Below are 71212 nucleotides of genomic sequence, written 5' to 3'. Positions count from 1 at the left end.
GGACGTTTCCCCCGATGGAGGAAGCCGAATTAGTAGAGATGGCAGGGGTGTCGTGGTTCCTCGAGGTGATCTCCTTTGGTTTGAAGCTCTTGGTGCTGTTCTCATTGGAGTTGGGGGCCTTGTCCTGGAGGCCAGAGGACTTGGATGCTGAGTCCTCGCGTTCACTCTTGCTTGGTTTTTCCTCTGCTCCTCCCCCATTCTGTTCTTGCTCCTTGATTTCCTCCGTGTACATCTCCTCCACCATCGGCTTCCAAAGCCGAACTCGAGCATTTATAAACCAATTCGACACCTGCAATCGACGCATCGCTTAATCTCCGAACCTTCACAGCATTAAGAATCACTTAGGACAAAGATCAGAAAATTATACCTGGCTTCTAGTGAGCCCTGTCTGTTTGGCCAGCATGACTTTGTCCGAATCCTTCGGGTAGCTAAATAAAGAAAAGGAAAGAACAGTTTCAGCAATTCAGGTCCATTATGATTCTAAGCAACAGTTCCAAATGATGATCGTCGAGAGTGTTGCTTACGGGTGGAGAAAGTGTTCGAAGAGCCAGGCGCGTAGGATCGAGACTGATCGCTCAGGGAGTCCTCTCTGGGGTCTCCAAGCATTCTGCTGGATCATGCCCAACTGTTGGAGAGCACGCTGCTGCCGGAGGTGGTGGTCGACGAACTTAAGCCTGGAGCCTTCGATCTTCCCTCCAGGGCCATCCTCCTCGCCCAAGCTCTTATTAGCGGCCCGAATCTGGCCTGCTATCGCGTCCTTGAGGCACCGGAACTGCTTTGAGATGGTCTGCAGCGCGAGGGCCGTGTACGTCCTTGCAGAGCCAATCCCCGCAGCTTGCTCAAACGAGGATATCACGATCTGCATCTGGTTGTGGTACTGTCTGTATCTCTGTTCAACCTGATATAAACAAGGATCCAACATGAGGAGGCTAATTGGACTGCATTGTAAGTTTAATACAACTCAATTTCTTACCTAACTAGCATGAACTTTAATTAGAGTTAGGAAGGAATCAATCCACTGAAAAAAAAAAAAAAAACCTTGAATTGAAAGATATCTCAAAGTTTTAGAAATTATAGTCAATTAGATAGGGAGTTTCATTCCCAAAATTCCTCCATAACTTTTCAATTTTATATATACAAGGACTTGATCATGCACATAATTACCATCTAAGCCTTACCTCATCAAGCATGTTTATGAGCTTAGCCTTCTTCATCTGAATTTCCTGCCTCTCAGCCATAGACAGTTCTGCGCCGCGCTTACCACTGCCGTCGCCACCTCCTTCCTCCTTCAGTGCCGCTGATTCTCCACCCGGCTTACTTTGGCCGCTGGCCTTCTTCAGCATCTCAGCTTTGATTCCGGTGTTCCCAACATTAACAACCTCTTCGAGAAGCTCCTGTGCGGCCTTCAAGTACTTGAGCTCAGCAACACCCCTGCATGCCCGACCCAACTGCCGCCCCATTGGTTACGCCTGAGGCCGACGATGGGGACCCGCCCGAGATCCGCACGTCCTCACCGCCTGAAATTGCTGGAGGGTGCTGAGAACCCGCTGCTCCATCGCCACTGCGCTCGGCCCGGACAAAGGAACGGTACCCAGCTGGGGTCGGTGGGGGCTGCTGCGGGGAGAGGCTAAGGGAGAGCCCCTGCTGCTGGTGGGTGCGGGAGGCCTCACGCGCCGCCGTGGACGGGTCGAGGGAGCTCCAGAGGTTATACTGGACGCGAGGCATGAAGCCATGCATGGAGGAGAGATCGTGGTTGACGTGCATGGACGAGGGCTGCGAGTCGGCGGCGCTGCCGGGTAGGGGGATGCCTACAAATTGCTGGGTCTGGGATGCGGGCGGCCCGGCGGTGGAGGAGTTGAGGAAGATCGCCGAGGGTTGCTGGTGCGGAGGCGGGGCATCGGAGTAGTGGACGTAGCTGGCGGGGTTCATGAGGACGAGGGTTTGTAGGGCTCCATCTGGGTCAGATGAGCTCTGGTGGTAGTAAGTCGCCATCGCAGCTGTTCACTTCACTTCAATATTTATCTCTTCTTCTTTCGCTGAACAAAACAAATCGCGCAGAGAGAGAGAGAGAGAGAAAAGAAGATGGGCTATTAGTGAGCTTCATCACCTTCATGTGCGAAATTGAGATCAAACACAAAGCGACAAGCTCATGTAGCACTTATCCTAAAGAAAGGAAAGAAGCTTGAGCAAAGTCAGAAGGGGAAGGAGAGAGAGAGAGAGAGAGAGAGAGAGAGGTGTGTGTATGTTCGCATGTGTGTGATTGAGCTTTGAGTTGAAAGAAGTACCTTTCACACTGATGGTGAGTGTGTGGAATCAAGAATCAACCCATACGATGAGTCAATCTGAGTATTGCTGTTGAACTTATTGACGAATAACCTGACAACCAAATCAAGAAACCAAGAAAGTTTGTGTTGAGTATCAAAAGTTTTGATGCGATTGTCATCACTTTTCTTTCTATCTTTTCTCAAGTTTCAAGCTTGGAGAGAGAGAGGGGCGGTAGGATGGAAGGAGATGAGGAAGGAAAAGTAATTGCAGGAGCCATGTCAATTTATATATATTTAAATATATAGAGAGCGAGGGAGAGAGAGAGTATGAAAGGACCGATGATCTCTGCATTTATATATTCGTTATCGTTATCAAGTAGACATTGTTTTGTGTACACGTGATTTTCATTCATTCATTCATCATCGCCATCAATCTCTGCACTCCATAATTTTCACTTGCAATCATCAAAACAAATACCAAGAGAGACTTCAGACACCCCAGAAAGGAGAGAGAGAGAGAGAGAGAGGACAACATGGTGATGGCCTATAAAAAGAAAGAAATGAATTGAGACGGCATCACCCACCTGTGTGAGATTTATGGAGGGATTCACAGAGATAGGAAAATCTCAGCTTCCTGTCATCGCCTCTGCTGTCTGCAACTTTCCCATCCTGAGAAAAGGTAAAATAAGAACACAAAAAACAAGAACCAAGACAAGAGTGAGGAGGTTTAAAAATAGTAAGATGAGGTTAGGGGGCTGATAAAAAGATGCCCATCTTTTCCCCTCCCCCACCACTCTCTCTCTCTCATCGTCTTTTCCTTCTTCAGAGATCAAAATTCTTGGTGATGGAACGGGTATGTGCGTGTGTATTTCTCGTTTCGATGAATAGTGAATCACCATGTGTGCGTACATGGGTTCTCTGTGTGTGTGTGTGAATGAAAATTCTCTGCTACTTTTTGGCTTTTGGGGGCAAAGAAGTACCTGCGAACGGATCAGAGGGAAGCTCGCTCCCTGTCTCTCTCTCTCTCTTCTCTCCCCCTCTCTCTGTCTCACTCTCTTTCTGGTTCAGTTCTCGTTCTTGATTTGACCTACCCTTTTCAAATCATTTCTTGATGCAGCTTTCATGGCCAACAAAGAGATCGACTAATTAACTAATTCAGTGAAGAAGAGAGAGAGAGGGAACGAAAGTTCAAAGTTGTTTATGCGTGAGAAAGAAAGATACAGACAATTGGAGGAACGAGGAAACGTCTCCTTCCACGAAAGCCTAATATGTATTTTAAAGAGAGAGAGAGAGAGAGAGAGAGGAGGAAGATGATGGGGGAAGAACAGGGACCAGAGAAGGAGATCCTGTTGCTCATTCATTAATATCTGTTTTGTCCTTATTCAATACCACCCCCCCTTCCTTTCTTTTCTTTTTGTTATCCTGTTCTTCTCCAATTTTATTATTCGTTTGGAAGAGTTTCCTTCTTTCTTTTTTCTTTCTTTTTGGTGGTATTTTATGTGGTTGGATGCTAGAGTTTGAAGATAAAGCAATTTAAGTAGCTAAGAAACACAGGACCAACCACCATAACACCTACTTTTAAAAATCTCTCTCTCTCTCTCCCCCACCCCTTCTTTTCTAGGCGTATTAGTAAATTAGCAACCTAAGACAAGGTTTTCAACGCAATTTACGTAACTAAATTGTCAATTTGACACCTTCGTTTTCACACGCATTTTTTTGAGTCCTACTAGGTATTGCCCCATCTTAGGAATATACTTCGTACGCTTGGGTTACTTGACAAGCACACAATGCCACAATCATCTATTGCTATTTAGATGCAGACTTTTTTTGGCAGAGGTATGAAAGCAAGTAAAAGATCGTGAACATATAAGTTCCCAAAGATAAGAACTGCTAAGACTAAATTAGATTATAATTTTGAAAGAAAATAACAAGATGAGCTCTAAATAATGTACTTACCTTAATTATTAGCGGCATTAAGTTAATCGCCATGCTGCAATACTTTTGTTAAGCTGAGGCCGACCCAGTTTACCCTTTTAGAATTCGGTTCTTCAAGTTCTTTTTTATTTTCTAAATTGAAGATGTTATTCATTCTATATTGTCGATGTGCATGTGCTATTATTGATGATATTACTCTGTAGTAGCTAGGGTTTCTCGGTAAAATTGTAAAATGAACAAAAGTGAGCAGATTTGAGGATTGGGATTGATAAAATGCATGGCAGGTGGAGTTGTAAAAACATGAGATTAAACTTCCCATCTTGTAAGATGTTTCATGTAAAAATAACTATCTGTGATAGAAAAAGAAAATGTTGATGTATATTAAATTTGAACCTTGTGGTTTCCACATAATTCCAGAGAAGACGAATATTGTCATCGCGCTCTATTTGGGCCCTAATAGATATGGTTTGTCTATTGGTCTCAATGCGTTCAAACTCGAGATTTAAGAAAAGATTTGTCCAGATGCGTGTGTAACGTCTATCATTACGTAGCTTTCATATTTTATATTTTTTTTTTCTTTCCATGCCTAAATATCTCTCCTCATTGCAATGGCTCTTGATGCTTGCATTAATCTACGTTCATTTGTAAGTTCGTCCCTAATTTCTTTCGGCCAGAATGATTTCAATTTCGATATTTTGCTTTTCCTGGATTCCTAGTCAAAACCTTTGGCCCACAAAATGAGTAAGAATTATGCGCTTCCATCCGGATCACTACGACGACTAGTATTTGCTAGTGCATAATTAACTTGAGGTCTTATCCTAGTTATTTTTTTTGGCTAGGTCGTAGGCTCATAGAGTAAAGTCAACCAAAAAAAAAAAAGAAAAACTGCCTAACGACATCGTCATGAATGAAGGAAAAGTTAATTTAGTTAAGAAGCATCATCTCAGGATTGGTACGCTGGGCCTAAGATAAGAGGGGAGCGATGACATGAACGTTGATTATGTATATGCGAACATAATGTAAATCTCGAATAATATGGAACCTCCTTGGTTTCTCATGTCATGGAAAGGAGTAGGTAAAAGCCATTGACTCGCGGACTGATTTAGATATTGCGTGATGTTGCAATATATCTTCTCCTCGTGAAAGCTACATCCTTGATTTTGTGAAAAAAACACATAGGTACGACCTAAGGAGAGAGAGAGAGAGAGCATAACATGAATAATCGCATGCAAGAATTCAAGTGCAGTCCTAAGATTCTTGATGTGAAAAGTAAGTGCGCGCGGGCGTATTTATCGCTGTGAACGCCATAAAAGACGACTTTATTAAAAAACTGAGGCAATCTTCCTAATTCGTCAGAGGCAACAGGACCCTTTTGCAACCATCGAAGTACTGAGAATCCTCTACTTCTCTATCCCATAGCTTATTCACTATTTCTCGGAAAAAGTCTGGCACATATCGCTGTCGGTAACAATGATTGTAAAAGAATGGGCAGTGGCTTCTCTAGCCAAAAAAGAAAACAAAAAGAAACCTTTGTGGTTTGCTGATGTTAACAGGACTGAGTTTCAGTCCCATTAGACATTCCTTGCTCATGATTCACGGTAGACTACTCAAAAGACAGTTATGGTGTCATGGGGTGCGTGCTATTATTACGCGTAGGCCATTATTGCGGGCTGAGGGAGCTCTTAAGGAAGTGAAATATTTCCTTGTGTGTTCCAACATGGAAAACATGGAGAAATTCACCACATTTTTCACCCATCATTTATTGCCTCCTTTTGACTTGTTCCATGTTAAGGTAAACAGTACCTGGAAAGAGAACGTGACTGTATTGAATCAATGCACATACACAGATGTAACTTTATCTTAGTCCCTAAATTTAATGGGTCTCCTCGGAATTCTATTACAAATTCCGTACTCATGAATTTATGTAAATCGTCCCGTATACTTGGCGCGCCCGCATTGAGCTCAAGAACCATAAAAATTAGGGTTTCGGATTGACCCTGCAGTCATTTAATAGTAATGATCTCTTTAAGAAAGTTTACGTGTGAAGGACAGGTGTACCCATTTAACTGTGGGCTGCGCCTTCTTTATTTAACCTAACAACGAGGGCAGTTAGCTGGTGACTGTTTTTCTAAGTTGACTTGATAGTTCTTTATCAATAGCTTTTGCGGATTCTTACATATGATGCACCTAATTATTGCGCCCAAATAAATGTTTCTTTATGTCTCCTAACAATCTCACAAGTAACATGCATATAATTCAGCTATGTGTAAGGATAATTATAAGGGACATCCACCTTCCCGAATTTGCCCTCCAAGAGATTATGCCTTTCCCCCTAATTTTATTTCGAAAACCTGAGGGGGACAAATAAAAATTAGTCTTAAGTAAGTTCGAAAAAAAGCATATCGAAATCTATCGTGTGTTTATATTATTTTTCCTATCAAAATAAAACTTTACCATGAATCCCATAAATTCATAAAACGAATTTTGAATCTAGATATCAATATTAGCAATTTGATATTGAATAATAATGATTTTTTTTATATGTTGCAAAAGAGAGTATAAGAAAAGACTAAAAGGTAAATGTTTCATAAATACAAACTTATTTTTAGGATATATAGGAATGTCACCACGAAGGAATCATTGATATGGATGTGAAATGTCGCTATAAAAGAAAAATTCATGCGGTATATGGTTATTTTAAATTTTGAAATGATTGTGCTTTGACTTCTTAATTAGAATCTCATGTCACTTTTCTCCAGCAAGGTTTATTACCTATCGATTTTGACATTGGTGTGCTTGTGCAAGGAAGGTCGCCAATAACTTGATTTTAATATTCACTTTTGTTGGCCGAAAAGAAAGCTTCATCCTCCTCCATTTAACAATGCACAATTCTCATATACGCACATCTCCTCCATGCCCTTACATGGCGTTGATTGTGATTTTGATGCATGCAAACCCTAACAGCTCACGTGAGATCCCTCTGTCTCTCTCACATGCAATTTATACATATATTATGCGTAGAGATATTTACATGTATCTTCATGATTTTACATATAGTATAATGGTCCCTTTTGTGCACTGTATAAATAATTTGAGGATGTTGTGATGGAATGGTGGAGTCTTTTCGATCGCTACTTGTCTCTTCTTTCCAAGTCTTTTAACTTCTTTTCATTAGAAAATGACTGGTAAAAAGAACGTTGGAAAAGCTTTCAGATTCTTCTCTCTCTCTCTCTCTCTCTCTCTCTCTCTCTCAAATCATTTTCCAGTCATTTTTAATGAAAGAATTGATGTGTGTGTCAGAAAGAGGAGGAAGGAGAGAGGAGGAAATGAAATCAAAAAGGCCACGGACGTGGAAAAACCAAGCTCGGTTTTTTATACCGCACCAATCCCTAAGCACTTGAATAAAAGAACGGGCCTGCCTTATCATCATCATCACAATTGCGCCAACATCGAAGATAATAAAAAGAAAGAAAAAGGTTTTTAACCCTAGGAATTTCTCCACGAGGGCCAATGGATGCTATTTATGGAAAAACCGAGGACCCACTTGTAAATTTTCTTTTTTCACTTGAGTTGGTCAAGCCATCTCCTCTTGGAGGGTCTCAACCCAAAGCCTCAAATTTCAATCGAGATGGAGACGACAATCTCGTGTTCTTGATACTTCCGGTTCTTGTATTTGGACATTATCCCTAGCAAACGTAATCATGATAGGTTGAATCTCGAATAACCATGATTAGTTCTTGCACATAACTAATATAACTAAGCCCCCTTTTCTCCTCTACACATGCATGACCTAAAACTCCACTAAACTACCCGTCATCCGATTTGGCTTTTTTGGGGACGATATTGAGAAATCCATGAGGCACCTAATTGAGCTTGTTGACCACGTTGAAAGAGGACAGAGGGGTAGCAATCAATGAGAGGACCCCATGTCTTTATAAGCTACAAAAAAAAACGAATGGGGACCTCTTGCATTTTCCTCCTCTTTCTCGATTCTTTTATTCATTAAATTTTCCACAACACCCGTCCAAAGACGCAACAATTATTGGGTCTTGATCAGGATCGTCTCCATCGAGGATTAATCCCCCACAAAGCATGATTAAAGAAGCTACCACCACGCCTCTATTAGCTAATAATCAACCTCTAGAAAGAATGACCCGATCTTAAATGCTTTCGCATCCAAAAGTTGTTATGTATCAATTATGATGGCAATTCAATACCGACAACCACCCAACTCTCCGTCCGTCGTGCGGTGTCCCTGCGCATGCACACACACCACCGTGTACACTGCACATGCAAAGCTTGGATGTGCACAAGATGGAGATTTTTGCGTGCGTATGTTGTCGGTATTTATTCTCGCCTATTTTTGCTCCCTTTTGACTTTGAACAGGAGGAAACTGTAAATGGAAATTTAGTAATGATGGTTCATTATTAGATTCTTCGCATCAAAATCATTTTCATCTTCGCAATCCTCTTCTTTTCCCCAAAGGGTCACCGTGAATTTTATTTCTTTAGGCCAAGATCTTTACTTTTCCATCATGGGACCATCATTATTCTAATTCAATGAACTAGTCCAGCTATGGGCAATCCTATCATTGTGGCCCTTGTTATAACTTTGGTTGTGCTTTTATAAAGACTCGTGCTCCAACGAAGCTTCTCTAAACCGGTTTTTAATTGCGTGGTACTGAAAAACAAAAAAAAAAAAAACAAAAAAAAATTGCTAAAATGAACCTGTAATTTTGAAATTATATCCAAAATGAGAAGCTTTTTAAGTACTTTTGAAGTAACCCTTGATTGTCCATCCAACCAATCTTGGAACATTGTGAATTATCAACATCCAGTGGCCATGATAAGTGACATGTTGGATAATTGATGTCCACTCAAGAAACCAACAGATCACAAGATAGCATCGTCGGCAAGGAAAATTCGATTATGAAAGATGTACAAAGAGTTGTTTTGTTAAGTAAGAATTACTGATCAAAATGTTCACCCTAGAACTGGCGATCAATTAGAGAAATCTTGATAAAAATTTAATCTTTTAATATGGCCTTCTTTGAGGTCACTTGCAATAAGGTCATTGAACTTTAATTTTAGTTTAGAATAGATGGGTGCATTTTGGAATGACGATGGTGATTTTTTAAATTAAATATACGGTGATAATTGATAATAAGGTGCCAAACGTAGATCTGAAAATAGAAGCATGAAAGAGGTTATAAGATCAAAAGTGAAGCATCTTTTTTGGTATTGAGCTCGGCTCTCTTCAGATTTCGTCCTTTTCTACATGTTTTTTTTGGGGAGGGGGGCGAGTTATATCCAAAATCATTCCAATGCCAAATGTCCTCTTTTTTTCAAATATTTCTATAGAAGAAAAGTCTTTTCCTTGGGAATTCTTCTACGCAACTATATCCGATAAAATCAGCTTAATAATTGAATCAATAAAAGAAAAATTAACATTCAGTACATGAGTTGTGTTATATTTTCTAGCACAAACTATCTCCATTCACTTAATATGGGTAGTTATATTTATAAGATTTAGCTAATAATGGATATCTACAGTTATAAAGATGACTAAAGGGGGCGAAGGTTGTGTTCTTGTAGTTCTATGTATACATTTAAGAGGCCAAGCGTATTTGGGTATTTAGGTTGACATTAATCTGGTCTTTTTCTAGTTAGGCCGAAAAGAATTGTACATAATTATAATGGCAAGAGAGGCCAAGTTTATATGTAAGCTCCGTTAGTTTCATGGAAAATGAATAATTTGAAAATTATTTTCCTAAAATGATAGATTATGCTACTTGAAATAACTAGTCAATGAAATATGTTTTCATTATTGCCAGCAATTTATGTTTAAATATTTTTATAAACTATGAAAATATTTTTAGTTTATTCATTTTTAAAACGATGCAAATAATCATTTTCAGAAAAATATTTTCCAAATTATTTATTTTTTACAAAAACAAGCGAAGCCTTAGTAGAGGTTCTTTTTTTTTTTTTCCTTTTTCCATATGATGTCAAGCTTTCAAGTGTCTTGAATGTTAAATATCGCCGGTTCATGTATGTTACTTTGGCTTTGATGCTAAGTAGACAAGGCCAATCTAGCCGAGTTGGGGCTATGAAATGATCCACTTGGGTCAGCATGCCCAACTCCAAAAAAAGAAAGTAAAATTGTTGTTTTACTTTACGTCATGACATATTTGATCTATAAACCAATCTCTAGTCAATGTCTAATTGTCCATCCTATCTACATTGATAAATTTTCCAACAAGAATATGCAGTGATGATAATCTAGAGGTCGAGTTACGTCACTAGATGACCGTCGCTTGTTACTCTTTCAAGGGGACTGATCGACATAGAACGGAGCAGACCATTACAACTCTATACTAAAGGATCAAACGCTTCTCTTCTTATAAGATGCCAATGCTACGCATTGTTACGTAGCACTTCGTCCGGACGAGCGCAATAGCATAAAAGGACCAGTCCAATAATTTCCTCCAAAAAGTTTTGATGGGGCTCCTCCTATCAAGTTTGGCCATTGTCCAAATATGATAAGTACTTCTTTTCTTTTCTTTTGGAATCGTGCGCTGATGCAAAAGCGTCGTCATAAGCCGGCATGTCTTTTTAGGCGTAGCTCGATATTGCCGACATCAAACTTAGCGAATTGTATTAAATTAGTGGGGGGAGAAACAGGGAAAGGGCGTATCGCATCGAAATACACGGTCGAAACTCCTCGTTAAACGTCGGCTGTCGCCTTGGGGGTTATCAAATCGAGCAAGAAATTAGGGAAAAAAATGGCCTGAAATTTGGGAACGAAGGTCCATGCTGAGGTAAGGCGAGAAAGCTCCCACGTCAGGCGGCGTTCTTCCGAAGTTAGGCGAAAAAGAATTGCGACGCGGGCCCCCACGACATCGCCTGTCCCACGTGCCTCTAGCCCGCGACTTTTCTTTGGTGCGCTCTTCTCCCCTCCTCGACAATTTTTCGGGGAATCAATGAGGAGGGGCCGCCCCGAAAATTATTGGCGAAGTTTATACGTGACAAAAATATCGAAATTGCACGCCTAGCCTAAATGTGCTTTTCAATTTCCCCTTCCTATTTTTTTATTTTTTTTGTTGAAAAATTGGATTAAAGAATAGCTTCGCGTCATATATTCAAAAGACGTAAAAGGGCGTCTTTTCGGAGACGTCCGAAATGAACTTTCTCCATTAAAATTGGTAAAAGAACTAAGGAGAGCGAGCTTTTCTAGAATTTGAAAACTGCTAAAATCCAAATCGGAACCCCAGTTTCCATCTCATCGCACTCTCCTCCTCCTCCTCCTCCTCCGCCATGGTCCTCCCCTCTCTACAAAAGTCGCGCAATAATAAGGGATTTGGACTTTTGCTGACGAGGCGGGCCCCACCCCACCCGGGGTGGGGCCCCCCCGCGACTGTACACGCGTCAAACTCACAGCAACCCTACCCCTCCTCCTTCCCCCTACTCCAAAAGGCGGAAGATTCGCACTCGCGAGACTTTTTCTTTTCCAATCGTGGGGCCCACCACCCAAGCAAGGGGCGGGGAGGGGGGCCCCACCGCCCGAGGGGGCCTGCCACTTTCGTCTTAATTGTTTTCTTTCGGGAAGAGAAGGGGGGGGGGGGTTAGGCGCGTAATGGAATTCCACGCGTCGGGGCGTGGGGGCGGGGCCCACCGGGAGCTCGCGAGCGAGTCAAGGAAGCAGCCAATGGGAGGAGAGCCCGGTGTCGTCCGGGCAGCTCCTCCCCCCACCCACCCTTTTCCTTTTCTTTCCTTTTCTTTCCAAAACCAGCGGATAATCGAAAGAAAACGCACGCTTGTCGCTGTCGCGGGGGCGTGGGGCCCGGGAGCAACACGTGTCGCGTCCGTGCGGCACGTGAGGAGGAGGGGGAAGGGTGGGGACTGAACTTGCTTTACTGACGGACCAGTCCCCGCTCGGGTACCTGGATCGGGAGAAAATATCGAGGGGTCTGTCCCTGTCCGAAAATGACGGTTTAGTCCCCAACTCCCTTCTTTCTTTTTTTTTTTCACTTTTTGGAAGTTATATTTTAGCCTCGCACCTCTGCATTTCGAGGGTTTTCTCTTTCCTCCCCCCTCTTTTCTCTCTTTTTATCTACCTTTTGATTAAAAAAATTCATGCAAAACAACAACATCTGGCCCCTCGGATCATGTGTTTCTTGTGGATAAGGGTCGTATTCGATGGACGTACGTTTGCCTTGTGAATTTGGAGAACCTAAGGTTGGGGCTCAGGTGGAATGCAGATGACTGCTGATCGTGGCGGCCTCCTGATCGCCTGTCGATTACGATGATTTATTACGGTGCCGTGGCACGCCCAATTGGAGGATAAACTTGGTGCGAGACAAGTTTGCCGCTCGACGGCGAGCTGCCCCCGTCACTTGTTAGGGAATGAATTCTGTAAACCGATCTTAACAAAGCTTGACGTCCCGAATGTCAAAAAGCGATGAGGACTACATACGTTCTACATCCATAATTACTGGAAACCATGCCTTGGATTGGCCAGCGAGTTATGAGTCGCAACGGTCATCACCCACCTTTTCTTCGAACCACGCCCAGGCAACCCTGGAGAAGGCTTCACGGGGAATTAGGCCTGGGAATTTTCCAAATTGGTTAATTTCCCCTAGATTTTATCATTACCCCATTTTACGTTTGGGTTAACTTCGATAAACGAAGTTAGTTTAAAGACATGCTTGGGTCCTACTTAAACATAAATGTGGATGGTGTTCATATTTATAATCCACAGTAAAGCGGTCGGAGGAAATCTCCTCTAGCAAGAGGGTTGCAGGAAAATGTGGCCAAAGCATTGAAATTGGCTGCATAGGTCATTTGACTGTGTCAGGGGTTGAGTGGTATTCGGTGTGGAATATTGTCGTTTTGGTGGAAGCATTCATCTTCAGCCTGGTCAAGCCCTTGCCGTAATTTCATTGCAGTTGAAGGACTCAGACGAATTTTCTTCAAACGAACTGATCCAAAGAAAGATTCGGGCAGTGAACGCTGAGGAGAACCACATGAAATTCTCGAAGTTCACTGCGTAACTCTCTCTCTCTCTCTCTCTGCGTCATTGATCCTACTCTGGTCCCAGAAGGCGATTCAAAGCGAGACACAGAAAGAGTTGGGCCAAAAGGTGCCAACTGCAGATAGGACCACCAACCATGGATGACTTGAAATCGTGAGAATGTTCGAGCCCTATCGTCAGCCGCTGATTTTGAACGACACCTCAACATGCGAACGCTGTCTAGCCTTCTCTCATTTATTAAAAATCAGCACAAGTCGTTGGGACATTGGAGGTTTTGATCATGATGACGACGATGACGATGAAGCGTTTCGCTTCGGCTCCGGTCAATCAATCGAACTGTGTCTGCCATTTATGTCGTGCCTGCCTCATGATCACCAGCCGAGTCACCCCAGCTGGCTAGTTACCTAAGTGACCGACTCTCTTCAAATTGGTCACTACATAGATTGCAGGACATGCATTATCATTGTCGAAAAGCTAGGCTTGTGATAGTGTGTGGATCTTTAGCCTTTAATGAAAAAGGCAGATCTCGAAATCGCTCCCTATGCAGCGCATTCTCTTTAAAGTCGGGCCCCGAAGATATAATTCCTCGTGAATTTCTGTAGTTGCAACTTGAATGGCCTACGCTTCAGTAGTTGGTAGATTCATTCAAGTGCGCCAGAGGCACTCTCTCTCTCAGGTAAGCTAGCTATTGCTACGCAAGTGGAATTGAATAATGTACGCGCTCTTTGCTTTACCGCATTATTTGTGAACCAAACGCATGTCTTCTAAAGTCGCGATATCCTTTTGTTCTAGGGAATCATAAATCACTATTTACAAAATATAAAAGCAGTCTGATTGAGCAATACATGGAGAAATCTAAGTAGCAATCTCAGTCAAATGGAAAAGGCGACGTATAGTAAACGTGATAGCCCCACATTACCTAAGTTTAGGAATTTCATCCAACCATATCATTACGTGGGTCAATTAGAAAATGACAGACGTCGATTTCACCCTCTACCATGGATGCGTGCACATCTCCTTGTTACAATCATTTCTGTTTTTTTCCTGGTCAAGAGTTCCAACGTAGACGCAGCTAGAAGGGAAGCGGACACAAAGGAAATTGATTTTTGTGTGTGAGATATGAACATGTGACCGTGTTTGAATCGCTGACAATTGGTAAGAGATTGGATTTGAGATCTGAGATGCTGTTCGGTGACAGCTCACGGGCCATACGTACGTGGATTCGTCTGGAAGGTGTTTGATAAGCTCCTGCCTCCTTTGATTTTGAGTCACTTCTTTTCTTCTGGAGAGGAATACGAGAAAGATACAGAAAACAAGAGTCAAATCAATGGCATAAGTGAAGGATCCAAGGTGAATTTGGCTTCAAAGAAGGGATAGAGTCGAATAATCCTCTTCACGATATATATATACTAGAACTATGCATACATCAACAGTAAACATTCTTCAAAGTATAGGCACACGATTTTATTCATTCTAGTATCATATTGACAGCAAAGTTGATTTCTTCTGTTCTGTTTCGATTTTATCCAATGTTGCCTATTCACGGAGTCATTCTATCACTTGCACATACCAAGAACGGAAAAGAGAGGATTTTCTTCACTAGCACGCACTTTGTCAATCTACATCCGCATTACCTATGAACAAACAAGGGACAGAAACGTGGAGTTTGCTTCTGATCAAGATGCTCCAAAACAAGAAAATGCAAGTCCAGCATATGACGGTCAAGAAGATGAGAGAGAGAGAGAGAGAGAGAGCATGACTTTTCTGTATGCTAAACGTGGCCAATTTTCGTCCAAGAGGGACAACCATACACATCATACATTCACCAAGTCCAACTAATGCATGACTTGTTAGGCAGGCCACTCATAATTGATCCCAACAATGGCGTCCCCCACAATTTCTGCAATTGCTTTTTGACCGAGCCCTTTTCATTCAAGGCCACAAGGTGTGAGTTCTGGAGACAGCACTGTTCAGGAACACGCCAGACCCATTAATTGGTGACCAACCCCACACACTCCAAAAGACTTCTCAAGAAGGGACGTGGGCATGAACACATTTTTCTATCCGAGAAAATGCCTGCACTAACACCGATTCACTTACTCGAAGTTACTATCAGATGTTCAATGTGACCCACATGCTGAAATGCTCATTCACAATCCGACATGTCACTTTCATTTATCGAGTTTACAAACCGATCTTGATATGCTCAGCGCTGTTGTTGCTGTCTAGCCACTGGGCTCCCTACCGTTCGGTGACTTTCCTATTGAGATCAAACCTACTTTCTGGTAATATACAGATGAGGGCCGAAAAGAGGGTAGTGGATTGGGATCAGACTAGTTATGAATTATTATGATTGCCTATGAAATGGAGTATGGATGGGATTCTGTGCCACTATCTACTAAGGATGGGATGGCGACCTTGAATGGAAAAAGAATGTCATATACCGAAATGGATAAATGCCACTGACACATACATCTATCGAGTATGTTGATGGACGAGCCCCTCTTTAGTGGGAAAATAAACAAATATCTTCCTTTTAAAAATTTGTAAATGGGGAATTGCATGACAGCTGCTTTAGGGGGTCAAAAGATTATAATTTGTGAAAAGCTTGCGATGGACTCTTTTTAATAAACCCTAAAAAGCTTAATGTGGAGGCGACTGCCCCATTCGATATAAAGACTCCAATATAGACGTCTCTCACGAATCTTTTGCGAACTCATACTGATTCGATTCTCCTCAAAGAATAATGCCCCTCCTCTGGTGAAAAGCCACTTGATTGATTATGTGTTCTTTGAAAAAAGAGGAGTATGACAAAGGCATGTGATGCTTATATGCTGCTGAACAGATTCTCTGTCCTTGCGGTGGTACTTTGTGATGGGGGAACCAAAGTGAGCATGTGATACTTGACAATAACTCAAGCCCACTCATCGGAATCATTGTAGTTCAGAATCTGGGTTTTGTTTATAATATAGTTTAAACTGTATATATAAATATAGAGGGTACAATTCAATATTATAATTTGATGTTTGGTTATTATAATATGCAGTGGGAGTGTGGCCTGTTGATGTGAAACTGGGTGCTGGGTGCCCCAGAAAGTATGGACAGTCCCCTTTAGTTTAATTCCCAGGATACATCATATCCTGAAACATGTCAAGATCACGAACCCTGTGTTTCTTTCAGTCAGTTTCCAATTCCAGATATAAATATTTGTATATCCACAACTGCACATGAAAAGCTTCTGTCAGATCTTGAAAACAAAGAATCGATTAGCTCGGGAACTAAAACCCAAATGCTCAATCATGCTTGATGTTTCATGCACGCCCTTTCGCCTCCACGTACGGTAAGATGGAGACATTGAGCACACGAGCGCAATCTCTCTTTCTTTTTCTTGTTTTCAAGAATAATTTATTGGAAGATAGGTGCAAAAGTGACTAAATTGACTGCCTGAGGTCAATTACATGTTGTTCTTTCTTCAAATTCTTTTTATATCTAAATCTTTATTTTGATGGTTCTTTAGTACTGACATTGGAGTTTCAACCGAAAATGGCAGAGAACTCCGGAAATGGCAGAGAACATCAAATTCTGACATACTTAACTTAGGAGATATGTGACGTAGATGTTCCTTTTTGGCCCATCTCTTGCGTAGGGCTTCATGTGAACATGCTTAGCGTAGACTTTGTAACATATCGATTTTGGGAGGCAGTGTGTACTGCAAAAATAGCGCGGCTGGATCGATAGCGATCGCCAAAGTCAAGACGCAGGCGGCCAAGGAAGAGTCCCACCCGTCGAAATTTTGAAAGGCGCGAGCACCAGAAGCAATTTCGGCTTGCTTTTGGACATCTCAACCGACACTTTTGTTAGGTGTGAAAACTCATGCTGATGGCGTATTTGCGTTGGCAAATTTAATGGATGATTTGCTTGTCTTTATCGCGTGGTCGGCATCTTATCAGTTGGGTTTCGATGTCTCATCAAACAATTTGAGCGTTGGAGCTTATGCTACGCAGGCGGACATGGCTGAATTTTTCTTCATCCATTTTTAGCGTTTCCTCTCTTGTCTCATTAATTTTTCTCGAAGGCGGGACATCGACCTTTGTTTTCAATAAACAATTTTCTTTTTAGGATTTTGTATTTGATAATTATTGATGAGGGTTATGTCTCGTGCATATTAATTATGGCGGGGAAATACATGGAGTGGAGGACCTAGTCTTGTCCCAAAACTCGCACACCATTTCCCAGGATTGAGGAGGGTCCTAATCTCTTTCAGCGAGTCCACAATCCAAGCCCTTTGGCATGGCCTAGATCTGCGTTGAAATCAGCCCATGAAAGGCCATGGGCTGATTTCTACACAAATCAATGTGCGTGGCCCATTTTCTATTGAGGCCCTTTACACCGGTTTTGATGTAAAATACAACCTCGATGCTGGACATACTCAGGCTAAGTTGTGAAGTTTTATTTAGTGAATGGCCCTCTTATTGGGGGTCGGATATGACTAATCCTATAGTGTCATATCATCTACTAGAAAGATTTAGTGAATGGCCCCTCTTATTGTGTTTTATTTAAACATAGCCAATCCTATAGTGTCATATCATGTTGTAGAAATGTTTATTGAAAAACACATCATATCCTACATTATCGTATCATCTACTACAAAGATTCAGAAAATGTTTGATAACGTGCCAAACAGTACCTAATTCTCTCTTTATATTCCCTGAAATAGAAAAAAAGAACATAAATTCATTTGATAATATTTTTTGTTCTCGAGGAATAGATCTAAAACAAAATCAAGAAATTAAAAAAAATCATTTCTTCTGCAACCTTGCCGGAGACTCGTTGTAGCTAGAAGCGAGGCCAAGTTCGCCTTAGCTACTACAAGGTCACTGGTTGAGAGCAAGAAGAAGAAGAAAAGGGGAAAAAAAAAAAGCAAAAATGGAAAAATGTAATAAAATTATTAAAGAACTAAAAAAAATTGAGGGTCGTACCCAACGCATTTCTATTCTAAGAATATAAATTTTGTAAAGTTCCCAAACACTTTCAAATACTCGGAAACTCATCTAGAAATTAAAATATAATAAAATATTTTTAAATAGAAATTATTTTCAGAAACATAATGGTTACCAAAAACACTTTAATAGATAATTTTCTATTTCTCTTATTGATATACTCAATTATTTGTCACATCCTTAAGAACTCGACTTTCAAATTACTATCGTTATGACCGTTGTCTTGCCGTTTTGTATTGCACTTGGTTTGTGAAAATTATCAATTGGAATATTATTTTTTTCATCGTTTATGAAAAAGAGTTAAAAGAGAAAAATGTTTCCCTTGTCTTTAAAAAATTTAGATAGAAATTTTTTACAAATATTAGTAAACTCGAATAGGACATGTATCTAAACTCTCTTTTCCATCCCCTCTACCCACCTACGGCAATGGCCGCCACGCATAGCCTCTCACCAAGTTCTGTCTCGTTGCCACTCAGCGAGGCTCATCGTGGTGACAAGCTAGTCTCGATCTCGGTCATAGAGGAGCTCCATGGCCAATTTCAAAGGTCCTCCATGGCTTAGCCCAATTGACAAAGATCGATACGATGGAGCTCCTCCATGGCCAAATCCGAGCACCAGTCACCCACAAAGCTGCTCCTCAGCCATATCGGAGCTTGATCGACCTCAGCCATGGTGGAGCTCCTCAACCTCGGAATGCTACTTTTAGCAACAAAGAGGAACTTCGGGGACTAAAATCGTATTATTATGATGTTTTAAACAGAGCGGTGACAAGGAACGAGATGTGTCTTTCGCAAATGGAAATAGAGAAGACAAGGATGAATGAAGGAGATAAACCAGAACCTCAAGACTGTAGGCTGGCGATGGGATGGAGGAGAGACCGGTGGTTGCTGAAGATTTGTGCAGCGATGATGCCCAGAAAACATCCACGAGCACTGGAGACTGAACGATCGACATTCAATCCGACCTTGGCAGAGAGAAGGAGAAGATGGAGCACGGCGAGGAGAGTGAGATGAATTTTGTCAGCAACTAGAGAACCATAACGGCCAGAGTCAATCGAGCCGAACGGTCCCAATTCAATCTAACTCGAAAACCCAAATATTTACTGAATACTGTATAAAATATTTAAAGATGTTAGATTCTGTAAATATATATATATATATATATATATATATATATATATATATATATATCCCAACGACCTAAGACAGTCAGGCCTACCAATTGACCAATTCATATGATCAAGTCTTAAATGATTAGCATAAACGGAATTGTGTTTAAGGCCCACACGTCATAAACATACCTCATTTATTGGTCTCTAACGGCCAAATTCTTGTCATAAAATTTTCAAGTTCTCTTAAAACATAATATTCTCGTTCATCTAAATTGGCCATAAAAAAACCATCTCATTGGTATGTTAAAAATATGCAATAATATCTCAAAAGGCGTGTAATAAACCCATATTTGGGATTCTTACCCTTTATATATCTGTCGGATTCCTTCGATCCTCTGTGGTTTTTTCCTATTCCTCGACTTCATATTCTAATCTTCCATTTCGATTCGTCCCTCTTTTTCTTTTTCTAACGCAAGAAACGTAAAAGCTGATTTATCAAAGTGATTTACAAAACAACAACACGACAACCTAAGAGAGAGAGAGAGTAGTAAAAGATGCTCCTAAAGACAGTTTCGGCAGTAAAAGATGCTCCTAAGACAGTTTCGGCAATGACGTCCCTGCCATTCTAGTTGAAATGCACTCAATTCGACTCCGTCAGGATACCAAAAGGTACAGGATAGCCACCAGTTTTGGACTCTACTTTAATTCAACCCTTTTCACAAATTCAATAAGCTATAATTACATCCTCCCCTGGGTGCTCCAGGGTGTCATGAGGCTACAAAACTTAGACTTGAATCCATTAGGATCCTAGAGTTGCTATATACTATTGGGAAAGCTAAAAGAATATGTTACAAAATGAGCACAATAGGCTCCAAAGATGTAGCCCTAACTAGTTTACAAAGTGACTAAAACGTAATGGTCAATCTCACCAGCCATAGATGGGATTCTCCACCTGCGGAGGCAAAGAGATTAAGGTCTTGACTGTGCTGCTTGCTGTAGTCTCTAGTTCCCGGTACGGCTCCGGTGCATAGTCTCAAGAACTCGTTACTAGTGAGACAGTAGTGGGCAAAAGCCAGCCCTCCATCATACAGTCCTGTCAAGCTAGGCATTGAAACTGATTTGCCAGAGCTTTTCCATTTATCTTGGCTGTACTGCCTTCACCTCTATCTTCGTTCAAGACTTTCTCGAGCTCAGAATACTCTAAGAATCTGCGTAGCAGCTTCCCACGAAAGGTTGTATCTTTGCTCAGGAGTCAGCGGCCGAGGCTCATTTTCGCTAGGCCTCTTTCACTTTGGCAACAAAGTCCTCGGATGTTCTGTATGTTAAACAGTTGGGAAACGATCTAAAAAATTCATTGGATGGGTGGTCAGCACAAACCACAAATTTCCCATCGCAAGTGCCTCAGCAGTAGCCGTGCATAGCACATCGCTAACACTGGGATTTGTGAAGACTTTGTACCTTCAAGAACAAGAGCAAATATCGTCAGTAAGCTCACTAGTTTTGTGTCTTCCCTATCTGCATGAGCATGCACGCTAGCAAGAATGTGAGGACATTTGCCTACATGATTGTAGAATCATAAACAGATTAAATTCCAACCATTAATGTCTCATCAGCCCAAGAAACAGAACATAAGGAGCATATTCCTTGGAGGAAAATATGAGCTATATCCTACAGGAGTTCATTTTCAAATGTCCTTTTAAACCCCTTTCTGACGGAAAACATTGCTTGTCAGAAATTCCTGAAAAAGATCTTCATTGACACGTTAATTGAACCAAAACTGATTCTATCTGATAGAAACTTTGTATGCTTACCCATGAAGAGAATCATCTGCATGGTCCCTTCCTTTAAGAAAGTTGAGATTTAAGTTCAGTCTCCTAGCTGCACCTGAACTTCACGTTGCATCCTCACCATTTCCAAACACATCCAATTTAAAACCGTCAAGATCACTCTTATGCATTGCTAACAAATCTATCAACTCTCTGTATCCTTTGCCCACACCATCTTCCCCAGGAAATATGCTCCTTTGGAAAATGCTTGTTGCCCGAGTTCCCTTTCTGCAGCAACCTTGTCTCCAATTTTCAAGAACTTGGGATTCACCCCATGGACATTGCACACTATTGACTTGGGCAAATCTTGTGTGGCAGCAGAAAGGCGAAGAACCTAGATGTGTATTCAACAATAACATATCAGATGGAAAAGAGGAAAAATAAAACCCACACGAGTAGCACATTCAGTTCCATCTCTAAAGCAAAAACAAACAATTACAATTGAGGAAGACATAAGCTCTCACCTTGTTGCAGTACGCCCTTGTGACCCAATTGTTTATGTGCTTCACAAGGAAAGCTTGGAGAGCTCCATTTTTCTCTCTCTTGATATACTCTAAGTAATTGGTGTGAACAACACCTACGACATGGTTGAATTTATCGGTCCACCGCTTGCCATGATGATACCAATTTAAGTGCTCTGGCTCTTCCAGGACAGCGATGTCAGCATCTTTTGATGGGATAAATTGTGTAGTGTCTCCGGCAGGTATTATGCTCCGCCTTTCTTTTGAAACTGTAGACCAACAAGAATAATATCTCATCTACCAAAATCAAGAATAGAATGTCAACTAGAAGTATGAACTTGCAGTGAATTGCCAGGAAGCTCCTACCTTCCTGGATAAAATGAAATTTTGAAATCAGCCTTAAAGCCAATCCTTTCCTCCAGCCAGTTCCGTATGTAAGTTTCCTGTTCTTCTGGAGAGCTGAAAGTGATATTATTCGGATAAACTAATTCTTGATCTGATTTACAAAGCCAGGGAACAAGAAGGGTCACATTTTGCTTTGCAGAGTTGGCTAAATATGCTGCTCGAAATAAAGGGTTTACAGCTGTTCCAGTCATCCAAGGCAGACTAGCAGTTGTAACAATAGCTACATGCCTCTTCTGATCAGTCATGTCATGCTTTGCAGTGTCTGTCCAGAAACCGCCCTCATAGCAATGCCCTGTACTCTGAAGGACGCTGGCTAGTCTCAACTCCAGCTCATCATTTATGTTATCATTTCCAATAATTGAAGATTCCTCGCCAGAAAGGAATGCATTAAAAGTTGGTTTTTACGTTTGCTGCACAAGCTTTCCACTATTTTGTCACACACATCTGCAGAGAAATTTGGGATGATGTTGAAAGGCATAAGAATCATGGAATACCCAAGTCTGCAATCGTAAATCAGATTCAATCCACTCTGTGTATTTATTTATAAAGACACAATCTTGTGTTTAAACAAACAAGTTTGGCTGAGAATAACAAATACAAAACAACTGCAGCAGACCAGCTGACCTTCAAGCCTTTAAAGACTTAACCAATTTTTTAGAATTAAGATCCAACGAAACCATAATGGGAAGCTCATTAAGAAAAATAGCAGACATGTTTGTAAGGGCTGCAAAACTATTTTTCTGTCACCCAGAATGCTGAAAAAGATCACAGATATACACCTAGGTAAAGGTCATAGAGTGGTTTAATTTTCTTGTCCACAACAAGAGGGAGTCTGTTTGGTGAAAAGAAAATAAGCTTGACCGATCAATATTCAGTGATAGGGAAACCAAGAGTTATCATGAATAGGTCTATCCTACCTCATCATATTGAGTCATTGACAATATGCTTTATATGTTATTAGTAAGGATAATCATACATAAAAATAATCATGAACCATGGACAAACATTTTGGAAAAGTAACATCCACGACTAGCTAGGTATGTGAACATTAAAGAGATCAATATTTACCTTTTCTTACACCTAGCTGATCCAAAATGGTTCAGATTGCCTGATCAGACACGCGAGAAGTTCAGGCACGTCAAGTGGCGGTACTCCCTGCAAAAAAATGGAAAGAGGCAAGTGTTCAGCTCGACAAACGTCAAAGTACAAAAAGTATTTAGCAATTCTGGTTTGCTTTAAATCAGAATGTGTAGCTAAAAACTGAACACTTCAGTCTGAACTACACTTTACAAAATTATGAAGGAGAACAAGGGAGCAATTTCAATTTTGACTACTCCACTTCTATTTTTCACTTTCATGCCAGAAAGGGACTTCAAACTTTAAAGCAAAATGCATGTCAAACTGCCGCATAAACACATGCGACCAAAAACGTGTGAGGTGCCTTTTACAATCATTTTCCCAGTATTAAAAGCTGCATACTTTGACAAGCCAATGACAAATGGACAGTTCATGTGCACAGAACGTTTATAAAGTACATCATAGGGCAAAATAGTGAACTTCAACAAGAAAGAGGCTAACCTTTGACTCTTCAGGCCCTTGCAAATTGCTTTCTGCAGAAAACAGTCATGAATTAGACATGTAGCTCTTATCATAACAAGGTAAAATAAGCAACAAAATAGAAAAGAAGAGCCATTTTAACTACAACTTCAGACATGTTTTTACTCAATAACAATTTAAATTAAATGTAAAATACTAACCAAACGGAAAATTCGGAGAACTGAATGTTCAACCTCTCTCCCACCCGCCCCCTCCCCCTTCCTTTTTTTCCTGTGAAAATTTTTTTAGATCCTACCAGAAGAAAATGGGTTCTACTCTAGGTAACTATAAACCCAGAAACCTAATGGATTGAGCGACAATCCAAGAGCAGAATGTCCAATTAGCTCTGGGAAAGGGTCAAAACGACAGAGGAACACAGGCCGACACAATTCATTTAGTGATGGAATCACAGGATGCAATGCAACAATCAGAGGACTTAAAAGTAAGGTATTTCGATTTATTCATCTTGCAAGCTCAATGACAAGCTCGCACAGAATTTTTAAAGCTAGGAATCTCCTGATAATCCATGACTACTGATCAAATCTTTAAGACCTCTAGTTTACCTCAAACAGCCTAAGCAAACGGAAATCACCAAGTTCACTTCAAGATGAGATAAAACCAATTGGATGAGATAACCAAGAAAGGAAAAGCAAGGTGAGAAGACATACCAAGCTCGACTTCACTTTCTCCACGAGCTCCCCGCTCTTCCACCCCTCGAAAATATCCACCGAGCTCGGGCTCCTCCGCCTCGAACTCCCCGAGCCTCGCCTTCAACGCCCGAATCGGCTCCCAATAGTCCTTCTCCACCTTCGGCTCCTCCATGAACCGCACCCACCTCCTCCTCCTCCTCCTCCTCCTCGCCCTATCGAAATCCACAACCCCGCTCCCATCGTCCGCCTCCGAGACAATCGCGTTCTTTATGGCCGACAGATCGATCCGTATGTTCCCCGAGTGCCCCCACTTCTCCAGCACGCGCTTGCTGAAGTCCGGCGCCGAGTAGGCCCGCCGGAACTCGAACAGCTTGGGCTGCAGCCGCTTGACGAAATCGATCTCCGCGGGCGGCCGCCGCGCGGAGGGAAGGTGGTGGAGGCGGAATTGATGAAGTTCTCGAGCTCGCGGTCGAAGGAGGTGGCGAGGTTCTTGAAGGAGTTGGCCCGGTTGCGGATCAACTGGAAGTCGGCGTCGGCCGAGACGCGGACCTCCTTCCAGCTCTTGGAGAGGAAGGAGAAGGCGCTCGAGGACGCCACCGGAGACTGCGTCTCGTTGACCATCGGCGCCGGCGTATCGGGGCCCTGATCGGAGCTAGGGTTTCGCCGGAGGAGAGGGATTTTGGAGAGATTCCGTGCGGAGCCTATTATGGATTTTCAGAGAGAAAAATGGGAGAGATAGGTATTTTAAGTTTCGGGGAATGGTTCGAGGAGGTTAGGGAGGCTCAACGGCCAGGATCGTTTCGGGAGGGGGCCGTACACGTGTGACGCCACGTAGGACTTCCGGAGATTTCGCGGGGTGACGTGGAAGGGCGACACGTGGGGGCGGGATTGGCGGGACCGGGGATTTGGCGGGAATATTCTGGAGAGGGAATATGCTGCGGGAACGAGGGAGGAAGGGTGATGGGCCTTCGGGATGGGAGCTCCTGGAGTTTCGGTCTATTTCGACCGTCGTTTGTCTGGCGCGGGGCGGCCACGTGGCGCGTAGCTATTGGAGGGACGCCGGGATTGTCTATCTTTCTGTTCTTGTCCGATTCCATCTCCGGTCCACGGTTGTCGTCGGCATTGTTTACCGACGAATGCTAGAAGATTCAGAAGAACGCGGCGGGTAAAACCTTAAACACTCAGTAAAATTTAGTGACTTTTAAGATGATTTATAGCATGAATTTCGGTGAACGAATGATTCAGATACACAATTACGTATTAAAAATTAAATCTTGATTGTAATTACTTCATATCACTAATAACTTAAAGATTCGAGATTGACAAGTCCGTCGTTACAACACCATCTAAAATTCTAGTAGTCAAAAAGCAACTCCACATAAAGTGGAGGTAACTATCATTCATCAAATTTAATAGTAAAACTTGGTCATTTTTATCTCGATGCATTATTTTAGATAAGCTCATCTTGGCATCCACAGTAAAACCCTTACAATATTTTCAAAGGTACTCATTAGTTTGGGTAGTTGAAGGAGAAAATATGAGAAGGGATCATCATAGGACGCGTTCGAATGCTTCGTTCAAAATTTGTTCAACGTAAATGGGAATAATTATTCATTCCAATTTTTGACCAAAAACGTGTTTGATAAACTTGTTCTTTAATAAAAAATGAATAGAAATACATTTGATAAATTTATATTCTTTTTTTGTTTCTTTTAATTTTTTAATATTTTTATTTCTTTTTCTTTTTTAGCGGTCGCCGCCAAGTCGAGGTCTCTGCGACCGATCGACGAGGGGCGGCAGCCTCGCCTAGCCATGACGAGGTTCATCGGCCCCTAGTGGTCAAGGCGAGCTCGGCCTCGCCGGATCTTGGCAAGCCTGAGCTCGCCCAACCAAGGCGAGGTTGAGCCTCGCCCACGCCGGCGACGCTTGGCCTCGCCTAGCCGGCGAGATCGCCGGCCCTCGACAACCGGTCATCAACCATGGCCGAGGCCGACGATCGGCCAAAGAAAAAGAAGAAGGAAAGAGAGAAGAGAGAAAATTTGTTTTTCGAAGTGTTTCCAAAACAAAAAAATAACATTTTTTTGTTTCTTATTTCCGTTCCAATTTTGTTCGAGAACAAAAAACAGATTTTGAACAAAAACGCAAACAAACGCATTTCTGTTCTTTTTTTTTTCCCGAGAACAAAAAAACAAAAATTCTATTCATGAACAACAAAAAAGAACACAAACATGCAAGGCCATAGAGTATATTTTCGAATCCTCCAGATGCATCTCAATACTTGCACTTGAAAATTCCTTAATTACAATATCCCCATCAAGAACATCAAAGCATGCATGATGACATTGGATACAATGACAAGGTGTGTCCTTCTTCTTTTTTATCACGATGCTTTCAAAATCTCTTGTACAAACCGGCGTGTGGTTTGCGTATGTTTTATGTCACATTTAAATTTTTGCCAAAGTAAACGTAGAACGAGCATGAAAAAAAATACAAACAAGGAAGCAGAGGATGCCTCGTATGAACCAATGGAGAAGCTCTTGATTTCAAGAGGGCGTCGTCGATGCTGCGTGTTTCACATCGAGAAAAAGGGACAAATCCCCCACACACCCTTTTTGGAGAATTATGAATTTCGTGTTGTGCATATGCCGATTCCCAAAAGCAGGGGCAAGTGCTAGTGGGGAAGCAACAACGACAACGACGTAAGACGACCGAACGCGGAGTTTGTCTATTCGATAGAAGACAAACCAGAGAGAGAGATAGAGAGAGATTCATCCGCACGCATTTGCCCGCATTGCTGTTGTCAATCAAGTCTGGCGACTTTCTCCCGAGACCTCAAATCAAACCAGGAGAGATAGGGATAGAGAGAGAGAGTCGTGGTTCGGGAGTGTTCGTGGCCAGCTGAAGTTGTGATCCCACCACGGGGATTTGTATCCACGTGAATTTTACCGTGCACGTCTTAGTCTCATCTTTTTCCGTAGCATGATCTGATGTCGCGGGTCCAAGTTCAATTGGCTAAACAGATTCTCTGATGTTGCTTTGCAAAGCCTTTGTCATTTTCGCATAGGATTAGAGGGAGAAGCTTGGAGGCTAGTTTTGGGCTTGAGCAATTTCACCCGTGTAAAGAGCTATCCCATGTATTAGAATATTTAAATAATAAATCACGCATTCATCTAATGATTTAAATTTTTAGACAAATGATTATATGTTGACAGTGATTAAATCACATAATACGGCCTATTCAAATGTATGGATCTCAACTCCATCTAGATTATTAAATCAATGGACTCGACAATTAAAATAATAGACTATACATGTGACAACAAATGATCAGATTCCAGAGGCGCTGTACATGCAACAACGTTTCTCCCAATCATGATATATTCAAAGTTTAGGATGCCACAACTTCCACGAAAAATTAGTGGATACCTTGAGATCATTTATAGAGTTTGATTAGAAGGCAACGTGTCAAACATTTATTGGGTATTTTGATATGGATCACTTATTCATACGCCTACTTACGTCTCAAACATTACTTAATAGATCAATTTCATATACTAACTTAAATATAAAGCGAAAGGAGAATTGAAGAATTTTCTTTATGATATGATCGTGTAAAATAATATATATCAATCTATCCATACAAAGTCATGTAAAAATATTTGTGCAATCATGAGAAATATAGATCATCAATAGAAATATTGAAATTATTTTTAATATAAAAAAATATCCTACTTATTTCTAACATACCGATTATAGCATGTACAACATTGTCCTCAATTAGGGGAACTAGGTTAACCTGTGATTGAGGACAGTGCCATAATGCGTATTAATCCAGCTGTGGGCATTTAACTCATCTTCACTCATTCCACAGCCTATCCAAAATCGAAAATTCTAACGTGGTGTCTACCTTCATCACCGTGAAACCCCATAATTCTCTGTCTATTTTTATCTTCTTAACAGAGAGGGAATAGGAGAACAACGGTCGGCCTACTATAGAGACTAAGGGCGCGCATGGTTTCATTTCTCCTTTTTGTTCCCGAATGTAAAAAAAAAAAAAGTGTTTACTTCTAACAGTTTTGAACAAAAGAACGCGTTTGGTAAGTGTAAAAAAAAATCTGTTCTTGGAATAAAAGAAACAGAAACGTGTTTGAACTCCAGTCAATTTACGTTCAGAATAAAAAAGAACAGAAACACGTTTGGTAAACGACAAAATTTCTGTTTTATTTTTTTAAATAAAGTTTAAAATTGATATTGAATTCTCATTTTTATGAAATGCTCATTAATTTTATTTTGTTTATGATTAGTGAACGACAATTGAGTCCGACTGTCTTAACGAGACATGATATTATATGGTGGATGCTGAGAGGATGATGCTGAGAGGCAAGAAGCATATTCTGTTTGTACGATAAAGACAAGATGCAAGACAAGGGACCACCCTTAAATAGAACCTCCGGAGGATGTGTCGTGCAAGGAAGTCATTGATCTCCGGAGAATGCTTTTGGAACGTTCAACTTCTCTTCGACTTCAAGAAGTTGATTTGCTTGCTTAACAAGGTTATTCTAGTTTTATGTAAATTCCTCCACCCCCTACTTAGTACTAGCTGCAGAATTTCGTAACTCATCTGCTCATAGCTCTCTTCTAGGTCCTACGATGGGTCATCATCGATGGTTTTTAGGTTGGGTGAGTCTTGCAAATCATTCCTTCCGCTTGATTATGGTCCAAGAAACTCCACGTAACAAGGAAACGTGAAGAATCCAATGTCGAAAGCGACAGAGGAAAGCGAATGACTCTCAATCAAAGAAAAGGGCAGACAAAAAAGGTTGCTGCTGACTTCCCAACTTGCGTGCAATCAAGTTCAAACCATTCGCGCGATGCGGGTCGCACAAATGACAGCTTGCCGAACGGAAAGCTGCATTCTTACATTGCCAGTGACTAGTCCAGTTCGTTACCTCCATTGGTTCTCACGTATTAAAATTTGCCTCTTCGCATGTGATGCAGATGGGCATTTTTCACCATGCAAAAGCTGCGTGCTAGCTCATTGTATTAATACGTGAAAAACATGCAAACATTGTATGGCCGGATTTCCGTTTATTTGAAGCATCGTTAATTAGGTAGGCACAGAAAATGTATGTGCTCATCTGTAGCTTGTGTTGCACATATTATTTAAAAAATTTGCCGCACTGAAAAGCATCTCAAGTGTTGCACAATATAGCTAGTAAAAAAATGATTTACCACAAAAAAACTGACGAGTATTTTCCTTCGATATCAAAATTGCAGCATTTCAATTTGATGTCTTTCAACATAGATCCACTTATGCTAGATGCTAACAAGAATTTATCAAGACTAGCATATCCTATAATCAAATGACATCATGTCACTAGAGGAAATTTTGTGAGATGATCAGGCTGAGCAAACCTAAAAGGAAAGGAAGACACAGTGCTGATGAGCCAATACAGAACAACCCCATAAAAGCATCATAAAGCATATGCAGTACTTACAAGTTACATTGATGGCTTCATCAGATCAAAACATCCGTGAACCAAACAGTAAGGCTTTACACATTGACATAAGAAAGTGGGAAAACAAATCTTGAAAAATTTGCAGATATAACCTTCTGGATTCAACTAGAAGGGCCTGCTGTTCTGGACTCGTATCTGAACTGACATCAATCTCTCCGGATGTGTAGCTGCATCCACAAACATGAAATAGCTCATATAAACTAGTAGTGTGTGGCAGGACTAGGGAAAAGGCATTAGAAAAGTGGGAGTAAAAGTAATTGCTATTTCTTGCACAGAAACTCTACCACTTGTTCACGATCTGCAGTCAGTTAGTCGCAATACATTTAAGATGGAATTAGAAAATTAAAGGAAAAAAATGTAAACACCTACCGCTTATTTAGTCGCAATACATTTTAGATGGAGATAGGAATTTAAAAGAAAAAAGAGAGAAAAGAAGACACCAAAAGATCTTACAGACTGAATCACCCTGAAATAGTTACCTCGAAGGAAGTATGGCCTGGGGAACAAACAGTGCATATGCTGTTTCTCTCTCAGCTGCAAGCCGTTGAGCCTTCTGAAACTCTTTAAGAACCGCCTGAAAATCTTTTGCCAGTTTGGCATCTGCAATCTTCTTTCTGGCCTGCAAGCAATGAAAGATACTCAATTTTCCATCTTAACATTAGAATGAAATCAAACACTTATATGCCCAGGTACCCAGCACCCCGACCAATGATGTCTGACTGCTCAATAATGAAAATAGATAATTAGGACAATGGATGTCCAATCAAGTATCGTTAATTCGTTCATTCCATCGATGAAGCGATCAAGGGAACTTACACTAAGTCCAGCGTGATGATCTGTTTCGCTAGCTTGTTTAAGCTTGGCCGATGTATCCTTCACCAACTGTCCAATATGTAGCCTTGTCTTGTGCCTGCAGATTTGAAGAAAAACCAAGAAGGCTGCTTTAGCATTGCCAGAAATGCCGGGCAACGAGGCAACGAATGCCGAATTGGCTTTGCACAGTGGTTTCGAAATCATCAAAGCAGAGCTTAGGACTGTCTGAAATGACGAATCGCGCCATAACCACACACATTTCCGCACGCAAAAACATCATACTCCTCGTCTATCCAAGCGGCCGACAAATTCAACCAAAAACTCACGTGCAATCACGCTCACGAACCGACAAACCAACCCCTCCCCCCCCGGGGCCACACCACATTTCCAGAACCCAAAGCAATTTAACGATCAATTCAGGACACTCTCGCCGCGGCGGCACGGCGGCGTCGACCGCCGGACGCCGCCGGAATAGTCGCAAGAATTTCGAACGGACAGGACAGGAAGGGGGAGAAGGGGGCGGGGAGGCTCACAGCTTCTCGCGGAGCTCGGGGGTCTCCTTGGGCGTGCCGAGGGTGTTGACGAGGCGCTGGAAGGTGTTGACGGCGGTGTTGATCTGGAAGACGCCAGAGACGACGGCCTGCGTGGCGTCCGTTGAGCAGCTCCCCGCGCCTCGACCCTCCCGGCCCGCGGCCGGCCTCGAGATCCTGGAAGCTCATCCTCTACTCCTCCACCACCACCACCACCCGCGGCGGCCGCCCGACCACGCGCCGCTCCCAACCCCTCGGGAATCTCGACCGGGCGAAATCGAGAGTACGAGGAGAGAGAGAGAGAAATCCCCGCGCCTCGTTCGTTCTCGGAGAAATTGAGGAAATTTCTGATCGGGAATCGGGATCAGAAATTTCCGATCGGGAATCGCTGGAGCTCGAGCTGCTGCTCGAGCGAGCGTTGCTCCCCCTTCGGCGCGGCAGATCTGGGCGAGCAACGCTCGAGCGAGCCATCCCAGATCTGCCGCGCCGAAGGGGGAGCAACGCTGACCGGAGAAGGAGCGCCGAAGGGGGAGCAACGCTGACCGGAGGAGGAGCGCCGAACGGGGAGCAACGCCGACCGGAGAAGGAGGAGCACCAGAAACGTACCTCGAGTCGCCGGAGTGAGGAGTGACCGGAGAGTCAGCCGAGTGGGAGCCGCCGGAGAGATCGGAGAGACGCCGGAAAAGGAAGAACGAAGCTTGAGCGGACGGGAGGAGCGACGAGCACGCACGAAGGAGACGAGCACGCACGAAGCCTTTTGTTCCGATTTTGTTTTTTTGTTCTTTTGATTTTTGTTCTTTTGTTCTTGCCAAGAAGTGTTTCTTTCCCAAAGAAACAACTTTTTCGTTTCTTTTTTTCTGTTCTTATTTCGTTCCAGAAACAAAAAAAAAAAAAGGAACAAAACGCAACCAAACGCGTTTCTGTTCCTTTTTGTTAAGGCACACTTTCCGTACAGAAGTGTGCCGGAAACGTTTCTTAGAAACTTTTCCATGCACGCCCTAAATTTTTTTGGGATGAGTAGACAGATGGGCGAGAAATGGTTGGGAATAAATATGTGGACGTGAAAAACAACGTGGGAGGAGCTTCTCTTGAGAACTTTAGGACAGCTATGGAGAAGATAAGGAAAGAGGCCGAAGACCATGCATCACAACGCGTGGCGTGAGGAAAGGAACCTGTTTTCGAGTCTCCATCCACGGCTTGAGTAACAAGCGTCGGACATCCCCAATTCCGCACCCACGAGGTTCTTCACGGGGATTCGAATTGTGGGGTCGGGAGCATCTGGTTTGGACAAGATCAAGTCGAATTTGTTACCAAAATATTAATTTAGTTTTAAATTTTTTAAATTTAATCAATTTAATTTTATATTTTTAACAATTTGATAATGTATTCTTCTAACTCAATTTTGATTGATCATTATCGACGTTAATTTTTTTTTATTTATAATTTTTACTTTATTTTTTATTTTTCTATATTACATGAAAATCAAATCTTCTAGTTAGGAAACAAATTTAACATTTTTATATGGGTATTAAGATAGTTTACGACCTTTATAATCAAATCATTGGGTGAGTTTTATGACTTTGCACATTCTCGGGCTATTTTTCTTTCTTATATCTCATGCGTTACAAGAGTTCTTCTTATCAGGACAACGTAAATTCTAATTGATTCTCACCTCGTCATATTTAAATAAGCTTCAATTATATGATATTTAACTTGAATATCTCCCACAACATGGACACATCTCTACATCATGGCTTGTTGATGCCTCTTCAGTTGGAACGTCCTCCTTGAGGACTTTTGCCAAGTAATGGTTAGCCATATTACGTGCAAACTACCTTCTCCACACCATTGGCATTGATCTTGAGCCGAAATGTCTTTTAGATATCAGCTCTTTATCTTTCCCACGAAATGATTGCCATAGTTGATTGGGGTTTTCTATAGAGGTGGGGGTTTCGTCCAAGGAAGTGTTTAACTTGCAGCGTCTGCCCTTCCAATTTTTGGCCAATGTTAGGGTGTTGTGTCCCGTCATCATCAAATTTGGCTCGATGATAGGCAGAGTCGGGACATAAAAGTCCTTACTATGGAACACATCAAACGGCCGCCCCACCGATTGCATGATGAAGTCCGACTTGAGTTGGGATTATTAGAAGCGGCAGCGGCGTCGTTGTCGTTCTCCGCTGTGAAGGAAATAACACGAAACTGACAACTAGTCTTAGAGAAGAAGAGCGTTAGGGAGTGATAAATGATAACGAGTGGGCGTGGATTGAGCAATGGTGAAAATGAGAGGGGGAAAGGGGCCAAATTATAAAGACATTTTCTTGCTCCAGACGGTTACTGGATCAGTGGCAGTTATTGGGCTGATTCGACTTGTGGCAACCAGCAGAGGCCGAACCCAAAAGGGCCTGACCTGGCTCAGGATCGGGCCCGGCCCAAAGGGCCGTGCCTGGTCGGCTGGCACTGGCAGGTCAAAGCCGAGGAGAAACCGTGGCAGGACCAGGCGAGGCCACGTGAATTTCCTCTGCCCTCTCGGCGACCGTCGCTGTTTTCCTTAACGAGGAAGGAGACGACGGCACAAGACGTAACTTCACCGACACACGACGGCGCCCGCTTTTTACTTCGGGCATCTTTCTTTTGCCTCAACGTCCCCTTTCCCCGAACAGAATCCAATTCCCTCGTCCAAAAAGAAGCAGGAAAAGGGAGCCAAAAGCAAGGCGAGAAAGAAACAGAGACAGAGACAGAAACAGGGGAGAGGGAAAGAAGAACGAAGATGGGTCTCCTTTCCAACAGGTGACTCGATGTTTCTTCCTCTCTCGAGCTCCATGTTCCTTGATCTCGCCTGGGTTGAATGCGGTTTGATTTTTTGCTTTCTGGGTTGAGACGTTTACCCCTTGTTGGTTGCGTGCGTGGGTTGATTGCAGAGTAAAGAAGGAGAGCCTGGTGCCAGGGGATCATATCTACTCCTGGAGGACCGCTTATATTTATGCCCATCACGGTTTGCCCTCTCTTTCCTTCCTTTTTTTCACGGTACTGTCTATCTTGTCTGTGTTCAGGGCCCTTCGATTAGTTCTTTCGCCGAATGCTGATTATGTAGCGATTATCGATGTTTTGTGTTGCCTGAAATTTTCAATCTCAAGCTGAGGAGGAAGTTATTTCCGATTTGACTTGTTAGGCTTTGCAATTTAGGTGGATTAGGATTAGTTAAGCCGGGTCGTGGTACTTTATTGCATCGGTATTCGCTTTGTGATCATGGCGAAAGCGTTGTTAAACAACACGGAAACATTACGCTAAAATGCGATTGGCTTGATGTATGAATTATTGAGCGAAACTCCATTGAAATGCGATTGACTCGATAGGCCATGTAAGGTGCAACCTTAAGATTCTTGCTCCTCATTCGTTATGCTACCAACGACGGCTCTGTATGTTGCAGACATTCTTGTCCATCATAATTTGGCAAAGGGACTTTTCACAATTGAACTGGATCCGGTCGTATGTCGTATGCTCAACTAACATCGTGATGTACACTGTGCAGCAAAAAATCTCTGTTCTATTTAGGAGATTCCTTTCCCTTCATATTTCTCTTGTGCACTGATTGGCTGAATGTGGTTTGGATTGTTCCGTACGTCTTATTAAGTCGAGGCACGCCAATGTTTCACCACATTTAGCCATCTCTCTTCTTGTCTTGATGAGTTTACTGTTCTGCTACTGTTGTCCTAAGTCCTAACTATTTATTTGTGAGAGCTAAATCCACCGGTTTCTAACTTTCTACTCAATGAATCAGGTATTTACATTGGCGATAATAAAGTCGTGCACTTCACGAGACAGGGACAAGAAGTAGGAACCGGTACTGTCTTTGACCTTTTATTAGCAAGTTCTGGACCAGCCCGGTCTCGAGTGCCTTGCCCAACCTGCACTCCTCCCGAAGATGATCACGGGGTGGTCGCATCATGCCTGGACTGCTTTCTCTCAGGGGCATCCTGTACCGATTTGAGTACTCCGTGAGCCCTGCACACTTCCTTGCCAAGGCACGTGGTGGCACCTGCACCCTCGCTGTTGCCGATCCAGACGAGATCGTGGTTCACAGGGCAAAGTATCTGCTTGAAAACGGCTTCGGCTGCTACAACGTGTTCAAGAACAACTGTGAGGATTTCACCATCTACTGCAAGACTGGCCTCCTGGTTCTGGACCAGAGGGCATCGGGCAAGGAGGGCAGGCAGTCTCGATCGTTGGTGGGCCTCTTGCAGCAGTCCTGTCCACACCATTGCGTCTGGTTACCACAAATGTGTACGGGATGGCGGCAACGGCAGTTGGGGTGTATTGTGCGAGTCGATATGCGGCTGATGTTGGGAGCGGCATGAGGAGGGATGTGGTGAAAGTGTCGGTGGAGGATCTGACTCGACGACTGGCAAATGGGATGCTTCAGGTGATGGAACCTCTCGGCTCGCCAACCATTGTTGGCTGATCTTTGGATAAAGCCGGGTTTGCAGCGAAATGTTGTGACCAAACTTCAAGACTGGGTTTTGATTGAAGCATCTGCTTCTTCTCGTGCATTGTGTGCGCACTTAACATGATTTCTTGCTGCCTCCCATTAAAGACATGCTTGTTTTATCTATCAAAAACTCTGGACTGATAGTGATCACTGTTCCTTAAAAGCTTGAGCTTTCAGTAGTTAGGCCAGCGAATGTTCCTGTTATTTCTCATCACAATTTCCTGCCTCGAGGAAGAAAGACAAATAACAGGATAATGCACCGACCATATCACCGGCATGACAATGCCGGAGTACCAGTGGTACTCGTCATGGAACTTCGGGACTCCGAGGGTCCGGATTTAACATGTGAAGTGCAATATTGGCATGACCAGCAGTTGGATTTTCTATTTGATCAAGAACTGGAGCTACTTTTTCATCAAGGTTATAACTTGGAAGCTAACAAACCATCTTTGGCAACAGGTTCATTTACGCTTCCACTGTCACATGTTTAAAGTTTCGCTATCCACTCCAGAAAGGATTACACTTTTATGATGTCAATACCCGGAAAACTTAGGCCCCGTTTGTTTGTATTAAACACTTTTTCTGTTTTTGTTCCTGGGAACAAAAAAGGAATAGAAACGCGTTTGGGTGCGTTTGTTCCTTTTTTTCTTTTTCTTCCCAGGAACAAAAAAAAAAGTAAACAAACAAGAAACACAAATTTTGTGTTTCTTGTTTTACACAAATCAGAAACACTTTTTTTTCTTTTTTCTCTTATTTTTTGTTCTTCTTTCTTTTGGCGGTCGCCGGCCTCGTATGGCCGGCGACCGCCGACGAGGGCCGGCGGCCTCGCCCAGCCACGGCGAGGCTCGCCGGCCCGGCGAGGCCAACGCTCGCCGTCCCCCTACGAGGCCGAGGCTCGCCGTAGCCGGGCGAGGCCGACCTCGCGCCGGCTGGCGAGCTCGATCTCGCCCAAATCCGCCTCGAGCTCGCCCCGGCGAGCCGCGGCCGAGCTCGCCCGGCGGCAAGCCTCGGCCTCGCCCGGCGGTGGCCGGCGAGCCGCGCCTCGCCGCCGGGCGAGCTCGGCCCTCGTCGGCCCGGCGCCACCAAAAGAAGAAAAAAAAAATGAAAAAGAAAAAAAGAAAAAAAGGAAAAATAAGAAAAAAATAGAAAAAATAAAATAAATAAATAAATCATCCAAATTTACCAAACATGTTTCTGTTTATTTTTTATTCTCGGAACAAGTTTACCAAACGCGTATTTTGTTCAAAAATTGTTCCCCAACAGAAATATTTTTTTCTATTTCTATTCCCTAACAATTTTTAAACGAAACACAACCAAACGCGCCTTTAGCTACTGCACAGAAGTTAAACAACTGAAAATCAAAGGTATGCCGGCACAGCATGTATTACAGAGGCTGGACGGACGGCAACTGTTACATGCTTAGACGAGTAGAACCGCGTTCACGCATCCGTCATTCTCTGGATCATTGGTCACTTGTGCATATTTTCCCATTCACCAACCAACAATTACACAATTTAAATAACGACTGGAAGAGGCAAGGTGGTTTTCAACTTCACTTTTAAGCTCAAAAGCTTACCCCACACGACCTTCCCAGCTGGTGTGACGAGACCCAATTCACTTACGTTAACCTGTCATATTTAGAGAGAGATGAATAGGTAAAGCAGGCACCTTTCATAGAAAAAATTCTGGTGGTTTCCTTCATCTGAAGTAATGTCTATTCAAAGCCTTACCTCAATGACGGTTCCCTTGGTCAGGACACCCAGGGAGGTGTACATCTGACCGTTTGGATTTTTCTTCACTCCAATGATCTCCAGATTGAAGGTGCACTTGAGCTCCGGATGCGTGACGTGAGCTTTGTTGAACCGGAGTCCTGATGGCCGAATGAACCGCTCGTACTTAGGGGGCTTCCTTGTGAAACCTGGTCCGACGAATGTGGCCTTCGTGACCATCCTCTTCCATTGCTTGGCTGAAAGAAGGGAAGCAACAGGAAGTTCAGTAGCCTTTCAAAATTCAGAGCAAACTTTGATCCACCCTTGATTCATTTTTGCATAGATGGCCCAGACGCGGACGAAGCGACTACATTCAGTTGCTTCAGCAAGTACAACGAGGATAAGCTCCTCGAGCAAGATTCTCAGATATTACAGCAAGCAAGCCTGAGTTAGCATCTTCTCTGAATCCCGACTCCACAACATGCGTTTTACCACGTCTCGATCTAAAAATTAGATTCGCCAGGGGAAAAGGATAGTGATAACTCATAGTCTATTTGTAAACTAAGCATGATGTTGCCAAAGCAATCAAACTCCGGCCACCCCCAGACACCACATACTCGAGAATAAAGCAGCAAGAGCAACAAAAACAAAGGGAATAAACAAGAACACGAAACCGATGGTAACCTATCTTGACTTACTTTTCCTTTTGCCAGATTTGACCACTTTGAACATTTCATCTTCAGCAACAGGCCTTACCTGAGGAGGATTACAAATGAAATGAATAGTCAAAAAGATTTCAAATAAGTCATCACAAAACGAAATCGGGCAACTGGTTATTTACCAAGTGCAATGACAATTGATATTACCAGATGATGAGGGATGAGCTTACCTTCGGTAAAGGCACTTCCCACTTTCCAGCTTTCTCCTTCCTTTTCTGCTTAATAGAGTTGCTAAGCACCTGGATGTGCCAAAATGTCAGATTCGGAAACACTCAGTGATATTCAAAAAATCACATCCATCGATATTTGACTAAGCATACTTTAGCTCGGGTGGTGGTTTCACGGTCCAGCAGATAAGCAGGAACAGCTCCTTCACTAACATCATCATCCGCCTTGCGCCTAGATGATGACTCCTCGTGCATATTCAACCTGTCCCAACACATGAAGCACTCTTTTTACTGTATGGCCTATGAAGATAGCTCTTACTTCTTGAAAATCGACCTACACTTAGCAAAATAATTTAGTATTTCTAGAATAGGTAATCAGAGTACCAGGACCTCATATATTCAACACATCCCAAATGGAAGATTGAGATCACGATGACTTAATTACCAGTCGATGAAAAAAAAAAACTCCCATGCTTCCTTTGCTTCGGTCGCTAACCGGACTGCATCTGCCTAAACTTTATGTTTCCCTAAAAAAAAAAAAAGTGTTTGTTTTGCTATATTTTTATGTAAGAGGCAATATGGCTTTTGTGAGTTTAGCTGGGACTAGATGACAATATTCTGAAATTTGATAACTATAATGAAGGAGTGTATTCTGTTGGATGGTCTTGGACCTCTCTCACATCAAAAGCTAGCTCAAGGGTAAAGCTTTTCCTTACACATATAAATTGACCACCTGTCCTTTCTATAACCGATATGAGATAAATCTTAACAATCTCCGCCTCACACATTGAGCTTAGGTTGGAGGCAGCAATAATTCTAGTAATTGTTGGGTCTAGACTTGTTAGTAACTAGATTTTGATATCAGTATTGGATGGTCTTAGGCCTCTCTTACTCCAAAAGCTAGCTAAGCGATGAAGTTTTCCCTCACACTCATAAACTCACCATATGCTCCTTGCACAACTGATGTAGGATAAACCACAACTTCTTCCGATTAAAATCAAGAAATAAGCTACTCCTGACAACAAAAATCACCAAAAAAACTCACGTTTTCTTCATTAGAGCCTTCTCTGCATACCGTTTCTTGGCGAACATCTTACCCTTAATGCCCAAAGTCTGCGAAACATCCGGAGAAACAGACCCAACAGAAAAAAGAACTTGAGCTCACAGTGAAACCCCAAACGAGAAGAGAAAAGATAAAAAAAAAACACAAAGCTGTTCACGTTAACAAGGAAAAGGAACCGACCTTCTGGGCTTTTTCGGATCTCTCGTGGACTTCCCGAGCTTCCTCTTGCGTTTCCGCTCGAAGTGATCATGGCGATACCCATGTCTCTTCCTGTGGAGCTCTATGTAATCTCCCTGCGGCTGAAGATTGAAGAAGAAACGTCAAAACCGAAAGCAACGAAGCCAACCAGTAAGCATTGATTTAAAGCCATTCTAGCGATTCGCCCGAAACTTCTACTGAGAGAGAGAGAGAGATTGAGCAGCGCACGCACCGTGGTGAGTTTACGTATCCGACGTGATCTCGCGATGCGTTCGAATCGAAGAACCTCTGATATTGTGGAGGGTCTATGCAGTGAAAGGTGGTCGAGTCTGGTTTTTTCATGTATAGGTCGGTTGTGAAGGAGCTGAGTCGGTGCGGTGGAGTTAAAGAAAACTTTTCCCTCGAAAACTCCCACTTCTCCCTGTTTTTCTGTGGATTCAAACATCTTGCAATGGGCCGAGGTCCGACAGAAGATGGCCCGGCCCACAATCTGCGAAAGCCCTCACGTCAGAATCCATCCTATCTGTAAGAATCGATTAATCATTGAGCCAAGCTGCTCGAGCCTGGCTTGTGCAGAATCCATACTCGGTTCCATTATTTGGGAATTCGAGTCGAGCTCGAGCTTGAAAATACTTGTATCCTACGGCTCGCTGTTCTAGTCGAGCAGTATTTCTCTTCATATATTTATAATTAGGGAAGTTAGAGGAATGGTCCGTGTATCATTGCCGATGTTCAGTTGTGGTCCTCGTACTTTATCACCCCAAACCAAAATTTGTTCACAATTTCAAGGCGAAATCCACATTTTTGTAAATGCCGCCCTTGATACCAAGCATTATATATTAGAGTCTAGTGGAACTTTTCCTTTTTGTCGAAAATGCTTTCTTCGTTCGATGATGAACGCTATTAGAAGATAGTTAATGGGTTTCTGAACATAAAATATTTCATAAGAGAGCTCGTGTTTAAGCAGCCAATTAGAAAGGAGGGCCTTCTTTCTGATAGGTTTTGGCAATCTCGTCTATAAATTGATTGGTTTTGCGAGAGCAATGAGCTAATTTTAAACCCCTAAGCCAGACCAGAGCTCTTCTACAATCTTCTCTCATGTTTCGTCAGGCCCATGAGCCTTGATCGGTACCCAAAACACGCTTCACCACCAATTAGTTATTAGATTTCATTGCCACCCTCAGATCATAAGTACTCTTTTTTTTTTTTTTTTTTAGTCCTACTCTATTCTTACTCTACTCGAAACCCACTCCTGAAACTTACGCGTCCCCACCCCATCCTCCCCTGAGAAGGTGGGGATTTGAACTCTCTGGGGCGAATCCCAGTAGTTGATCAGAAGTACTCTTAAGGTAAATGAAAAGCCATTTAAATTCTAGCAATTGTACTCTAATCTTGAGGTAGTCTTCAACCCCATCCAAATACACATGTATATATACATGTATATACATATATACATGTGTATATATATATATATATAAATATATATATATAATATATTTTAATTTCGGAAAAAAGGTTAATTTCTGTTATGAATAGATTGATATTTTGGACATTGATTAGATCCTTGAAACTTTGCCTATAAGTAGCCATACCATATCAGACCAGCTCAGGCACAACCCCAAAAATATTGGGATTTTCCGTAAAAATCAATTTGAAACTTCCAGGTCTGCCACCACTACCTAATCGAAAACAGAAATCTCCCAACAGAGAACTTTTCCTATTACTTTAGTGGTTCTCATTCCATCATCACATGTCTTGAAGCTTCTAAACCCAGGAATGTTCAGTACTCCAAATTCCCTTTTCTTCTTTCTAGTTTCTAGTTTCTGTATGTGAAAAGATCAAAACCCCATACCCATCAATTGTACAGACAAGGTGATCAAATCAGTCATAAGTGAAAGCACCAAGATGGAGACCTCCCCATGTGCGGATGTGGTTCGATGACAAGGACCCCAGAGCCAGAGCCATTGCAAAGCTTTTGCGCTCCATTGGATAGAACGAAAGCAGGAGAAGGAGGCCACACATCTTCACCTTGTTCCTTTGCGGCTCGATCGGCACAAAGATATGGACAGGTGCCATGAAGTGTAGGGTCTCTCGCTCTCTCTCTCTCTCTCTCTCTCTCTCTCTCTCTCTGTGTTGCGCTTATCGGTTCTCAATTATCCAAATCTTCCAGAAAACGAAACTGAAAGCCCGAAAAGCCAATAATAGCAAAAGAACAAAGTTTTATCTTGATAGGATCGAGAGGGTCGTGTCTACGGAGAAGGGGTGATTGAGCAATGTGCAAGGGCCTGCATCAAGGCCTGCATGGCTCGTGGGGAATGTATTTGATGCTGTATGTTGCAGGTACAACTGTAAGCTCAGATGATAAAGAAGGCCGGGTCCTCGCACGTGAAGCTAGCTATACAGCCTGTTGATTGCAGTTCAATTGGGTTGCTGTTCGCCTATGTGGCTAAACGTGCTTAGGCTTCAATGAAGGCTCGCCGGTCATGCAGCTCCTTCGTGGTCCCGCCATACATAGGAACTTAAATATAACTTTTCCCCATGTCATTCGTCAGCATTGAATGAAACAGAAAAATCTCTCCGAGCCCTTACTTTCTCCTTCTACTAAACCGACCAAATCGAGTAAGTTCAAACCCCTCCTCAAAATCCCCTTTTCTCCTCCAAATCTCTCTAACCATATGTAGTGCTAGGGTTCTAGGGTTTGTGTGTAAATTCTCATAAAGCGTAGGATCTTTTAGTCTATTTGAAGTAGCTAGATGTGGTCCAATTACCCCCTAAAAGGTTTAACATCCAAAATCGGGTCGAGTTCCAGAATTAGCAATATAAAGTTGCTCCACTAGATTTCCCAACCTAGGGTATAGCTGCTGAATATTGATGGAAATCACGTTAGGAATGAACCAAGTTGATGCGTGAGCGTGACATATATAGAAATGCTAGAAGGTGAATTGGAAAATGAGTGTTCAAACCAGACACTCTTGGCTTACATGCCGTTTTGGAAGTTAGTGCTTAGTTGAGTTTCCCTGAATACTTATGCTCGTTAGAAAGAGTGTGGTGCAAACTTAGCATGGTTGTCATCTTCTGAGCTTTATAGAACGTCGACATCCATTTTCCTCCTTATCCATCTTCAAGTGGGCAACAAAAGAAAAGTTAGCTTTTCGGATTACCATCAGGTTCACCGCCCCATATAAAAAAGTGCGCCCGCGCTTATCCTTGAATGAGTGACATGTGTATTAAGAGTTTTCTTAGTCAAATTCTTCCACATGTCAATTATCTAACAGTAAATGTGCAAGTCATTCTTTACACCAACAGTGAACTTAATAAGAAATTTTGTTGTCTACGTGTTTTGTGCTTCACCTAGGGTTTTGAGTTCTCCACAATTGACGTTAACAATTTAACTCCTATGCTTTTCTCATTGAACTATTCATCATGAAAATTACCATAAAAAGTTATAAACATATTATGTAAATACGGATTCTTTTCAAATTAACGGTTGTGAATCTAGGGGTATTTCTAAAAGCCAATCCAAAAAAATGTAACATTGTAGTTTCGTGACTCGATATCCCACTATTAAAACATAATTTACCAAACTCTCTGTTCTCCCCAAGAATCAATCTATCGATTTTAATAACAAAAGAGTTACATCTTTACAAGATCAAACGGAAAATGACAAAAAATCAGAAGCCTCACCAGTTGGGAAAATTGCATCATTCTAGGATAAAAAGGGACCTCGACCCCCACTTGAGACCGAAGGCTCCCTCCCCTCGCTCGCAGACAGAAGGCTTCGCCATCGGACATGGGGCCCAGATCCTGTCTGATGCTTTTCGGACCAATCAAATACTTCCTTTTGCACCGCCAAGCATTAATGTTATTTGAAATAATTTGTTAATCGAAATCGGCGCGAATGATTATATAATTTGAGAGGTGATAGTGAGCATAGATTCAGGGGTCCTACCAATATCAGTGTTGATGGTGGGACTCTAATGATTGGTCCAACAGGTCCTAATTAGCTGTTCCCATAGTACAAACTACCGAGAGTTATTCATAGACCGAATTTTGGTTTTGCCTTTCTTCTGGTTCTATCATTTTTCACGAACATTAAGTTGATCTTAAATTTTTAGTACAAAATTTCAATATAGCCATTCCTATCGATTTTTGCCAAAAATTATTAATGTAACGGCAAATAGCTGTCTTACGTGATATGTCATTACGTTAGCGATTTCAAATAAAAATTGATCAAAATGAATATATAATGGAATTTGGAGCAAATATTTAGCATGGGATGATTACCAAAAATTTATTTACCGATTATACCGATATCAATTTAATCATAATCCTTTTGCTTTGATCCATACAATATGTTTGGAATTGATAAATTTCCTGATTTCATAGCTCAATTGACAAAATTGGAAAGTTTATTCCTGAATTGGCATCCATACATTAAATTTATAACTAATGGGGTAATTTTTTCCTATCGAACATCGCATGGAATTCTATGATACGATGAATTGAATTGGGGGTGTTTTCAAGAGGGTTTGCTCAATAAATATTCCATCAAACCTAACATTTTTCAAATTAAACAAAAAGGGCAGACCAATTATGTTCAGCCACACTCCAATTCCAATACCAAGCCTGTTACCTTTTTCTTTTTGGCCGGAAATTTTCTTACTTTAATCCCGAGTGCCAATCGCACTCCCCCTTCACCTTCCCCATCAAGCAACCACCACCTCGATGGATAATAATATCCAATTAATGTCCGTATTTTATTTTCGTAAATGGGTGGAAAATCAATCGTTTGCGACTGTTCGTGCATAAGGATACGGATCTCGATCATTTAATTTCTACATCAACCCAACGCACTACAGCTAGCATAAAATTAATTTGAACGAGAGCCTAACGGCGCACGTTCCTGAAACCCCCATGATTCCACGTCTCAGCTGCCTTATTCCCCCTCAATTAACAAAGAGGTTTGCAGGAGGTTGATGAAATGATTAGATTAAGATTATATTAAAGTAGTTACAGTAATCTTCTGGACATTATCCTAAAAGAAAATATTAATTGTGGGAGATTGGCAGACCACGAGTGGCATGTGAACTCATCAATAGGTCACTTTGTGTCAAAGGCAAGACAAAGGAGCCCCTTGAATTTTATAATCCCTCTCTTTCAGCATCGATCAGTGCAAGATTGACTGCTTTTGATTGGCGGTTATGATCATATAACAGCTAATTTGATATGAATTCTAAACTAATGTAACTTAAAAGATGAGGAAAGCATAGCATAAATTTAAAAACTTGACCAAATTTGAGATTATTTTACCTTAACAAAGGAAAGGATACTTCAGTGTGGTTGATTTAGTTTCCAAGAGATTCACGATGCTATTTCCTATAATTAACAACCATGAAAATTAGCACATTTTCGAAGCGTGCAAAGACCCAAATTGGATGCAACAATGACCTCATTAACAAGCTTAAACCGGGATGGACATAATGTATTTGGCTTAGGATGGAACATCTCCTTGAAAAGGATATGAGCACTTAAGGATCCGAGTTTAATTTGCGATAGCATACGTCCAATTTACATGCACAAAGAATTTCTCATTCTAATCCAACAATTTAAACTCTAGGATTAACGACTACCCGCATAATTATGATCTCAATATATCATATGCAATCTGAAAGTTTTTTCATTCACGTATAATTTTTCAACGAGTTAAATTACCTTATTTTTCTTCTTTCAAAACTTTTTATGCCATCACATCATAGCGGGAAAATCTCGATTAACTAATTGGGACAGGATCGCACCATAGGCATGCAAAGGACGACGAGACCGAGACGGCCACGGGAGGCGCTGCCGGCGACCGGAAGAGTCAAAAGGCGAGACAGCGATTCACGATTTCTTAGGCCCGCGCGAGGTCATAATCGGAATTTCGCCCGGGGCGAGGTGGGGGAAGACAACGTGCGGCCGAATACGTGGGGGAAGCGGATCGTCGTCTTTCTTCTCCACTTGGTCCCCGTGAAGAACTAACTGGCCGTCGAATTCTGTCCGGAATCCACGCGCGGCTCCCTCGTGGATATTCCCGTTGGTTCTCGTCACCGGTCCCCTCCCGCCGCTTGTCCGCATCTTTGCCGCCACGAGACTTTTGTGGTGGAAAGAGAATTTAAGAATCCCTTCCCCCCGCAGCTCGGGAGGTCGAATTCCGGGTTGAAAGTTGGAAGGGCGCAATTGGTGTAACCTGCAGTTTGAGGTGTAACGGTCTGCGACGTGGCACCAAGCGTTGGAGCTCGTTAATTGGGTACCGCCTCTTTTTGAAATTGCATCCCCCAATCCCCATGAATCTTGATGTGACGACTTCCTGTAAAGTAATGACTCACTGCTGCTGCCGGTGGCTGCGCAAGCGACGAGGTTGTCGAGCACGTTCCGGAAGTTGCAGGGCCCTTTTTCCAAGGCTATAGCTATTTCCGCCTTTGATTTGGTATGCATTAATTTTGAATCGAATCGAATCATTTGGGTGTACTTGGATCTGATGGGTCTTACGATATTCTCTTTTAAAATATTAAAAAGAATTTTAATGAAAAATGAGAAATATTGTATGAGTTACAATATTAAGAAGAGATGATTTTTAGTTTGGTTTGATTAATGGAACCAAATTTTTTAAAATAATTTTTCATTATATAAATTGAATCGAAAACACACGAAAATTCGGTTCGTATCGAAATGGTTTTTGGTTCAATTCGTTTTCCAATTCAATTCGACACGCCGAATTGATGTCGGGAAGTAATGAATTAACATGCATTTTTTTTTCATTTGAAGTGAATGATGCAATGTAATATATTCATAAATGAGGAGCAGAGATTGTACTATAACCTATTTATAGAGTGTATCATGATAGGCCCATATATTATTGGTTACTATTGGAATACCGACCCACGCTGACCTTCAACCACGCTTCATTACCAGACCAAGATTTGTTGAGCTCAATATAATTTGATGCATAATTGTATTTGTGATGTCAATATTGTCTCCTGTGTATTTTATTTTTGTTGTAACAGCCTTATTTTCTCAAATGAATATTATGCCATTGATATAAGAGCAAATTTATGGTAAGATTTCCAACACATGGGATGTCCCCCTCAATTATCATGTAACTAAACTAGAGCTAGTTTCCTTGGGCCTATCTAGAAGTTATCCTGGTAAATTCAGAGCAATGTCAAAGCGCTCTCTCTCTCTCTCTCTCTGGACGGGGGATTTCAAAATTCGAACCACCAAAGTACGACATACTTTGTCGTCTTGGTCAAGTCAGTCATCCACAGATAGTTTTGCTTAGGGTTGCACTACTATTGTGGACAAGATGGAACCACAGGCAACAATTGATCCTTCCATAATTTTTGAATCACTCAGAATGAACTATTTTGACCATGAACGAATAGTCCTTGGACCTAATTTCCACTCGATGCACGTTTCAACATGGTGTTCAACATCAATTGATCCACAATGCATGATCAACGCTAACTATACAATTTTTTTGCATTTTTAAAAGTCTTTTTTGGGATTTTTTTCTTCTTTCCTTTTTCTTTTTCTTTTTCCTACTCTTGGCTGGTGAGGATGCAAAGGTCGCCATCCTACCCTCGCCTAGATTTGGGCAAAGTGTGCAGACAACATTTCTACTAATTCGAAGTCCATAATGCATGAGTTGGCACGCACGATCAATATTGAATCCCGTGTTGAAATGTGCATTGAGTGGAAATTATGAGCGAGAACTATTCGCTCATGGTTAACATAGTTCATTCTAATTGATTCAGATTCATGGAAAAAAGGCTTTTAAAAATGCAAAAAAATTGTATAGTCAGCGTTGATTGTATCATATAGAACAGTTGATATTGATCAAATTGCAACATTAGTGTTTTTCAAATCATAAAAAAAAATTGAGATTAAATTGTCAAATCATTAAAATATTTAGAGATAAATTAACTAAAATAAAAGGTTTATAATTGAATTGATACACATTAAAGTTTAGGATTTTTTTAGTAATTTTTTTTTTTGTCGACACTAGATAGCCTTTTAGCAAGCAACGGGAGTTCATTGGTGGAAGAGCGTCGTGTTCTCATCAATTCCATCGACGGCTGTCTCTCAGAAACTTCCTTTTTGGAGCTTTCTCTATACAACACTCACTCTTAGTCGTGACATATGTTGGGGTCGACCGTCAATCAGTTCCACACTCTGCCAAAGATCAATTCGTTGGGTGAATCAACATGCACCCAAAAAGGGAAAAAAAAAGAAAGAAAGAGAAGAAAGTTATATAACCTTGCCTTAATTATTTAGAGAGAGTATCATTTCGTTTTCACCCGAAACTTAATAAGTAAGGAAAATTATTCTATTAGTCCTAAACTTATTATGTGAATATAAATTTAGTCGATTTAATTATAGATATTTTTATGAAATTCCAATGTAATCATCTTCCACCACTTTTCAATGGAAATCGCCAATGTCGCAGTGTGCCACATATAGCGGTTGATGAATTAGTATAAATTGAACAAAACGATTACATTAGAATTTCAAACAAACGTTCATTACTAAATTGGCAATGCAATCATTTTCAACCAATTTTCGATGAAAATTGCCGATGTTGCTATGTGTCGAGTAGGACATGTTGGTGATGGTTGGTGAAGGTCAACCGAAAGAGTTATATTGGAATTTTAAGCAAAATTTTATAATTAAATAAAAAAAATTGAAAATTTCATAAGTGAATTGTCATCTATGATTGGTCGGATAATTTGTTTTCGAGGAGCATGTCCAAACCGCACAAATATTCTCAATGCGACGAGGCTTCCCAGAGTGATAATTACGTGGTGGGGAGCACGAAAAATATCCGGGAGACGTGCCCAAAATTGAGGCTGGAACGACGGGGGATGAAAAGAGGGGAGCGCGATCATTCATAAATTTTGCCTTTATCGTCCCCCTTTTTTTCACCTTGTCCCCCCTTTCTCCGTTGGGTCTACACAGCACTGCAATCCAACCAAAAGTTGATGCGTGCCCATTGGGTCCCACTCGTCTTACGGGCGTCGACCTCTTCTTTTGACTGGTAAAACTAGTTGTCGACCTCTCGATCTCCCCCGAATTCAAGTTAAAAAGAAATATTACCTGACAATCATTTAGGACGTCTTTTTTTTTTTTTACTTAATCCCTACGGCGGGTTATCGCATAATTAATCCGTAAATTAAGTAGATGGGCAGGACGCTGATTTGAATTTGATCAAGTGATCGAACACATTATGGGTGTTTTCACCTTTTTTGCAATGATGACAGCGAAATTAAATATCTATTACACTTCTACGTCAAATCACATCGACAAACTTAGATTAACTCCTTTAAGGAGTGCAAATAATGGGCACCATCTATAGTACTGGCTTTTATATTTTGTCATAATCTTGCAATCTCATATCCTCCGCAAAAAATATGATCATAAGTTGTGTACCTCACCCCTATATAAATTTGTATTTTGATCACTATTCCAAACCTATGAGATTCACATTCACACACACTCTTATTAACTACTACATGACCAACATGGATTTATTTTTAATAGAACTCTTGGCGTCCTTGTAATGCAATTGTCATAGTTGCCTCCATTGATAGGCAACGACTTGTTTCGCTCATCTCAAATCGGAACATCCCCAAAATTTTAAAGCTTTCGTGAAGATTCTCCGCTAAAGAGCCTAGTAAAATAGGACAAACTAAAAGGAGAAAGGGGTGGAGAGAGGGAGGAAAATATTGGAATATTTGTAATTTTTCATATTCTGCAGCATAAAATAGGTTCCCGTTTGTATCCGAAAAATCGAATTTGAACCGAACTTAGCTTTTTTAATCCTTATCCAATCTAATGGATGCTGGAGATTTTACTAATGAAAACGACTCCTACGCAATGAGGTATGCAAGAAGATCGATCGAATCAAAATCAACCCATCTCATAGATGAGAATTATTATGGGCGTGCATGGAAACACTCCAAAAAGTGTTTCCTATGACACTACTGTATGGAAAGTGTTCCCTGGAACAAAAAATGAATAAAAACGCGTTTGGTTGCGTTTACATTTTTTGTTTTTTTGTTTCTTAACGAAATAGAATGTAAAAAAGAAACAAAAAAGTTGTTTCTCCTGAAAGAAACACTTCTCGGAAGGAACAAAAGAACAAAAATCACTCTTCTCTCTCTTCTTCTTTTCTTCTTTTTTTCTTCTTTTTCATTTTGGCTTGCCGTCGCCTCGGCCATGGCCGGCGACCGTCGAGGCTCAACGTCGTCGGCGCGGGCGGCCGAGCCTCGCCCAACCACGGCCCGGCTCGGCCTCGCCGTGGGCGGCGAGCCTCGCCGTGGTGGGCGAGGTCCGCCTCGTCGGCCGTCGCCGGAGGCTCTGACCGACCAGAAGAAAGAAAAAAATAAAAAGAAAGGAAAAATAAAAAAAAAAAAAATGTTTAAAAAATTAAAAGAAACAAAAAAATAATAAAATTTACCAAACGTGTTTGTTCATTTTTATTCCTGACCAAACGTTACTAAACGCGTGTTTTTGCTTCAAAACTGTTTTACAGGAGCTTTCCTAATGTAAATACTTTTTTTCGTTTCGTTCCCAGAACAAAAAAGAATGTAAAACAAATCCATGCACCCTATAAGACCATAAAAAAGAAAACTCTCGAATATTGTTGCAGGGTGGTCCGTCCAAGTCTCACAAAGGTGGAAATTAGTAAAGTATGCTGACAAGATTCTCCTGTCGGCGAGAACCTCCACGGGCGCCGGATCGGGAGGAATTTGGAAGTTGCTCCCGTCGATGAAATCCACAAGCACCAGCAGCCATCGTGATCGATCTGTCGCCATTAAACAATAACATTAAAATTCACGAACGGTTAGAATAAACATGATAATTCACCGCCCACCTGCCTTAACATCTCCATGCGAAAGCTCTCTCCCTGACAACACACAATGACAAAAATGCCCTTCCTTTCCACTCCCAAGCAAGCGGCGGTGAATTGTACATTTACTGGACCAAATTTAGGCCACACAAAAGAAGGGTCAGACAACTCGGTACCAACCCATCACAATCCAAGGCTTTTACTTGACACGACTCTAATATTAAATTGTGATATCTATACTTTTACCATTTTTTTTATTCAGGCAATTCATACCAATTATATATTATGACCTGATATGAGATTTAAATTTTTTCAAATTTCAGCAACAACATATTATTCTGTGAAATTAAGGGCTTGAAAGAGGGAAGAAAAATGTGTTTTCACTAGGCGGGTAATTAAATTGCTTAACAAATTGTGAAGACCATTACATGTACCGACTCATTTTATTGTTAGTGTACGATGCAATTAACATTAATCCGTATGAGCTGTAATTACGCGCGTTAGCCGGAAGTAGACCTGGTCGAAGATTTCGTGCTCCGACAACGAGGGAGCGAGTGAGCAAGGGACAGATGTGGGGCAAATTTTTATTTTCCCCACTACGGCAGAGACGAGATAAAAGGAAAAAAATAAAATAAAAATAAAGGCACGAAATAAAAAAAAAAATTAAAAAAAAAGAAAGTTCTGGCAAATTCCTCAGTAACTGAATCACATTCTTTTCTTTCCCCAATTTTCTTTATTTATTTATTTTCCCCTCTCTCTATCTTCATCATCTCCTTCCTCTCGATTTGGACCCAAAAAATAAAAAATAAAAAAATCGGTTTTTTTTCATCGTCGTCGTCGTCGTCGTCGTCGTCTCATCATCATCATCATCATCTCTCCCCGCGACTTGAACATTTCCAGTCGCAGATCCGCCTTTGCAGTTACCTCTTCAAACGACCAGCTCCACCTCCAGCTCCCTCTCTCACTCTCTTTTCTCTCTCTACTTCCACTTCACTCTATAACTACTTCCCCCGCACCGCCCTCCCTCCCTCTCTCTCTCTCTCTCTCTAGAATCGCTAGTCATGCCGCCGTCGTGACCGGAATCCGGTGATGCCGCGCCTCCGCCGGAACCGCCATTGCTCCTCCTCCTCCTCCTCACCGCACTGAAGCTCGTCGGCACTAGGGGGATCTCTTCCTCTCTCTGCCTCATGGGGAAAAGTAACCGCCTCGGCCGCCGCCGCGCCGGCGAGCTGCTCCTCGCCGTCGCGCTCTCTCTCCTCGCGGCGGTCTCCGGCGTCACGGACCCGGGCGACCTGGCCATCCTGAAGCAGTTCCGGGACGGGCTCAGCAACCCGGAGCTGCTCGAGTGGCCGGCGGGCGGCGGCGACGGCGACCCGTGCGGCTCCAAGTGGAAGCACGTGTTCTGCTCCGGCGACCGGGTGTCGCAGATTGAGGTCCAGAAGGTCGGCCTCGCGGGCCCCCTCCCCGCGAACCTCAACCAGCTCACCGCCCTCACTCACTTGGGCCTCCAGAACAACCGGTTCAGCGGGGCGGTCCCGTCGCTGCGCGGGCTCTCGACTCTGCAGTACGCGTATCTGGATTACAACAAGTTCGACTCCATTCCTTCCGATTGCTTCGTCGGCCTCGACAGCTTGCAGGTTCGTTCGAGCGTTTCGCGTCACTTCGCCGACGCTGTTCAAAGTCGGATTCTTGCAGAGCGTGTCGCTTCGATTTCAGCTGATGGTTTTGCTCGGTTCCTTTGATTTGGCACAGATTCTGGCATTGGACGGCAACAATCTGAACGCCAGCACGGGGTGGATGTTCCCGAATGAGTTGCAGAACTCGGCGCAGCTGAGGAATCTCACCTGTAACGGCTGCAATTTGGTCGGCCCGGTGCCGGATTTCCTCGGAAGCATGGCTTCTCTGCAAGTGTTGATGTTATCAGGTAACAGCTTGACGGGTGGGATTCCTGCGAGTTTTGCTAACTGCAGTTTGCAGATTCTGTGGTTGAATAATCAACGTAAAGGTGGAATGACCGGGCCTATTGATGTGGTGACTTCTATGGTCTCTCTGACGAGCCTGTGGCTTCATGGGAATAGCTTCTCGGGATCGATTCCGGGGAATATCGGGGACTTGGTTTCTCTGAAGAGCCTCAATCTTAATGGTAATCAATTCTCCGGCTTGATTCCTGATAGCTTGATAAATATGGTTTTGGATTTGCTAGATCTGAATAATAATAACTTCATGGGTCCGACCCCCAACTTTAAGTCGCCTAAGGCGGTTTGTGCTTCTAATAAGTTTTGTTTGCCCACGCCGGGAGCACCTTGCGCGCCGGAAGTTATGGCTCTCATAGACTTTCTTGGCGCGTTGAATTACCCAGCAAGGCTTCTTTCGTCGTGGGTGGGTAATGATCCTTGCCAAGGGCCATGGCTTGGGCTGAGTTGCAATAATAACGGAAAAGTTGCCATGATCAATTTGCCCAAGAACAATCTTACTGGTGCATTGAGTCCGTCGGTTGCGAAGTTGGATGCTCTCACACAGGTGAGACTTGGTTCGAACAATTTGACGGGTTCAGTCCCTGCTAACTGGACTAGTTTGAAAGGTCTGACTTACTTGGACCTAAGTAACAACAACATTTCTGGTCCAATACCAAAATTTAGTGACTCTGTGACGCTCCTCATTGATGGGAATCCTCTGCTAAATGTTACCCCCACCTCTCCAGAGGTGAGCCCTCCATCTGGGGATACGAAGTCCCCTGGTGGAACTCCAGATTCCCCAACCAAGGCTCAACTTCTGCTTCTGCTAACGTTCCTACTCCTGTTAGCTCCCCAAGCCCAAGAAATTTAAGTATTTTTGGGCAGCAATTGTCGCTCCCGTTGCCAGTGTGGCAGCTCTCATGCTCCTGGCTGTTCCTCTGTACTTCTGTTGTAAGAAGAGGAGAGAAACATCCCAGGCTCCAAGTTCCCTAGTGGTTTACCTGAGAGATTCCTCTGATCCAGATAATATCGTGAAGATCGCAGTTGCTAGTAACACCTATGGCAGCACCTCACTTATGGGGAGTGACTCTGCTAGCAGAAATAGCAGTGGATTTGGTGAGTCTCATGTAATTGAAGCGGGGAATCTCATAATATCAGTTCAGGTCCTTCGAAATGTGACGAAAAATTTTGCACGGGAAAATGAGCTTGGTCGCGGTGGCTTTGGGGTAGTTTATAAGGGGGAGTTAGACGATGGAACAAAGATCGCAGTGAAAAGAATGGAGGCAGGTGTAATTAGCAACAAAGCAATAGACGAATTTCAGGCTGAAATTGCAGTCCTTTCAAAAGTTAGGCATCGTCACTTGGTATCTCTTCTAGGCTATTCTGTAGAAGGAAATGAAAGAATACTAGTGTATGAGTACATGCCTCAAGGGGCCCTCAGCAAGCATCTCTTCCATTGGAAGAACTTGAAGTTGGAGCCTCTTACCTGGAAGAGGAGGTTAAATATTGCTCTGGACGTTGCCAGGGAATGGAGTATCTTCATAGTCTAGCTCATCAGAGCTTCATACACAGAGATCTTAAATCATCGAATATTTTGCTCGGAGATGATTTTAAAGCCAAGGTTTCAGATTTTGGACTGGTAAAGCTTGCTCCTGATGGAGAGAAGTCTGTGGTAACAAGGCTTGCCGGGACCTTTGGCTATCTAGCTCCAGAATATGCTGGTAAGCTTTCAATTGTAGATTGTGTCTTTGTGAGTGCGCGTGTGCCTGTGCGTGTAGCATGTGGAACCCTGGAAGAAGTGCATACTCTGCTCTGCGTTATAAATCATATTAATCATCTGGAAAATAGAGTACATTTCGTTGAACATTTGAAGCACGAAAAGTTTTCTTCTTGCCTGTCATAGTTAGGTTTATTCGTGACATCCACTCAATTGATTTTACAAGTTGATTACAATGGATCAATATTTGTCCTGTTACTGCATCCTGCTACTCTTGACATTCAACTCTTTATGACGAGGTTGAATTTTTATAACAAGTATCGACCTTTGCCTACATTGTTTGCATGCAAATTTTTGGTTACAGATGAATTTCACGGCACTGAGTAGATTTGCATAGTTGTTTCCAAACTATGGGAACCTGATTTCTCTTGTTATGAAAGTTTAACAATCTTGGAATCATTTTCAGTTATATATTCTGCTTCCGCACTCATTAAATATTACTTTCTTTGACTTGTATTTATCATTCATATTAGTTCTCATCATATTCTGATTGCTCCCATTTCACGTACAGTCACAGGGAAAATTACTACTAAAGCTGATGTCTTCAGTTTTGGAGTTGTTTTAATGGAACTACTGACGGGATTGATGGCGCTTGATGGAGAAAGACCAGAGGAAAGCCAATACCTCGTGGGTTATTTCTGGAATATAAAATCAGATAAAGAAAAGTTAAAGGCTGCTATTGACCCAACTTTGGAGAAAAAGGAGGAGACATACGAGAGTATCTCCATCATCGCTGAATTAGCCGGGCACTGCACTGCAAGGAGCCAAACCAAAGGCCAGATATGGGCCATGCTGTGAATGTACTGGCTCCACTTGTTGAGAAATGGAAACCATTTGACGACGACTACGAAGAATACTCTGGCATTGATTACAGCCTCCCGCTGAATCAGATGGTTAAGGACTGGCAGGAAGCAGAAAGCAAGGACTTGAGTTACGCGGACTTAGAAGACAGTAAGGGAAGTATACCCACAAGACCAACAGGATTCGCGGACTCTTTCACTTCTACCGATGCTCGGTAAAAAGATCAATTTGGTTGCTTTTCTTAAGCATGCTTCTTTTGGTAGTGGTATATAGCACGATGGGATGGGGGGGCTTTGCTTATTGAGAACTCAGTGTTCATATCATGATTAAACGTTACTTCCTTATCATGATTAAGTAGGGTTTCCAAATTCTTAGGATATCTTGTTCAGGCTTTAAATGTTCGAGTTTTGACCATGATATCTCCAGGGAATTGGTGATGTTGTAGATAGAGATGGATCATTATAAAAAATGATGCTTATGATTCCTCATCTTTTTTTCCACGATGATCTCATCATCATCATCATCTTCCTCTTCCTCTTCTTGAGACGAGGAACTAACCTCTTATGGTTTCTATTCCTAGTATATTGTTACCGTTGCCTAGAGGCTCTTTGATGACCTTGAACGTGCTTTACTCGGAGATTAATACACTGCATATCACGTGTACCGGAATTACTTCACTTTTTGAAGACAGCATATGAGATATGTCCTAATTGCTTCAGCTGTGCATGTCCCTGATCACAAATGTCGCAGAATTCGCACTATGCATTAGTTTTTACAAGGAATCTGCTGCTGTTGTAGTCTTTCACTTGAGGCGGTTCGTCTGAATAAAATGATGTCCTCGAAAATAAGACAAACGAAAATGAGAAGAAATTATGAACCAGAACTTCATGTGGAGAGGATTGGATGTGGCGGGATCGAGAGGCACTCTAGTGCCAGATGAGAGAAGTGATATTGTTTGTTGCGTTCCATACAAAAGCGAAGCAGGGTCGTGTCGTTTGTCGTTTGTTCCCGAACATGAGAAGCCAGATCACCTGCCGACAGTTTTCTAGTTGAACCGTCGAGCACGTGAATGGTAATGTTGCAGTAACTTTCTTTCTGCCTGATCAAAAGGGGGAGATTTTTAGGTGGACCCCATCTCGTGATTAAAGAAATTCTTTCATCTTATTTATTTGTTTAGTATATAAAATTGAAAGAAAGAACGAAAAAAAGAGAAAAGAGAAAGAAAAACAACTGATGATGGTGTTACTATGCTTTCTGATTTTTTTGTTTTTTATGTTTTGGTCAGTACTATGCTTTCTGATTTGACATGGTAACTTTTGACGTGATCAATAGAATTTCCGTATGAAGAAGTAGAAATTTTTCATGATGTGAGGCAACTTTCATTATATCATATGATTAGTAACTTTAATAGAACGGGAATAAGTTTTACAAACTTAAAAGATATCATTATAACCAGTAATGTGCATAACGGATATAACCAAGATTTCAAGCTCACGGAGCATGAAAAATAACTAAAATAATTTTTTATTTAATATGAAGATAAAGATAGAAGGCTAATAGCTCTCATAATATAAAATTATAGTATGATCGTTTAGATTATTTTATTTTATTTTATTTGCAACCGCATTGTCAATACCCATATGCTAGATTTTTCACAAAGGAAATGTATTGTCATGTAATTTCATTCCAAAAATTGCATCATGTTGACTGCCCTTTACCTTGTCTATTGGTAGGGTTGAGTGGATCCATGATGAACAGTTCCATACTTGGAACTTGAAACTTATCTTATTAGATACCTAGTTTTTAGAATATGGAGTTGACCCTATCGATCTAGTCCTAGTATTAGGGTCTATCCAAAAAGCCAACCAATTCCTTTTTTTGTGTAATTTTTTTTTATCCCTTGAAAGGATAAACAATTGTAAAATATCCATTTATTTACAACCGAGGCAAATAATAGTTTTAACAAAATAATAAAGCAACATCAATATAAGATGCAAGGTAAAATTAAAAGGAGAGAACTAGCCATTTAGGCTCGGTTTGGTTATGCACATAGAACCGAGCACTAGACTAATAATAGCCAATTCGAAAAAATTGGAATCGGGAACAAACCAGAACAATCCATATAGGGTCAATCCAGTCCAATTCCATGGTTTACCCTAAATCGATGCTCACTCTTATATATTAGAATTATAGATTTTTTGCATGTCATTTTTCCTTCCAAATTCGAGAATGCATGTTTTGAAGTTTTTGCATATAATGAAAAAGTTTCATGGAATTCTACATATTTACATTTGTAGAATCAACCGAGAGATGTAAAAGGTCATAAATTAAAAGTAAGAAGTAATTTTTTTTTTTGACTTTTTCACCAAATAAAAAGTATTAATTTAAATTAGAAAAAAATTACATGAATCAACACGTAACATTCATAAGCTATGAAAGTTTCAAGTCCATGATCTTAAAAAGGTCAAAATGCATGTGGCGTAAAAGCTGCAAAAAATCTGAAGTTAAAATTACTTCAAATATTCGACCCAAAAAGAAAAGTCACTCCAAATAAGCTTTTAAAATGTACATCTCTCTCGTTCTAGTGGGTTTAAATTTCGACCGAAATAAAAAATTGAGTTTCATTGGCTAAATTTGCGCATCTTTTACGAAGCCAAAAAAGCCTGGGCAGTGGGCACCTGTTGATAATAAAAGAACTTTAGAACGTTATCGTTTGTTCTGTTGCGTGAGAAAAAGGAAATGGAAAAAGAGCCTCTCGTTATTGGACCGAACCCATGACGTGGCACGCATGGCGCGAAATCTTAAAAGGAAGAAGGAAGAAGACTCGAGCGGGAGAAAGGGTCCCACGCCATCCACGTGGCTGCCAACGCCTTCTCCGTTCGCCTTCCCCCTTCAAGCAGGGATCTCCTCTTCCTCCTTCCTCCTCCCATGTCATCACGCCAGCCATTCTCCCTCCCTTCCGTATCGCCATCGACGCCTCGCGAAGCAGAAGACGACAGAAACGGACGCGGAATTCACGGCGTTCATGACCGATCGCGCTCCGCATTGCCGGTTCTCTCGTTAGAAGAAGCAGCAGCAGCAGCCGAAGAAGAAGCAGAAGGAGGAGGAGGTCGAAAGATGATGGATCGAGCCTCGCGTTCCGCATTGCGGTTCTCCGATTGAATCGGCGAGAGAGAGAGAGAGAGAGAGAGAGAGAGAGAGAGTTATACAGCGATGGGAGTGCCGCAGGCGATGGAGATCCTGAGGGAGCGGGCGGAATCGATCAGGGAGTCGCTGCACAAGAGCCAGACCATCACCGACAGCATGGTCGCCATCCTCGGCTCCTTCGACCACCGCCTCTCCGCCCTCGAGACCGCCATGCGTCCTACTCAGGTCCTCCCTCCCTCGTTCCTCTCCTTCGACGCGAATCGAACGTTTCCGCCGTTCTGACGCTATTCTGCGCTTTGCTATTGTTCTTTTCTTTTTTTCTTTTTTTCTTTTTTCTTTTTGGTAGATAAGGACGCACTCGATTAGGAGGGCTCACGAGAACATCGACAAGACGCTCAAGGCCGCGGAGGTCATTCTCGGCCAATTCGATCTCTCGCGCAAGGTTTGTTCTCGCTCTGTTTTTGCGGAGTCGAAGCCATTGCATTGCATTGCATGCACTTTGCGATGATGGACATTTCTTCATCATGAGTCCATTTTTTATTCAGTTAGAAATACCACCTGTCCCGGTGTCTTCCTGAATCGACGTGCGGCTTCCGGTAAGAGAGAGAGAGAGAGAGGGAGAGATGATATTCATATATGCAAAAAACAATGTCTTTGCAAGGAGATTCAGTCAACATTCTCGTGAAGTCTGATTATGAGTTATGACAAATCTCGTACAGTCACGAGTTTATTCGTTTCGTGTCATTTCTCTGAATTTTAGTGTGATATTCGAATCCACTCTGCAGGCATACATTGCTATTGCTATACTATTGAAGTAGTTACCTTGATCTTTGTTCCTTACAATGAATCTACAACACAAATTTTTTATTTTTTTTTGCCGCAACTCGTGATTCAGCATCATTGTCATGTCACTTTATGTACTTGCAAAAAGGAATGTACATGCTGAGATTGTTCGTATGTATTCACTTAGGCAGAGGCTAAGATCCTTAGAGGGCCACATGAGGACCTAGAAAGCTACCTAGAAGCCATTGATCAGCTTGAAGCACCGCTAACTTCTTCAAAAGCAATAAAAGCTTCAAGAGTAGCGATGGAGTTGTTAATCATGCCAATAACTTGCTTGCAAAAGCTATATCGAAGCTTGAAGATGAGTTCAGACAGATATTAACCAATCACAGGTAACCTACACCTTGGCCACTTCTTTGTTTGTCCTCGAAAACAGTTTGGTGTCTTACATCTCTTTTTCCTTGCAATATGCTTATTTCACCTAATAGGACAATAGCAGAAGTACAGTCCCTGATTTAGAATGTTATATCCACACCTTCTCGATAAAAGGATTTTGGAGTCAGGGAGTCAGGGAGTCCTTACTAAGCTTCAGAAGGGATATCGGTTGGTGTTTTTGAGTGGATGAATGTTTTCGACTCTCTATATTGCAAGCTGTAGTTGTTCTTGTGATGACACAGAATGATCAATGATTAAACATTCAGCTACTAAATGAGGCATTCAAATTTGCACGGGAGTGATCCGGTTTAAAGTGTTGTGCCTATTTGCCATCTTTGTGTAGCCAATCGTTTGTCCAGTGTTTTTTTTCTCAGCATTGCTTTTGCAATTTCATCCCCAAATGTGTGCTTATTTTTTTTCTTAAAAATCAATTGGGGGCTCTGTATATGTTATGATATTTCAGAGATTAATTTACTTTCCTATTTGATTTTCAGCAAGCCTATGGAACCTGATCTTCTTATTGATTGCCTTCCCAACTCTCTGCGGCCATCATCAGGATCATCTGGAAACCAAAGTGAAGCTAGTGGCAAGCCTGAGCACCCAAGTAAAACGCCAGATGCTGGAGTCTGCAAACCTCCAACTCTCATACCCCCCAGGGTTCTGCCATTGCTGCATGATTTAGCTCAACAGATGGTGCAGGCTGGCCATCAGCAACAACTTTTAGAACCTACAGGTACTTAAATCAGTGCCGTGCCATAAAGGTTTCTGGTTGTTCTAGTTACAATTTTGTTCGCAGCAACTTTTTGGTTGACCTTTCACTATCATCGTTTAGTACATTGCTCCAAATCAAAAGTCTGGTGGGTCTTCAGCATTAATAAGCAATTTTCGGTTTAAATAAAATCGACCTTTTCTTTCATAGTGATAGTTGAATAAATTCTGTTTAATTATGATAGATGAATAAATTATATTTAATTATCGTGGCTGAAAGTAGTTTGGCCTATTACGTATCATTCTAGAGATTACAATAGGCGTGCAACATGAAACTGCATCATTACAAATCAATACATTTCTATGTCGTTTGATTTCCCTTAGTCATGTTATATTTTTAAGAATCCCAGACAAGAGAAGAAGAATCAGTTGTTGCCAGAGAAGTGGGGAACTTGATGTTTATCGCGAGACGCTGGTGCTTTCTTTCTTTCTCATTTTAGGTAGATGACAAGTAAGCTCTTTTACCATTGTTGGGAATAAAAGGAAGTTTTGCTACCTGGATAGACCTTCCGGTGGTAAGTCCACTGCAAGAGCCGCATTATATGGTTTTTCAATGGGAACTTCTTGTCGCTTACCTGGTAGAAATTAAATAAGCAGTCAACATGGCTTAAAATGAAGGGTAATTCTTTCTGATGTAGCTGGAGTCCTTCCTGAGCAGGAGTTCCACCAAGTTGTAATGGTAGGCTTACTTTGTCTAACGTCTTTTATAAGAAACTGAAAGCAGCCCCATCTCAATAAAATAATTATAGAGAACCTGAGAAGTTTAGTGTTGATCTATTGACATAGCCCTTCTTTTGATAGTGAAGCCCACTTGAACCTATGCTTTTTGCTTCAAGGCAAAGTGCTCAGTCGAAGACAGTCAGACTCTTGATGGACAGGAGTGGTCAACTAAAGGAGTTCTTTTCCGCCCGTTTAATGACAAATATTGGGGATGTCAGCGAGGGTTGATGTCTAATTTGTGGAGGGCTTAAGCTTTAGAGAATGTTTTAAGTATCAATTGATGGAAATTTCAACTTTTAACATGCTTTAAGAACTCTGAAAAGCAATTTGTAAAAGACTTACTCTTCAAGAATGTTTACATACACATAAATCTATAACGCCCTACAGAAAAAAAATAAAATTGCTAAAATAGCTTCTATAACACGTGGCTTATCTCACTTGATAGACAAAAGATAAATTCGCTTGTTGTAGTTGTTCTGCTTTCTTTGATTAATTGATTGCATTAGTCTTGCTTTTCCTTATGTCAGGGATACTCGTGCTTCTGTTTTGGAACAGAGTCTTCGGAAATTAGGTGTGGAGAAACTGAGCAAAGACGATGCACAGAGAATGCAGTGGGAGGTTTTAGAAGCTAAAATTGGAAATTGGATACATTACATGCGTATTGCAGTAAGTGTTTATGTTGATATGGCTTAATAACCTTTTGGTTTTGGTTCCTAAATAATGTCTTGCAACAGGTAAAGCTTCTTTTGCTGGTGAAAAGAAACTCTGCGACCAAGTATTTGATGGCGTTGATTCTCTCAGGGATCAAATCTTTGCTGAAGTAACAGCAAACTCTATGGCTCTGCTGCTTAGTTTTGGAGAAGCTGTTGCTAAAGGCAAGCGATCACCCGAGAAATTGTTTGTTCTCCTGGATATGTATGAGATATTGAGAGAATTGCACCCAGAGGTACGATATATGTATGTTTTTTCAATTCTTTTTGGATGTACACGTATTAGCATAGTGTTATGCGATTCATTTAATGAAGTGAATGAATGGAACTAATTCTTTTGATGCCAGTTGCTCACAACTTGTAGAAGATGAATGTCAGAATTTTCGATTTCCCTGTATAATGTGAAATTTCTAAAATGACTGTTGGAAGAGGAGAAAACTGTTTTAATCTAGACAAGGCACTTTGAGGTTCCGTAATGTGTCATGAGCACAGGGATAGGGAGTGATTTGCAGGGTATGCCGAAAAAGCTATACAGCATGGATGGTGCTTCACTTGCCTACTGTCTGTTGAAAGCACTGGAAAAAGGTTTATAGATGGCTTTGAATGCGGAACCACAGATTCCCTTGCTTTAAGTCTACTATCTAATCGCTTATTTTGCTTTGTCAACTAGCATGATGAACATATATTTTGCTACCCTAAAACAATGACGTGTTAAATGATGGATGATGTAAGGTGGAATATAGCATCATGTAATCTCAACTTCAAATAGCTGTCATGTGCTGGTGAATATTGCTGCTACGGCTTCAGCTGCTAAGAACTATATAATGGAAGCAAATGACTGCAAATAGGTCACACAGTCATTGCAATAGCAAGTGAGAGGATGTTAATAAACTCTCCATTGTATTTGTACTTTCTCAGCGAGTCTTATGGACATTGACGATGATCTAGAGCTCCATTTGTGTTATTTAGCATATGTGCATGCATGATATACGTCATCTGAATGTTCTGTGATATTTTAAGCTTTTCACTAAATTATAGTTCAATGATGTATTACAGCATTAGGTCAAAGGTTCGAATATTGGCACTTCCTCTTGTTGTTATTCTGCTCGTGGCTCATGTCTGTCCTCCAGTGGTTGTTTGATGTGATACATCTTGTATTTCTTGTGGAACATCTGTTCATATGCATGGAGGAGTCAAGATATAGGCTTGATATGCACTGTTAACATGATTCTTGATATTTTAAGTTTTTGGGAAAATTATTATTGCCCAACAACTTTTAGGCCTGTAAAACAGCCTCATTACAAATTATCAGACTTAAATACGTGATTAACAAGCACAATAATCCACTTCTATGGTTGTCCTGCTGATTTAAATAATGGTTTAGAAGAGTAGATGGTGAGGAAGATAAGTCTTTTCCTTTCATTTCTCTTCATTTTTCATCCTTTTCAAATGCGCTTGCAACTGAGATCCCTAGTTCTCTATGGTCCATCTCTGCAAATTTCATTTGCCTCAAATGCCTTTTCCTTTATCCTCATTTATCCTTTTTGGAGTTTTGTAATATCTTTACTTTGGTCTAGAGCCTGAGTTTATTTTGGTGGGATAGATTACAGACCTTTTTGGAAGTAAAGCTTGTACTGAGATGCGAGAATATGCCTCCAGCTTGACCAAGCGACTTGCTCAGACGGCTCAAGAGACATTCGGTGATTTTGAGGAAGCAGTTGAAAAAGATGCCACAAAAACTGCTGTTCAAGATGGGACTGTTCATCCTTTGACTAGCTACGTGATAAACTATGTGAAGTTTTTATTTGAGTAAGTGCTCCTTAATTCATATTTGGCTTCATATTTGGCAGATCTTATTTCTTGACAGCCTGATAATATGGACGGTTGTCAGAATACCTTCAATTCCTTCGTGAAATCCTTTTTTTTTCAAATAAAAAAGGTGTTGCTTGCCAATATATATATATATATATTTTTTTTTTTTTTTTTTTGGCATGTTTCTGTTGTGCAAAGTATGCCATGCCAACGTGTTCTTATGCTGAAAATGGCATTAAGCAGTGTAATTTTTGTTTGGGTCATATCTTGCTTCTCTGCCTAAGCTATAATATTCCGGTATTGATGTTTACAGCTATCAGTCCACTTTGAGGCAGCTCTTTCAGGAGTTCAACGAAGGCGAGGCAGATGCTCAATTAGCAGCTCTAACTACAAGAATCATGAGTGCTCTTCAGAGTAATCTGGATGGAAAGTCTAAGCAGTATAAAGATCCTGCGCTGACTCAATTATTTCTCATGAATAATATCCACTACATTGTTCGATCTGTAAGGAGGTCAGTTTTCAAGGCATTGAGTTTGCTGTGCAAGCATCATTAGGCTAATACCATTTCTTAGCTATGTTTTGCAGGTCAGAAGCGAAGGACTTGCTTGGGGATGACTGGGTGCAGATACATAGGAGGATTGTTCAGCAACATGCCAATCAGTATAAGAGGATTTCGTGGGCAAAGGTACTTTTGGTTGAACTACTGTTATAAGAGAGTTTTTTAATGCTTAAAGACCTTTTTAAGCAACATTGTAGCTCCCACACATTTCAAGCTCTGCATAGACATTTAGAATTTTCTTTCTTCAGATATTTCAAGACAATTTCATAAGTGAAAGTTCTGTAAAAAAATTCCTCGGCCTTGAGTGACAAAACAGCACTTCTTGTGAAGTTTATCACCGAACCTTTTCCAATTCATCAAACAGAAACTAAGCTCAGCTGAAATCTTGACCTGCAGATTCTGCAGTGCCTCACGGTTCAGGGTGCATCAGGAGGTGCTGGTGGTATGGGAAGTGATGGTACCAGTGGAATCTCAAGAGCAATGGTGAAAGATCGGTTCAAGACATTTAATGTTCAATTTGAGGAGCTCTATCTAAGGCAATCTCAGTGGACGGTTCCTGACAGTGAGTTGCGTGAGTCACTGAGGCTTGCTGTTGCAGAAGTCGTCTTGCCCGCCTATAGATCTTTCATCAAGCGCTGCAGGTGAGTTTCTCCTACTGATCTTAGGAGTTTCCTTTAAGATCCTCTCAAGGTCGATTTTCATGTTTTTGGGTGTTATAGGCCACTTATTGAGAACGGGAAGAACCCTATGAAGTACATCAGGTTCAGCGTCGAGGATATTGAACGCATGCTGAATGAATTCTTCGAGGGCAAGACATGGAGTGAGCCTAAGCGATGAAATATTCGGAGCGATGAAGGCTCCCGCTTCATCACCTTTCTTCGATCATTTTTAACTATTAAGTGGGTGGGTTCAAGCGATGGTCGTGCCCCATCTCATTTCTTTCATTTGCTTTACTTGTAAGTTTTGTCACTCCGAGACAGACCAGAATGATGACTATCCTTATTGGAAGTCGTCTTAACCATTCTTTGACGCCACTTTGGAGATGTTATATGAGCATGTCAATTCCATATTCTTGGTAACTCTTGAAAAGTACACCGACAAATTCGTCATTCCCGTATACCTGTTCTGTCCATTTCCACAATCGATATCGGATCGCCAAAGAATTCCGCGTCCATTGCATTGGTTTTGAAGGTCAGTGGCGTGCTATCAATACGAAAATTTTGAACGATATAGGACAAAATGGAACATGCAAATTTTTGCAGTCGCACCCGAGGGGACATCAGTCAAACTCACTATGATTCAGCGAGGTTTCACCACTCATCTCTGTACACCGCATCCTCAGTCACGACTGTTCTCCCCGTGGCAAAGCTTCGTGGCACAGACTCGACCACAGCGCAAACAGAATCTCACGGTTCCAGGAAATGCCGAAACAAGTATGAACTGCAACAGGCACAACCAATGTGAATTCTGAAACCGATGCGGATGAAAAAACTAATTATGAAACCGAAGCACAACCAATGTGAATTCTGCAACAGGCACAACCAATATATTGTTTAGATTCGTTCCATTAATGATACGGTGAACAAAAACTAATTACAGGATCGGATTAGCCACTAACATGTTTTTGATAAAAAGGGGTAAATTATTAGCTACTCCTAAGAAAAGCTGTGTGGAATGCAAAAACGGATGGAAATCATTTTGACAACCCATTCCGTTTGGCTTCATTTGCTTAACATAGTATTCTCCTCTTACATCCCAAAACCGCACCTTTCCCCTTCTATTTTCCGACATTGCCGTCTCATTTTCTCTGTTTGTTCTCTCTGTTTCTCCCTCTCTTTTCTCTCCCTCCTTCCCCGTCAGGGACTTGGGTTGTGCGAGATCGAGGGTGAGAAAACCAGAAAGACCATTACCCAAGTCGACAATGGCGTCTCCGTCCGATCGCCACCATGCCGAACGACCCAAACCCTATGAAGATGAAAATCAACCTAAACCAAGTCCCCCTCCAGATGGAAACCACAGCTCTGGGTCGCCGCCGCCGCCGCCGCCATCGACCAGACACCAGGACACCGCCCCCAACAACTACCCCCACCAACCCCTTCCCGGCTACCCTCCTCCGGTGATGGGCTACCCCCCGCCCTACCCTCCTCCCCACGGTGGCGGCGGCGGCGGCGGCGGCGGCTATCCTTACGGTACACCCCCTCCACACGTCGGATACTACCCCACAAACCACCCCAATTACTACCCTTCCCAAGTACCGCCACAGCGCACCTCAGGCTTCGCACGCGGAATCCTTGCGGCCCTTACTTTTCTCGTGGTGGCATCGTGCACCATCAGCGTCATCATGTACATCGTCCTCCGCCCCCAGATCCCGGAGTTCTATGTCACCGCCTTCTCCGTAACCAACTTCAACATCTCGAACTCGGTCCCGATGGGCAGCTGGGACGCCAATGTCACCGTCGACAACAAGAACCAGAAGCTCAAGGCCTACTTCGAGCGGATCCAGAGCTACGTATACTACGACGACCCAAGGACCTTTCTCAGCTGGAGCACAGAACCGGCGTTTTCCCTGGAGAGGAAGACGAGCGGCGTCATCCACGCGAAGATGACGACGATAGATGGGGAGCAGCCAAGAGCCGCGGCATTGGAGGAGATGGATGAGGAGCGGCGGAAAGGGACGGTGGTTTTCGGGCTGGGGCTTGGGTTGATGGGGACGTTCAAGTCCGGGTGGTGGTGGACGAGCCACTTTGGCATGAGGGTTTACTGCGACGGCTTGGATGTTGGGTTCGTCGGGGCTTCGGGAACGGGGAGCCTGAGGGGCGGAAACCCTAGGCAGTGCGTGGTGTACGTGTGAGAAAGATGAGCGTTGCATGCATGCATGCGTGCTTGTGTTTGCTCTCTCGTTCGTTTATTTTTGTAATCTTTTGGGTGTCCTTTCCTTTCGGTTGGAACAAGATCAAACAAGATGTGGAAAAGAGTGAAAGCAGAAATCGGCAGCCAATCTATGTTTTGCGAAATTTATAGAACGCTTTCTTCGCGCTGGTTCAACCAAGCACGGATCCGGTCTCCTATCTAATTTCTCAGCCGGATCCTGTTCAACTGCATACCACGTAGGAATCTGGATCGATCTGCAATGAAGGTTTAACAACATGTTCGATGCTTTATCTCAAATTTCTTGGAAAATGATGAACTCATGATCACTCTTTCAAGTAGTTTCATGTACATGCGTATCTCCAAGTGATCCAATCGTTCACACATCGTTTTGCATGATTAACAGTTGACACCATAAAAATTAGGTAACACTACTTTCTTTTGTGCGAAGTGGGATGTTAATTTGAACTAAAATGAAAGTATACGGGGACTAGCCCTATTTAGAATCCCCAACAGAAAGCATCTTTTAGTATATTATGGTACGTATAGTAACGTATCTTGGCTGGGAACAGTTTTTTTTTTCAAGAAATAGTTCTTTTTATTTCTACTCCGGAGAACAATTTTTGAGTAAAATAAAGTGTTTGGTAACTATACAAAATTTCTACTATTGAAATAGAAAAATAATAGAAATGTATTTGGTACAATTTTTTTTTTTTTTTATATATTCATTATTTATTCTTGCTTATGGATCATCGACCATTGTTTGTTGCCGCTCATTGCCCGTCGTCGCTGCCTGCCGTCTGTCACCGCTAGTCACCGCCACAGGGACCGCTAGCCGCTAGCCGCCAACCATTGCCGCTGACCGCCGTTGGACTGCCGCACGATCACCGATCACGCCCCACAACCCACTGGCCATTGCCTCCCGCGCCCGGTTGCGGGTGGTTGGCGACGGCTGGTGGGTTTGGGCGGCAATCGTGTGGCGACAATCAGCGGTCCTGCGGTGGTGATGGTCGACGGGCGGTAGCGATCAAGCGATCAGGCAGTGGCGGCCGACGATCGGTGGCGATAACGGTGGTCAATGGCTGTCATCGGTGGTCGCGGGTGGCTGGTGGGCTATGGGTGGCAACGACGACGATCACATGATGGCGGCGACGATGGTCGCCGCCAATGGGGCGGCGATTGGCGACAGTTGGCGGTCGGCCAAAGGTGGCCACGGCCGGCCGAAGGTGGTCGGCGGTTGGCGAAGCGCAGCCACCTAAGGCCGCAATAAGCAAGAAAAAGAAAAGAAAAAAAGAAAAGAAAAAATTAGCTTATTTCTAGAAATTGTTCTCGGAACAAGAAACTACTTTTTTGTTTTGTTTCAAATCTGTTCTCAAGAACAAAAAAATAGATTTTTTGTTCTCGGAAACAAAAGTTTTACTAAACGGTGTTCTTTTTTTGTTTCGGGGACAAAAGAATATAAATTGGGAGAAACAGAAACGTTACCATGCAAACCTTTAGTTATCGAAATTTCGTTAAATAGATAAATTGATACTACTCTACGACTATGCAAATAAGTTGATGATAATGATCTAAATTCACCACATTAATATCCCCAAAAAAGCATAATAAGTAACTACAAAGCGTTAGAGGTAATCGATGGGTGGACTTGGCTCTCTAATATTGCAAAATTGTAGCCTTGGTTCTCTACCTATAGGCCTTGCCTAGGCTCGTCCAAAAACACCTTTTGGCCCATGGCTCGAGCTATGTTGGGGCGAGTCCATGGGCAGCCAGGCATATGATCAAGTATGAAGCGCCGTTATGCCGTTTACAATTATGAACATGTAAAACATTATAAACATAAGCATTCCATATCAGCAAGGCCTGCAATTTTTTCCCGTCCAATTTTTTCCCGTCCAAACATCTGCTACCCTATGGAAGGAGTGTTAAATATAAAGGAACTGAGTCTTCTCAATCATTAGTTACTATAAATTCAGCAGATAGAAAAGAACACGTGAGAAAAAACAAAAGACAGAAAAGCAACAAAGAGCTGGTGATCAACGGTGGAGAACTCGTGGTGAAGACAAACTTGGATTGACATCAATGAAGAAGAAGCCTGAGATGAAGATTGACATGGATCGCCAAGTTATAACAGATCTAAACTAGCACGTGTGCGGTTATTCAGCTGAAAGTGGGAAAAACAAATGAAGAAACAGTTAGTTGAATTCTGTTTTTCTTTGATGAGCTGTATTCAGTTTTCCGTTCTTTAAGTAGTCTTCTTCTTCCTTGATGAGACGTGTGAAGAAATATAGAGAGAGAAAGCTTAGAGAGCAATCATCAATGGATGCTCTGCAATTGTGTAGCTGATACGTGCTGTGATAGAGAGATAGAAACAGGGATGTAAAACAGAGGATTTTGTATTCAAAAGCTGTCATTGATCACGAAGCTTTGTACTACAATCATATTGATATAGAGTAATTCAAAGTATTTCTTTTGCTGATTTTGCTGTATCCTGATTCATTTCTTCATCTTCATCTTCATATTCACATGGTATCAGAGCTGTAGTATCCTGAAGAAATCATCTTGCTGCTGCTCATTCAATCTTGGATTTCTCAGAAGGTTTTCATCTAGCAGGCGATCATATCTGCCAAAGGGATCCATTCAGTAGCTATTCATTAGATCGAGAAAGAAGAAGCTGAAGTTGCAGCAAATTGCAATATCACGGTAATTGTGTTAGTTCTTCATAACACTATTGCTATCTTCTTCTTCAAAACTGAGAAAATACAACAATGGCAGTAAGAGCACCAAAGTATCCCTTCCCTATACATGTGAATATCTCTAACTTTGTCACAATTAAGCTTGTCGAAGACAATTTCCTCTTGTGGCAAACTCAGATCCACAGGTTTCTGAAAAGCCAAGAACTCTTTGGCTTTATTAATGGTGATATTACATCACCTCCTCGAATGCTGCAAAATATAGTTGAAGGATGTGAGACTGAAGCTGTAAATCCAGACTATATTGACTGGATAAAAACTGATCAGTTGGTTTCTTCATGGATAAGTGGAGCTGTCTCGGAGAATATACTTAGCTTAATAATTGGTTTAGAAACATCTTATGAAGTGTGGCGAGACACTTTTGAATCGCTTCACACAAAAATCAGCGGCTAGAGAATTCGAATTAAGGGGAAAACTTCAAGCCTGTCAAAAACATGATAGGGCTCTTTCGGTCTATCTTAGAGAATACAAGTACATATGTGATCGATTAAATGCTATAGGAAAACTGTGGATGACATAACCAAGTTATTTGGTGTGTTGGAAGGGCTAGGAGCTGAATATGAAAATTTCCGAACAACAATATATTGTCTAAAGCCTCAACTCGAGTATGATGAGGTAATTGCACAATTAGAGAGGTTTGAGTCAAGAATGCAGAACTATTCCAGGACCCAATTTAACTCCAATATGGCTTACTTTGGGCAAAGACACCCTCAAGCACAGTTTAAAGAAACAACTGATGGAGAGTACATATCTCAAAATTCAGGTTTTGTAGCTCAAAGAGGTAATTACAGAGGAGGCCGTAGCTATGGTAGGGGACGTTTTCTTAATAACAGGGGCCGAGGATTTAGATACCCTGGAGACAATTTAGGTTATAGATCCAGCAATACCAGCTATATGCAAGAGAATCAGAGAACCAAACCTTATCAAAATTCTTCTGATTCTGGTTTCACCTCAGGATTTCGTCCCTATGCTGGCCCATCACAGAGATATCAAGAAGTGAAGTCTTATCCTTCTAATCTAACTCTTTCCAAGAGTATGCAGGATGAGAAGGCAACTAGTAGCATAAAATTAGAGTGTCAAATCTGCAAGAAACCAGGTCATGATGCTTTACACTTTGCTGGTATAGATTTGATAACTCGTATCAAGCCGAGGAGATACCAACAGCTCGGCAAATATACATCTTGAAGATGCCAAAGGTAGCGAGTGGTATCCAGATACTGGTGCAACCGCACATATCACAGCTAATTCCGGTATACTTCATAAATCTTCTAAATATACTGGATATGATACTGTCATGATTGGTGATGGATCACACATGTCTGTTACATGTACTGGCAATACATTGCTACATGCTGGAAAGAGTTTGTTGCCACTAAATGATGTCCTAATTGTCCCGATATAAAGAAAAATCTTCTGTCGGTATCAAGTTAACGAGATGATTATCCTTGCTCATTTGTTTTTGACAAATTTGGTGTATATATAAAGGACAACCGGACCAACACAACTTTGCTGCTCGGAAGGAAAACTAAAGGACTATATCAAGTGAATTTACAAACAACACAAGCCTTTCTAGCCCAAAGACACAGAGCAATAGAAGAGGACACATGGCATCAAAGATTAGCACACACCAATTTGAATATCTTGAAGTATTTGTAGAATCAAAAACTCATTCAGTGTAGCAGTAGAATGTTGAATGTATGTAGTAGTTGTCAAGTTGCTAAGGCTGTAGCTTTACCATTTCCATCATCCG

At 41.9% G+C, this 71212-nt stretch overlaps 6 protein-coding genes, 1 long non-coding RNA gene and 2 pseudogenes across 7 annotated transcripts in view; 5 read left to right on the top strand and 4 right to left on the bottom strand.

Annotated features, from left to right (window-relative positions):
* LOC104446987 (BEL1-like homeodomain protein 1) overlaps positions 1–3583 on the bottom strand; it is a 4511-nt gene extending 928 nt beyond the window's left edge. Inside the window, 8 exon segments of the mRNA XM_010060777.3 lie at positions 1–289; positions 368–428; positions 525–898; positions 1179–1428; positions 1430–2036; positions 2286–2376; positions 2849–2933; positions 3245–3583. The exon segment at positions 1–289 is cut by the window's left edge and continues 369 nt beyond it. Of these exon segments, the coding sequence (XP_010059079.2) occupies positions 1–289; positions 368–428; positions 525–898; positions 1179–1428; positions 1430–1992 (1537 nt within the window). The 5' untranslated portion in view covers positions 1993–2036; positions 2286–2376; positions 2849–2933; positions 3245–3583.
* A 16671-nt stretch (positions 3584–20254) lies between these two features.
* Positions 20255–24927, bottom strand: LOC120294849 (annotated as a pseudogene).
* A 3754-nt stretch (positions 24928–28681) lies between these two features.
* LOC108959953 lies at positions 28682–29425 on the top strand. Its single transcript, XR_001987595.2, has 2 exons — positions 28682–28835; positions 28925–29425. It is a non-coding gene; the product is annotated as an uncharacterized LOC108959953 (long non-coding RNA).
* Positions 29426–29596: 171 nt separating this feature from the next.
* Positions 29597–31605, bottom strand: LOC104447932 (syntaxin-23). Its single transcript, XM_039315590.1, is given in 5 exon segments — positions 29597–29968; positions 30281–30420; positions 30618–30711; positions 31148–31267; positions 31269–31605. Coding segments are annotated over 5 exon segments (582 nt in total). The 5' UTR covers positions 31334–31605; the 3' UTR covers positions 29597–29805.
* Positions 31606–33780: 2175 nt separating this feature from the next.
* Positions 33781–35834, top strand: LOC120294656 (annotated as a pseudogene).
* A 1092-nt stretch (positions 35835–36926) lies between these two features.
* LOC120294465 (ribosome biogenesis protein NSA2 homolog) lies at positions 36927–40004 on the bottom strand. The gene is made up of 9 exons (XM_039314555.1): positions 39930–40004; positions 39465–39587; positions 39271–39338; positions 38379–38487; positions 38229–38297; positions 38038–38095; positions 37361–37596; positions 37207–37258; positions 36927–37117 (listed from the first exon to the last, which is right to left on the bottom strand). The coding sequence occupies exons 1-9, from the start codon at positions 40002–40004 to the stop codon at positions 37050–37052; spliced, it is 858 nt and encodes a 285-aa protein (XP_039170489.1). The 3' UTR covers positions 36927–37049.
* An 11217-nt stretch (positions 40005–51221) lies between these two features.
* LOC104447007 (receptor protein kinase TMK1) lies at positions 51222–55395 on the top strand. Its single transcript, XM_039315917.1, is given in 6 exon segments — positions 51222–52011; positions 52127–53137; positions 53178–53850; positions 53853–54050; positions 54618–54863; positions 54866–55395. Coding segments are annotated over 6 exon segments (2838 nt in total). The 5' UTR covers positions 51222–51561; the 3' UTR covers positions 55126–55395.
* A 2425-nt stretch (positions 55396–57820) lies between these two features.
* Positions 57821–64920, top strand: LOC104447016 (exocyst complex component EXO70A1). The gene is given in 13 exon segments (XM_039314998.1): positions 57821–58279; positions 58401–58496; positions 59025–59091; positions 59094–59229; positions 59767–59987; positions 59990–60005; positions 61288–61430; positions 61495–61706; positions 63074–63279; positions 63596–63793; positions 63868–63967; positions 64238–64482; positions 64561–64920. Coding segments are annotated over 13 exon segments (1917 nt in total). The 5' UTR covers positions 57821–58120; the 3' UTR covers positions 64679–64920.
* An 842-nt stretch (positions 64921–65762) lies between these two features.
* Positions 65763–66692, top strand: LOC104415086. The gene has a single exon (XM_039314554.1). It carries the CDS (start codon positions 65763–65765, stop codon positions 66690–66692), a length of 930 nt encoding a protein of 309 aa, XP_039170488.1.
* The last annotated feature ends 4520 nt before the right edge of the window (positions 66693–71212 follow it).

This window comes from Eucalyptus grandis, chromosome 6, assembly GCF_016545825.1.
Source record: "Eucalyptus grandis isolate ANBG69807.140 chromosome 6, ASM1654582v1, whole genome shotgun sequence".
NCBI classification, from domain to species: domain Eukaryota; kingdom Viridiplantae; phylum Streptophyta; class Magnoliopsida; order Myrtales; family Myrtaceae; genus Eucalyptus; species Eucalyptus grandis.
Note: the sequence above shows the minus strand (reverse complement) of the source record. Positions and strands in the feature narration are given on the sequence as shown.

What these genes read in the sequence shown, in the direction of transcription:
- LOC120294465 (XM_039314555.1), bottom strand. Translation starts at nt 40,004, where the DNA reads ATGGATTCTGACGTGAGGGCTTTCGCAGATTGTGGGCCGGGCCATCTT. An exon ending in CCAAGGGAACCGTCATTGAG is followed by an intron (nt 37,259 to 37,360) that starts GTAAGGCTTTGA and finishes TAAATATGACAG; the next exon opens with GTTAACGTAAGTGAATTGGG. An exon ending in AGCTGGGAAGGTCGTGTGGG is followed by an intron (nt 37,118 to 37,206) that starts GTAAGCTTTTGA and finishes GTTGGTGAATGG; the next exon opens with GAAAATATGCACAAGTGACC.
- LOC104415086 (XM_039314554.1), top strand. Translation starts at nt 65,763, where the DNA reads ATGGCGTCTCCGTCCGATCGCCACCATGCCGAACGACCCAAACCCTAT.